This window comes from Mobula birostris, chromosome X (genome assembly GCF_030028105.1).
Source record: "Mobula birostris isolate sMobBir1 chromosome X, sMobBir1.hap1, whole genome shotgun sequence".
In the NCBI taxonomy this organism is placed as follows: Eukaryota; Metazoa; Chordata; class Chondrichthyes; order Myliobatiformes; family Myliobatidae; genus Mobula; species Mobula birostris.
In genome coordinates this window covers 64,986,693-65,058,781 of record NC_092402.1, presented here as the reverse complement: position 1 = coordinate 65,058,781, position 72,089 = coordinate 64,986,693, and the positions used below count along the sequence as shown (strand labels likewise).

The window sequence follows — 72,089 nt, the reverse complement described above, 5'->3', positions numbered from 1 at the left end:
ACATCTCAAATACCCCGCTGATCCCTCGACTCTGTCATCTCTCATACCCCGCTGATCCCTCGACACTGTCACCTCCAATACCCCGCTGATCCCTCGACACTGTCACCTCTCATACCCCGCCGATCCCTTGACGCTGTCACCTCAAATACCCCGCTGGTCCCTCGACACTGTCACCTCTAATACCCCGCTGATCCCACGACACCGTCACCTCTAATACCCCGCTGATCCCTCGACACTGTCACCTCTAATACCCCGCTGATCCCGCAAAACTGTCATCTCCAATACCCCGCTGATCCCTCGACACTGCCAAGTCTAATACCGCGCTGATCCCTCGACACTATCATCTTTAATACCCTGCTGATCCATCGACACTGTCATCTCTAATACCCCAATGATCCCTCGAGACTGTCATCTCTAATACCCCGCTGATCCCTCGACACTGTCATCTCTCATGCCCCGCTGATCCCTCGACACTGTCAGCTCTCATACCCCGCTGATCCCTCGACACTGTCACCTCTAATACCCCGCTGATCCCTCGACACTGTTACGTCTAATACCTCTCTGATCCCTCGACACTGTCACCTCTAATACACCGCTGATCGCTCGACACTGTCATCTCCAATACCCCGCTGATCCCTCGACACTGTCACCTCTAAAACCCTGCTGATCCCTCGACACTGTCACCTTTAGTACCCCGCTGCTCCCTCGACACCGTCACCTCTAATACCCCGCTGATCCCTCGACACTGTCATCTCTAATACCCCGCTGATTCCTCGACATTGTCATCTCGAATACCCGGCTGATCCCTCGACACTGTCATGTATAATACCCTGCTGATCCCTTGACACTGTCATCTCTAATACCCCGCTGATCCCTCGACACTGTCAGCTCTAATACCCCGCTGATCCTCGATACTGTCACCTCTAATACCCCGCTGATCCCTCGACAATGACATCTCTAATACCCCGCTGATCCCTCGACTCTGTCATCTCTCATACCCCGCTGATCCCTCGACACTGTCAGCTCCAATACCCCCCTGATCCCTCGACACTGTCACCTCTCATACCCCGCCGATCCCTTGACGCTGTCACCTCTAATACCCCGCTGGTCCCTCGACACTGTCACCTCTAATGCCCCGCTGATCCCTCGACACCGTCACCTCTAATACCCCGCTGATCCCTCGACACTGTCACCTCTAATACCCCGCTGATCCCGCAAAACTGTCATCTCCAATACCCCGCTGATCCCTCGACACTGTCAAGTCTAATACCGCGCTGATCCCTCGACACTATCATCTTTAATACCCTGCTGATCCCTCGACACTGTCATCTCTAATACCCCAATGATCCCTCGAGACTGTCATCTCTAATACCCCGCTGATCCCTCGACACTGTCATCTCTCATGCCCCGCTGATCCCTCGACACTGTCAGCTCTCATACCCCGCTGATCCCTCGACACTGTCACCACTAATACCCTGCTGATCCCTCGACACTGTCACCTCTAAAACCCCGCTGTTCCCTCGACATTGTCACCTCTAATACCCCGCTGATCCCTCGACACTGTGATCTCTAATACCCCGCTGATTCCTCGACACTGTCATCTCGAATACCCCGCTGATCCCTCGACACTGTCATCTCTGATACCCTGCTAATCCTTGACACTGTCACCTCTAATACCCCGCTGATACCTCGACACTGTCACCTCTAATACCCCGCTGATCCCTCGACACTGTGTCCTCTAATACCCCGCTGATCCCTTGACACTGTCACCTCTAATACCCCGCTGATCGCTCGACACTGTCACCTCTAATACCCCGCTGATCCCTCGACACTGTTACCTCTAATACCCCTCTGATCCCTCGACACTGTCACCTCTAATACGCTGCTGATCCCTCGACACTGCCATCTCTAATACCCCGCTGATCCCTCGACACTGTCACCTCTAAAACCCCGCTGATCCCTCGACACTGTCAACTCTAATACCCCGCCGATCCCTCGACACTGTCACCGCTAATACCCCGCTGATCCCTCGACACTGTCATCTCTAATACCCCGCGGATCCCTCGACACTGTCACCTCTAAAACCCCGCTGATCCCTCGACACTGTCACCTCTAATACCCCGCTAATTCCTTGACACAGTCACCTCTAATACCCCGCTGATCCCTCGACACCGTCACCTCTAATACCCCGCTGATCCCTCGACACTGTCATCTCTAATACCCCGCTGATTCCTCGACATTGTCATCTCGAATACCCCGCTGATCCCTCGACACTGTCATGTATAATACCCTGCTGATCCCTTGACACTGTCATTTCTAATACCCCGCTGATCCCTCGACACTGTCACCTCTAATACCCCGCTGATGCTCGACACTGTCACCTCTAATACCCCGCTGATCCCTCGACAATGACATCTCTAATACCCAGCTGATCCCTCGACTCTGTCATCTTTCATACCCCGCTGATCCCTCGACACTGTCACCTCCAATACCCCGCTGATCACTCGACACTGTCACCTCTCATACCCCGCCGATCCCTTGATGCTGTCACCTCTAATACCCCGCTGGTCCCTCGACACTGTCACCTCTAATACCCCGCTGATCCCTCGACACCGTCACCTCTAATACCCCGCTGATCCCTTGACACCGTCACCTCCAATACCCCGCTGATCCCTCGACACGGTCATCTCTAATACCCCACTGATTCCTCGACACTGTCATCTCGAATACCCCGCTGATCCCTCGAAACTGTCATCTCTAATACCCTGCCGATCCCTCGACACTGTCATCTCTAATACCCCGCTGATCCCTCGACACTGTCACCTCTAATACCCCGCTGATCCTCGTGACTGTCACCTCTAATACCCCGCTGATCTCTCAACACTGTCACATCTAATACCCTGCTGATACCTCGACACTGTCACCTCTAATATCCCGCTGATCCCTCGACACTGTCACCTCTAATACGCCGCTGATGCCTCGACACTGTCACCTCTAAAACCCCGCTGATCCCTCGACACTGTCACCTCTAATACCCCGCTAATTCCTCGACACCGTCACCTCTAATACCCCGCTGATCCCTCGACACTGTCATCTCTAATACCCCGCTGATTCCTCGACATTGTCATCTCGAATACCCCACTGACCCCTCGACACTGTCATCTATAATACCCTGCTGATCCCTTGACACTGTCATCTCTAATACCCCCCTGATCCCTCGACACTGTCACCTCTAATACCCCGCTGATCCTCGATACTGTCACCTCTAATACCCCGCTGATCCCTCGACACTGACATCTCTAATGCCCCGCTGATATCTCGACACTGTCACCTCTAATACCCCGCTGATCCCTCGACACTGTCATCTCTGATACCCCGCTGATCCCGCAAAACTGTCATCTCCAATACCCCGCTGATCCCTCGACACTGTCAACTCTAGTACCGCGCTGATCCCTCGACACTGTCAACTTTAATACCCTGCTGATCCCTCGACATGGTTACCGCTAATCCCCAACTGATCCCTCGATACTGTCATCTCTAATGCCCTTCTGATCCCTCGACACTGTCATCTCGAATACCCCGCTGATCGCTCGACACTGTCACCTCTAATACCCCGCTGATCTCTTGACACTGTCACCTCTAATACCCCGCTGATCCCTCGACACTGTCACCTCTAATACCCCGCTGATCCCTCAACACTGTCACCTCTCAAACCCCGCTGATCCCTCGACTCTGTCACCTCTAATACCCCGCTGATCCCTCGACACTGTCACCGCTAATACCCCGCTGATCCCTCGACACTGTCATCTCTAATACCCCGCTGATTCCTCGACACTGTCATCTCGAATATCCCGCTGATCCCTCGACACTGTCACCTCTAAAACCCCGCTGATCCCTCGACACTGTCACCTCTAATACCCCACTGATCCCTTGACACCGTCACCTCTAATACCCCGCTGATCCCTCGACACTGTCATCTCTAATACCCCGCTGATTCTTCGACATTGTCATCTCAAATACCCCGCTGATCCCTCGACACTGTCATCTATAATACCCTGCTGATCCCTTGACACTGTCATCTCTAGTACCCCGCTGATCCCTCGACACTGTCACCTCTAATACCCCGCTGATCCCTCGACACTGTCATCTCTCATACCCCGCTGATCCCGCAAAACTGTCATCTCCAATACCCCGCTGATCCCTCGACACTGTCAAGTCTAGTACCGCGCTGATCCCTCGACACTGTCAACTTTAATACCCTGCTGATCCCTCGACATTGTTACAGCTAATACCCAACTGATCCCTCGATACTGTCATCTCTAATACCCTTCTGATCCCTCAACACTGTCATCTCTCATACCCCGCTGATCCCTCGACACTGTCACCTCTAATACCCTGCAGATCCCTCGACACTGTCACATCTAATACCCCGCTGATCCCTCGACACTGTCACCTCTAATACCCCGCTGATCCCTCGACACTGTCACCTCTAATACCACGCTGATCCCTTGACACTGTCATCTCTCATACCCCGCTGATCCCTCGACACGGTCACCTCTAATACCCCGCTGATCCCTCGATACTGTCATCTCTCATACCCTGCTGATCCCTCGACACTGTCACCTCTAATACCCCGCTGATCCCTCGACACTGTCACCTCTCATACCCCGCTGATCCCTCGACTCTGTCACCTCTAATACCCCGCTGATCCCTCGACACTGTCACCTCTAGTACCCTGCTGATCCCTCGACACTGTCACCTCTAGTACCCCGCTGATCCCTCGACACTGTCACCTCTGATACCCCGCTGATCCCTCGACACTGTCAACTCTAATTCCCCACTGATTCCTCGATACTGTCACCTCTAGTACCCCGTGATCCCTCGACACTGTCACCTCTAACACCCGTGTGATCCCTCGACACTGTCCACTCTAATACCCCGCTGGTCCCTCAACACTGTCAGCTCTAATGCCCCGCTGATCCCTCGACACTGTCACCTCTTATACCCCGCTGATCCCTCGACACTGTCACCTCTAATACTCCGCTGATCCCGCAAAACTGTCATCTCCAATACCCCGCTGATCCCTTGACACTGTCAAGTCTAATACCGCGCTGAACCCTCGACACTGTCATCTTTAATACCCTGCTGATCCCTCGACATGGTTACCGCTAATCCCCAACTGATCCCTCGATACTGTCATCTCTAATACCCTGCTGATCCCTCGACACTGTCACCTCTAATACCCTGCAGGTCCCTCGACACTGTCACATCTAATACCCACCTGATCCCTCGACACTGTCACCTCTAATACCCCGTTGATCCCTCGACACGGTCACCTCTAATACCCCGCTGATCCCTCGACACTGTCATCTCTCATACCCCGCTGATCCCTCGACACTGTCACCTCTAATACCCCGCTGATCCCTCAACACTGTCACCTCTCAAACCCCGCTGATCCCTCGACTCTGTCACCTCTAATACCCCGCTGATCCCTCGGCACTGTCACCGCTAATACCCCGCTGATCCCTCGACACTGTCATCTCTAATACCCCGCTGATTCCTCGACACTGTCATCTCGAATACCCCGCTGATCCCTCGACACTGTCACCTCTAATACCCCGCTGATCCCTTGACACTGTCAACTTTAATACCCTGCTGATCCCTCGACATGGTTACCGCTAATCCCCAACTGATCCCTCGATACTGTCATCTCTAATGCCCTTCTGATCCCTCAACACTGTCATCTCTCATACCCCGCTGATCCCTCGACACCGTCACCTCTAATACCCCGCTGATCCCTCGGCACTGTCATCTCTAATGCCCCGCTGATTCCTCGACATTGTCATCTCGAATACCCCGCTGATCCCTAGACACTGTCACCTCTAAAACTCCGCTGATCCCTCGACACCATCACCTCTAATACCCCGCTGATCCCTCGACACTGTCAACTTTAATACCCTGCTGATCCCTCGACATGGTTACCGCTAATCCCTAACTGATCCCTCGATACTGTCATCTCTAATGCCCTTCTGATCCCTCAACACTGTCATCTCTCATACCCCGCTGATCCCTCGACACTGTCACCTCTAATACCCCGCTGATCCCTCGGCACTGTCATCTCTAATGCCCCGCTGATTCCTCGACACTGTCACCTCTCCTACCCCGCCGATCCCTCGACAATGTCACCTCTAATACCCCGCTGATCCCTCGACACTGTCATCTCTAATACCCCGCTGATCCCTCGACACTGTCACCTCTAATACCCCGCTGATCCCTCGACACTGTCACCTCTAATACCCCACTGATCCCTCGACACTGTCATCTCTAATACCCCGCTGATCCCTCGACACTGTCATCTCTAATACCCCGCTGATCCCTCGAAACTGTCACCTCTAATACCCCGCTGATCCCTCGACACTGTCATCTCGAATACCCCGCTGATCCCTCGACACTGTCATCTCTAATACCCTGCTGATCCCTTGACACTGTCATCTCTAATACCCCGCTGATCCCTCGATACTGTCACCTCTAATACCCTGTTGATCCTCGACACTGTCACCTCTAAAACCCCGCTGATCCCTCGACACTGTCACCTCTAATACCCCGCTGATCCCTCGACACTGTCACCTCTAATACTCCGCTGATCCCTCGACACTGTCACCTCTAATACCCCGCTGATCCCTCGACACTGTCACCTCTAATGCCCTGCTGATCCCTCGACACTGTCATCTCTAGTACCCAGCTGAACCCTCGACACTGTCATCTCTAATACACCGCTGATCCCTCGACACTGTCATCTCTCATACCCCGCTGATCCCTCGACACTGTCACCTCTAATACCCCGCTGATCCCTCGACACTGTCACCTCTCATACCCCGCTGATCCCTCGATACTGTCACCTCTAATACCCCGCTGATCCCTCGACACTGTCACCGCTAATACCCCGCTGATCCGTCGACACTGTCATCTCTAATACCCTGCTGATCCCTCAACACTGTCATCTCTAGTACCCCGCTGATATCTCGACACTGTCACCTCTAGTACCCTGCTGATCCCTCGACACTGTCACCTCTAATACCCCGCTGATCCCTCGACACTGTCATCTCTCATACCTCGCTGATCCCTCGACAGTCACCTCTAATACCCCGCTGATCCCTCGACTCTGTCACCTCTAATACCCCGCTGATCCCTCGACACTGTCACCGCTAATACCCCGCTGATCCCTCGACACTGTCATCTCTAATACCCCGCTGATCCCTCGACACTGTCACCTCTAAAACCCCGCTGATCCCTCGACACTGTCACCTCTAATACCCCGCTGATCCCTCGACACTGTCATTTCTAATACCCCGCTGATCCCTCGACACTGTCATCTCTAATACCCCGCTGATCCCTCGAAACTGTCACCACTAATACCCCGCTGATCCCTCGACACTGTCATCTCTGATACCCCGCTGATCCCTCGACACTGTCACCTCTAATACACCGCTGATCCCTCGACTCTGTCACTTCTAATACCCCGCTGATCCCTCGACACTGTCATCTCTCATACCCCGCTGATCCCTCGACACTGTCACCTCTAATACCCCGCTGATCCCTCGACACTGTCATCTCTCATACCCCGCTGATCCCTCGATACTGTCATCTCTAATACCCCGCTGCTCCCTCGAAACTGTCACCTCCAATACCCCGCTTTTCCCTCGACACTGTCATCTCTCATACCCCGCTGATCCCTCGACACTGTCACCTCTAATACCCCGCTGATCCCTCGACTCTGTCACTTCTAATACCCCGCTGATCCCTCGACACTGTCATCTCTCATACCCCGCTGATCCCTCGACACTGTCACCTCTAATACCCCGCTGATCCCTCGACACTGTCATCTCCAATACCCCGCTGATCCCTTGACACTGTCAAGTCTAATACCGCGCTGATCCCTCGACACTGTCATCTCCAATACCCTGCTGATCCCTCGACATGGTTACCGCTAATCCCCAACGGATCCCTCGATACTGTCATCTCTAATACCCCGCTGATCCCTCGACACTGTCATCTTTAATACCCCGCTGATCCCTCGAAACTGTCACCTCTAATACCCCGCTGATCCCTCGACACCCCCGCTGATCCCTCGACTCTGTCACCTCTAATACCCCGCTGATCCCTCGACACTGTCACCGCTAATACCCCGCTGATCCCTCGACACTGTCATCTCTAATACCCCGCTGATCCCTCGACACTGTCACCTCTAAAACCCCGCTGATCCCTCGACACTGTCACCTCTAATACCCCGCTGATCCCTCGACACTGTCATCTCTAATACCCCGCTGATCCCTCGACACTGTCATCTCTAATACCCCGCTGATCCCTCGACACTGTCATCTCTAATACCCCGCTGATCCCTCGAAACTGTCACCTCTAATACCCCGCTGATCCCTCGACACTGTCATCTCTGATACCCCGCTGATCCCTCTACACTGTCACCTCTAATACCCCGCTGATCCCTCGAAACTGTCACCTCTAATACCCCGCTGATCCCTCGACACTGTCATCTCTGATACCCCGCTGATCCCTCTACACTGTCACCTCTAATACCCCGCTGCTCCCTCGAAACTGTCACCTCCAATACCCCGCTGATCCCTCGACACTGTCATCTCTCATACCCCGCTGATCCCTCGACACTGTCACCTCTAATACCCCGCTGATCCCTCGACTCTGTCACTTCTAATACCCCGCTGATCCCTCGACACTATCATCTCTCATACCCCGCTGATCCCTCGACACTGTCACCTCTAATACCCCGCTGATCCCTCGACACTGTCATCTCCAATACCCCACTGATCCCTTGGCACTGTCAAGTCTAATACCGCGCTGATCCCTCGACACTGTCATCTTTAATACCCTGCTGATCCCTCGACATGGTTACCGCTAATCCCCAACTGATCCCTCGATACTGTCATCTCTAATACCCCGCTGATCCCTCGACACTGTCATCTCTAATACCCCGCTGATCCCTCGAAACTGTCACCTCTAATACCCCGCTGATCCCTCGACACTGTCATCTCTGATACCCCGCTGATCCCTCGACACTGTCACCTCTAATACCCCGCTGATCCCTCGACTCTGTCACTTCTAATACCCCGCTGATCCGTCGACACTGTCATCTCTAATACCCCGCTGATCCCTCGACACTGTCATCTCTAATACCCCGCTGATCCCTCGACACTGTCATCTCTAATACCCCGCTGATCCCTCGAAACTGTCACCTCTAATACCCCGCTGATCCCTCGACACTGTCATCTCGAATACCCCGCTGATCCCTCGACACTGTCATCTCTAATACCCTGCTGATCCCTTGACATTGTCATCTCTAATACCCCGCTGATCCCTCGACACTGTCACCTCTAATACCCTGCTGATCCTCGACACTGTCACCTCTAAAACCCCGCTGATCCCTCGACACTGTCACCTCTAATACCCCGCTGATCCCTCGACACTGTCACCTCTAATACTCCGCTGATCCCTCGACACTGTCACCTCTAATACCCCGCTGATCCCTCGACACTGTCACCTCTAATGCCCTGCTGATCCCTCGACACTGTCATCTCTAGTACCCAGCTGAACCCTCGACACTGTCATCTCTAATACACCGCTGATCCCTCGACACTGTCATCTCTCATACCCCGCTGATCCCTCGACACTGTCACCTCTAATACCCCGCTGATCCCTCGACACTGTCACCTCTAATACTCCGCTGATCCCTCGACACTGTCACCTCTAATACCCCGCTGATCCCTCGACACTGTCACCTCTAATGCCCTGCTGATCCCTCGACACTGTCATCTCTTGTACCCAGCTGAACCCTCGACACTGTCATCTGTAATACACCGCTGATCCCTCGACACTGTCACCTCTAATACCCCGCTGATCCCTCGACACTGTCATCTCTAATACCCCGCTGATCCCTCGAAACTGTCGCCTCTAATACCCCCTGATCCCTCGACACTGTCATCTCTGATACCCCGCTGATCCCTCGACACTGTCACCTCTAATACCCCGCTGATCCCTCGACACTGTCACCTCTAATACTCCGCTGATCCCTCGACACTGTCACCTCTAATACCCCGCTGATCCCTCGACACTGTCACCTCTAATGCCCTGCTGATCCCTCGACACTGTCATCTCTTGTACCCAGCTGAACCCTCGACACTGTCATCTGTAATACACCGCTGATCCCTCGACACTGTCACCTCTAATACCCCGCTGATCCCTCGACACTGTCATCTCTAATACCCCGCTGATCCCTCGAAACTGTCGCCTCTAATACCCCCTGATCCCTCGACACTGTCATCTCTGATACCCCGCTGATCCCTCGACACTGTCACCTCTAATACCCCGCTGATCCCTCGACACTGTCATCTCTCATACCCCGCTGATCCCTCGACACTGTCACCTCTAATACCCCGCTGATCCCTCTACACTGTCACCTCTAATACCCTGCTAATCCCTCGACACTGTCATCTTTAATACCCAGCTGATCCCTCGACACTGTCACCTCTAATACCCCGCTGATCCCTCGACACTGTCACCTCTAATACCCTGCTAATCCCTCGACACTGTCACCTCTAATACCCTGCTGATCCCTCGACACTGTCACCTCTAATACCCCGCTGATCCCTCGACACTGTCATCTCTAATACCCCGCTGATCCCTCCACACTGTCATCTCTAATACCCCGCTGATCCCTCAAAACTGTCACCTCTAATACCCCGCTGATCCCTCGACACTGTCATCTCTCATACCCCGCTGATCCCTCGACACTGTCACCTCTAATACCCCTCTGATCCCTCGCCACTGTCACCTCTAATACCCCGCTGATCCCTCGACACTGTCACCTCTAATACCCCGCTGATCCCTCGACCCTGTCACCTCTAATACCCCGCTGGTCCCTCGACACTGTCACCTCTAATACCCCGCTGATCCCTCGACACTGTCACCTCTAATACCCCGCTGATCCCTCGACCCTCTCACCTCTAATACCCCGCTGATCCCTCGACACTGTCATCTCTAATACACCGCCGATCCCTCGACCCTGTCACCTCTAATACCCCGCTGATCCCTCCACACTGTCACCTCGAATACCCCGCTGATCCCTCGACACTGTCACCTCTAATACCCTGCTGATCCCTCGACACTGTCAGCTCTCATAGCCCACTGATCCAAGTAGACGGCCAGCTGTAGTACTGCAGTGGGGAGAGTGTAGTGTTGAGCGTTTGTAAATCTGGAGCCACTGGCTTTACCGGCTGCACAACTCTCTTGGTGGTCTCAAAATGGAACAACACTCGCCATGTTTACCGTTTCAGCAATGTTTGGGCTGTGAGGAGTGTGACCTACCCTGCTCAAGCATTATAAATTACTCTCTTCCAGCAACTATATTTCTTCCTTATCTGTTCGCAACCTGGATCTCTGCATCACTCCTTTTAAGGTAAACAAGCCACTCGGGAACAGAGCTGTGGTCATACTGGGAGTGCCTTGGTTTCCAAGGTGACCAGGAATCTATTTTGTCAGCAGGCCCTTATCAAGATTATTGACCCTTCAGAGGAGAGAAAGCCCACATTTGCTTGTGTGAAGTGAATAGATGAAAAAGGGAGTGGGGATGTTATGAGGCTCTGACTAATATTGGGGAGGCCATCAAGCCACTGTGCAGCCAGCCATGCACCTGTAATATCAAAATAATTAAATAAACATAAGACATGCTTTCTGAAGCATGTAAAGAAACTGTGAGCTGCATCCCTGTCCTATGAGTGTAGGCCACAGGCGCAGGCCTTTTGATCCAACTAGTTATTTCTGACATTCACTCGAGGCTTCTCCTGTGTTTCATGTCTCTTATCAGCGTAACTCTCTAACTTAAAAGCAGGAAGTTGTAAAGTCACTCAAAATGCTGGAGGAACTCAGTAGGTCAGGCAGCAGCTATGGAGGGGAATTAACACTTGACTTTTTGGGCTGAGACCCATCACCAGGACTGGAAAGGAAGGCATGATGAGAAGGTGAAGAGTAGGGAAGGAGTACATGCTGGCAGGTGATAGGTGAGACCAGGTGAGGGGGAATGTGAGTGAGTGGGTGAGGGCTTCTCACATTCTTCCCCCTATCCCACCCATCCGCCTTCCACCTTCCACCTCACCTGGTTTCACCTACCCCCGTACTAGCTTTGTGCTTGTTGTAAATGACTGCATTGGTGGACACAAGCTACGTAAAACTGGACTTGCGCAGATATCTGCAGTTTGCTGGGTTGATTGTCCACTGTAAATTTTATCTAATGTGCAGAGAGTGTGCAGAATCTTGGTGGGGTGGGAGGGGTGAGCTGATGTGAATAGAGTCATAGATTTATAGAGAACTTGAGATCTGAAGCAGGCCCTTCATTCCATCTAGTATGTGCCAGACCGGTTTGCTGCCTAGGCTCAAATACCTGAACCTAGACCATGGCCTACCAAGCCCCTCCCATCCATGTACCTATCCAAACTTCTCTTAAATGTTGCAACTAAACCCACATCCACCACTTCCGCTGGCAGCTCGTTCCATCCTTGCACCACCCTCTGAGTGAAGAAGTTCACCCTCAGATTCCCCTTAAATATTTCACCTTTCACCCTTAACCCATGACCTCTAGTTCTAGTCTCACTCAACCCGAGGGGAGAAAGCCCATTTGCATTTACCCTATCTATACCCCTGATAAATTTTGTTTACCTCAGTAAGCTCTCCCCTCATTCTCTTACGCTCCGGGAAATAAAGACCTAGCCTATTCAAACTTTCTCTATAACTCAGGTCCTCAAGTCTTGGCAACATCTTTGTAAATTTTCTCTGCACTCTTTCAAGTAATGTGGGGAGAATAAAGTGGAATCATTGTAGGACTGGTGTGAAGGGGTGGTTCAAGATCAGCATGAACTCAATGGGCCGAAGGACCTATTTCCTTATGACAAAACTGTATGAGGGGGTCTTTTGCCAGGAAAGATTTCTCCCACTGATGCAGGCCTCACTAATCCTGCTAGAACAACTTCAGGTGGTCATGTGGACAACTGATTTCCCCTTCTTAAGTGGGAGTTGCCTGATGGAGATTAGATAGGCATGGCGAGAAGTAGTACTAGTTCCCGTGAACGTAGGTGTGGCTTTTGGGGTTGAGCTGCTTCCGCAGAGATCGAGCACAGCATAGGATGACAGCCCTGTGTGGTACTGAGCTGGAGCTGACTGGTAGCTGCTTGCTTTCAAGAGAGACCTTAAACTCACTCCTGCCTGTTCTCCCAGGTTCATGGACGGCCTTGAAGGAGTGATGGGGAGTTTTCCCTGGTGTTGTAGCCATTCCTTATTCCCCAACCAATATCAGCAAAAAAGGGTTGTCTAGTTAATGGCCCATTGCCATAGAGTCATACCACCTGGAAACAGGCCCTCGGCCTAGCAAGTCTCTGCTGACAATCAACCACCCACTTACGATAATCTCATTCTCCCCGCATTCCCATCAATTTCCCCAGATTCTACCCCTCAAGTACACACTAGGGGGCAATTCACAGCAGCCAATTAAGCCACTGAACCGCGCATCTTTGGGATGAGGGAGGAAACCCGAACATCCAAGGGAAACCTACACAGTCTCAGAGAGAACATGCAAACGCCACACAGACAGCACCTGAGGTCAGGATTCAACCCAGGTCTCTGGGCCTGTGAGGCAACTTGACCAGCTGCAGTGACTGAGGGAGCTTGCTGTGGACTAACTCAGGTGCTGTGTCTCCCACATTGTGGCTGTGACTGTAGGCCCAAAGGACTCCATCGGATTGTCCTCATGGTCATCCGCCAACTCGCCAGGACAGCCCATCAACAGGCACAATGCCAAGTTTGCAGGGACTGGGCAAGATCACAAACAGACATGGCCCATCCTTGCCATGGGCAGACCTAGAGATGTCGCAAAGTCTGTCTCTATTTATGGGCATTGAGGCAACTTTACTGGCTCTAGACCTCCAAGAGGACCACAACCTCATCGTGGTTTGGAGGCTTGTGTGCCTCAGTGACCTGGAGAACTATGTTGGCTGGAATCAAAACTGAGCTACTGACACAATGAAGGGACACCGTCAGAGATGGAGTACCTTCATTGCTGTCCTAAACATCAGCAATTGTAGCAATGTTATTATTTTAGCACTCTACAATCATCAGGTTCCTGAACCAGCATGGATAAATTCATTCACCTCCACCCTGATCTGGTTCTATGACCTACAGAGTCACATTCAAGGACTTGTTTCAACTCATGATCTCAGTATTACTTTTATTTGCAGAGTTTGTCTATGGTTGTGTGGCAGTTGTTGTCTGTATATGTTTTGTTTTTTTCATAAAATTATATTGTGTTTCTATTTTCCTGTAAATGCCTGCTAGAAAAATAATCTCAAGATAGTGTATGGTGACATATACAGTACATATTTACATAATAAATTTACTTTGAACTTTGAATTTTAAGTTAACAGCATCTGAAACAATAATTCCGTTTCAATCTCTGAGCATTATATTTCAGATATCCAGAATCTAGCTTCAGGGGATGAGTTTTACATTTTAGCATTGAAAGTTGAGCAAACAATTGTGTTTACTAGTGGTTGAACATTAATAAGTTTGTGTGTTAAATTAACTGAAGTATTTCGTTAGAACGTAAAAGCATGGCCTAGAGCACTTAGTTAATGACTGCATTCACAGAGCTGTTGAAATATTTTTGCTTGGTGGGGCAAAAAGGCAGGGTCTAGGGGAACACCCATCATCATTGATAAAAGTGTTTTAATGCATCAATCAAACACCCACAACAGCAGCTTGTAAATAGCTGGTGAAATGCTCTTTGTTCATAATCATAGCTGGTAGATTTCGAGAAGAAAGGCAAACACACACACACACACTGATTCACACATCCATAAAATACTTTGTCACTGGGCTATTCATCAGCAGATAATCCGTAGGGCAATGTCCACATCAAGTGGACATTTTTTTCTTCTCCGGTATCCATGGCCACGTGTAATGTTTAACCAATATTTGGCTCGTTGTGTTGTGGTGATATACCTTGTAGTACAGCCATTCTAAACTAGCTGCTTCCAGCTCATTATAAGTTATAGATGGGACGTTGAGTGATACAAGTTGGAGAGGATGGGGTTCAATCAGTTTGGGTGCATTTATGAATCAACACCGCACTATCTAATCTACAGGAAGTTGGCTCTCTGACTGAGAGAGCACAAACACCACAGTGAATGTGATAGTGGATCATAAATTTACAGCAATTAAAATTATTTATTTATTGGCACCATACTCAAGTGAGCCAGGTTACAACAGATCTTCCATCTCCTTGTGCTTATGAAACAAGCTACCCACACTTTCCTTTCTGATACAGGTTGCACTGACTTGAGTTGCTTTCTCTGGAGCATTGGAGGCTGAAGGGCAACCTGATAGATGTTTATAAAATTATGAGAGGCAAAGATGGGGTAGACAGTCAGAGTCTATTTTTCTAGGGTCAAAATGTTAAAGTACTAGAGGGCATGCATTTAAGATGAGAGGGGGTACACTTAAAGGAGATATATGAATGTAAAACATTGAAGTGTATAGCACCGTACAGGCCCTTAAGCCCTCAATGCTGTGCCGAACTTTTAATCTGCTCCAAGATCAATCTAACCCTTCCCTCTCACATAGCTCTCCATGTTTCTTTCATCCATCTTCCTATCTAAGAATCTCTTAAATGTCCTTAATGTATCTGCTTTTACTGCTGCCCTGGCAGCATGTACCACCCCCCCCCCCCAACTCTCTGTGTAAAAAGCTTACCTCTGACACCCCCTCTATACTTCCCTCCAATCACCTTAAAAGCATGTCCTCTCATCTTAGCCATTACCCCCCTAGGAAAAAGGCACCGGCGGTCCACTCTGCCTGTGCCCTTTATCATCTTGTACTCCTCTATCAAGTTGCTTCTCATCATCCTTCACTCCAGAGAGAAAAGCCCTAGCTCGCTCAAACTGTTCTCATAAGACATGCTCTCTAATCCAGTCAGCATTTTGGTAAATCTCCTGTGCACCCTCTCAAAAGCTTCCACGTCCTTCCTATAATGAGGTGACCAGAATTTTATGGAGTTGCAATATTACCTCACGGCTCAATGCCCTTACTAATGAAGGCCAACATACCATACACCTTCTTAACCTTTTTATGAACTTGCATGGCAACTTTGAGGGATCTATGAAGAACTCTGTTATTAACCCTGTATTCCGCCTTCACGTTCAATCTTCCAAAGTGTATCACTTCACACTTTTCTGGTTTGAACTCCATCTGCCATTTCTTAGCCCAGTTCTGCATCCTGTCAAAGTCCCTTTGTAACCTACAACAATCGTATACACTATCCATAAGACAACCATCCTTCGTGTCATCTGCACATGTACTAATCCACCCTTCCATGTCCTCATCAAAGCCATTCATAAAAATCCCAAAGTGCAGGGCAAGTTTTTCTTACACAGAGTGATGGGTGCCTGAAACAGTCGCCTATTAACCCTGTACTCTGCCTTCAAGTTCGATCTTCCAAAGTGTATCACTTTCATAGATCCCTCAAAGTTGACATGCAAGTTAATAAAAGGGTTAAGAAGGTGTATGGTGTGTTGGCAGATAGCGCAACGCCACTAAAGTTTGGGGCCTACCAGAGTTCGAATTTCAATTCTGGTGCCATTCTGTGAGGAGTCTCTGCATGTCCTCCCCATGTCCTCCCCATGGAATGTGTGGGTTTTCCCCGGGTGCTCCAGTTTCCTCCCACAGTCCAAATACGTACTGGGTATAAGTTAATTGGTCATTGTAAATTGTCCTGTGATGAGGTTAGGGTTAATTGGAGTTGCAGGGTTGTTTGGGCAGCGTGGCCCAAAGGGCCGGAAGGGCCTACTCCAAGCTATATTGCTAAATAAATATACAGCCTAAGCACTTTAGGCCTAGAAAGTGCTATCCCTGTTGAAATTTGTGATATGCAGTAAGATCCTACAAACTGCAGTGTTATAGCAAGCAGGTCATCTGATATTGTGTGGAATAAATATGTACCAGAAAAGCTAGGAGATCTCTGCCCGCCTTCACCATACTCAGTTACAGCTCTATTATCTCTCACTCCCGATTCTGAAGAAGACCTGGAACTTGAACTGTTGTTCTCTCTCCACAGATGCTGCCTGACCTGCTGAGTGTTTCCAGCATTTTCTGGTGTTAATTCTTTGACATAACCTGATGGTACAGTCAGCCACTCTATCTAATGTGCCAGCAAATGACACATAGTGCACCTTTCCTCAGTGCCAAAGTCTGCAGAAGGTATTTTGAACTGACAACCCTGCTGAAGCAAAAACACAAGTGTTGCCCCACTAACAAAATACAATTAGCTATTTGGCTCTGGGATTACAGCTGGAGGTAACACTGGTGTCCTCCTAAGGAAAAAAAAATTATTTCCCCAACTGGACTGCATTAGTCATAGAGAGATAAAGCATAGAAACAGGCCTTTTGGCCCATCTAGTGCATGCCAGTCCTCCAGACTGTACGTGGTCTCTAGCCTTTCATGTGTTGGCAATTTGATTGTTGTCGATATATTTCTTAAATCCTCCCGGGAGGGGGGAGAAGATGGCGGTGCGACAACAGCGCGCGCAGCCACTTTGGTGGTGATGAATATCTGTAATCTGTCAAGTAGGGGACTGTGCACAATTCTGATTTGATGGAGGCAGACATGAGAGCACAGAGGAACATCTGAAAAACTTCTGAAATGCCCGCTTCGCTGCCGCTGCTACTGTGTAGTAACTGGAATCTCCGGAGCTGAAGGCCCTAAAATCCTCGGCTTTGCGTGTTTCAGCGGCCGGGGAGAGGTCGAAGGCTCTCGGCAGAGGATGGCGCTCGGGAGGCTGTATCGGAGAGGCTGGTCGGAAGCTCGAAGTTTTCGGACGGATGGACTCAGGGTCGGCTGTGGTCGGCTGCTTCCAAGGCATCGGCGAGTTGACGGTGCCTGAAGGTTTATGGCAGGGAGTTTCTCCCTTTTGCCGCCTGCTATCGGGGACTCGGGAGTCGATGGACTTGGGGGCTTTGAGACTTTTTTTTTTACTGTGCCTATGTGCCTGTTCTTTATCAAATTATGGTATTGCTTTGCACTGCTGTAACTATATGTTATAATTATGTGGTTTTGTCTGTGTTAGTCTTTGGTCTGTCCTGTTTTCTGTGATATCACTCCGGAGAAACATTGTATCATTTCTTAATGCATGTATGCATTTCTAAATGACAATAAAAGAGGACTGAGTGTTCTCATAATGTAAATATTGTGGGAGCCTGCTTCAGCCGCCCCTTCAGGCCATGTACTGTATGTAGCAGGACATGCTCCAGTGAGTCATGACCTACTGATAGAGAAAAGCTGGCAATTTGTGTGTGTTGCTTGGATTTCCAGCATCTGCAGATTTTCCCATGTTAGTGTAAAGTCAAGTTAAGTTTATTGTCAAGTTCACAGCTACCTTGAGGACATGCAGCATTTGCAAGCAGCTGTACCTCCAAACCCTCTGTCGAAACCAAAGCTCCAAATGTGCCATCGTGACAGGCAGGTTCAAGTTAAGATGAGCTCGTTGTCATGTGTACGGTGAGGTACAAGGCACAATGAAAATCTGGCAGCAGCATCACAGGCATGTTGCTGCAGACCACACATATATTATACAGAAGTTCTACAAGGTAGTGAAGAGAGAGAGAAAAAAGACTGGGGGGAGAAAGACCTTAGTGCAGAAGCATGAAGAGCCATGTTCACGGTAGTGCAGAAGGTGGTCCATAGTGTTCCATTGCTCAGGTTCCAGAACCTGATGCAAACAGACAAGAAAAACACAATTCGAGCAAAAAGAAACCCATGTCCATTGCAGTGTGAAGCGGTTAGAATGTTGTGATACTGAGGAAGGAATTAAGGTTATGTAGGTTGGTTCAGGGTTGAAGAGAAGTAGCTGTTCTTGAATACGCTGGTGTGGAACTTCAGGCACCTGTACCCCCTGGCTTTTAGAACCCAATTTTAATGCTGCCATCCATTTTGCATTGTCACAAAGATTGCTCATGTCCGACCAATAAAGTATCGATCGATATTGCCTGAAATTCAGTGCTTTTGCTCCTCACCAGGAACTGCATCTTTATATAAATATTCATGAAGTAACATCCATATTTCTGCCATACAATAATAATCTCTCAGACCCAAGCACCGCCAAATGAAATAAGCTGGTGAAAAATGGAAGTTAAAGGGAACACATTAAAAATGTTAATCGCATAAATATTTAAGAGTTGTAATGTAATATTGTTCCATGGTCTACCAGGATGCGGATGAATTGAAATGTTTATACAATCAACACATGCATGGACATTACAGAGAGCCAGTGTTTGTGCACACACATTGCCACAGGGAGGATGAGCATTTCATACACTGTATCAGCAAACACCATCACCAACCGTAATAATGGCCAGCTGCAAACCCACCACAATCCCACAGCTAAAGTGCTCTGGCAGCTGTGGTTGGCCAGAAGTTCCCAGTCCCCTCTGAATTGGAATTGGAATTGTACCTAGATACAGTGAAAAGTTTGCCTTGCATACTGTTCATAGAGATCATTTCATTACACAGTACAATGAGGTAGAACAAGATCAAACAGTAACAATGCAGAATAAAGTGTAGAAAACTACAGAGAAATAAAGCATAAAAGTCACAGCGTAAAAGCTACATGATTGGAGATGTGGTACATTGGCCGTCAGTCAGTGGGTGCCGTCCCGAATCTGGGGTTGGTGGCTATGCACCTCCATCTTCTTCGATCTTGTGACAGCACCGAGTACAGTTTCTCCTCCAGTTTGTTCTTGCTGGCCGCCTTGGCACCGCCCACTGCCGCCTTGCCAAACTCGAGCCTGAGGCCGTGTCGACCTCCAGCTGCGGCCGCTTCTTCGAGCTCGGCCCTTCCTTAGGCGGAGGCCTTGGGCAGGTCCAGGCATACGGTGCAGCGCCCAAGTTCATCATGTCTCTTCTAACTATTTGTGTAGCATACGATTCGTAGATACGTGGTGAGGCTTTAATCTCTTCCACTGAAGATGGCCGTTGACTCACAAGGAGCTCATCCACCCTTTGTCAGGTCTTGTTTTTTAGTCCTGCTGGGTGTCCTCACACCCTCTTCACCAGACTAAGTTCAGTGGGGGAGCTGGCCCAAGTCGCCGACCACTCAACCACGGCCCCCGGCTGAGTGCCGGGCACCCACCCCCCACCGAATCTCTCCGAGCGTCTGGTGCCCGACCGAGAACCATGGTCGAGCGGCCGGTGACCAAACCGGTACATTATAAAGTCAGGTAAAATTTAGTGAGGTACAGATACCTATATTCGACTGCTTGGAGCACTGGGATCAGTAGAAACTTCAAATGGAATGGGTCGACTTTGAGTCTCTCCGTAGTCCCATCCAGAAAGGGCTCCTCCTTCTCCATCTCCTGCCTCAAGTTCAACAAGCTTTGACATGACTCTGCAGTGATGTAGATGTAGAACTGGGTTGAGAAATGGATGTTGGTGTTCAATCTGGAAAAGTGTGAAGTGATTCACTTTGGAAGATCAATCTTGAAGGCAGAATACAGAGTTAATGGCAGGATTCTTGGCAGTGGGTAGGATCAGCGAGATCTTGGGATCCACATCCATAGATCCCTCAAAGTTGCTGCTCAAGGAGCGTTATTATGAAGGTGTATGAAGTGTTGGCCTTCATTAATTGGGAGATTGAATTCAAGAGCCGTGAGGTAATGTTGCAGCTCTATAAAACCCTGGTTAGACCACACCTGAAATATTGTGTTCAGTTCTGGTCACAGTATTATAGGAAAGATGTGGAAGATTTAGAGGGAGTGCAGAAGAGAATTATCAGGATGCCACCTGGATTAAACAACATGTTTTATGAGGACAGGTTGAGTGAGCTAGGGCTTTTCTCTCTAGAGTGAAGGATTATGAGAGGTAACCTGAGAGAATCATACAATGTGATAACCCAGCATACATCAAGTGGATAGCCAGAGGCTTTTTTTTCCAGGGCAGAAATGACAAATACGAGTGGGCAAAATTTTAAGGTGATAGGAGGAAAGTATAGGGGGGATGTTCGAGGTATGTTTTTTTACACAGAGATTGGTGTGTGTGTGGAACGTGCCGTCGGGGTGGTAGGAGAGGCAGATGCATCAGGTATATTTAAGATATTCTTGGATAGACACATAGATGATAGAAAAATGGAGGGCTCTGTGGAAGGGAAGGGTCAGAGTAATCTTGGAGTAGGTTAAGAGGCTGGCACATCATTGTGGGCCGAAGGGCCTGTACTGTGCTCTACTGTTCTATGTTCTATGCTCTATTACGTGTGCTCCATCCTTCCAATGAAGCCACAGCTATGAGTTGGAGTGAAGGGAGGGGGAGGAAGAGGACGAGAAAGGCGAGGAGGACTGAGGTAAGGGAGTCAATGAGTGATCCTTCTGAGATATACTGTAAGGATACAGTGATTCACCCTTCCTTTTACCAAGGCGGCCTGCTCACCAGATACAGGGCAGAGAGAATGAAGCAGTCAAGGCTACAAGCAGCAAGAGCTGGGAAAACATCTGAGTACTTTTGTTGTACAAACACATCACAAAAACTAGCCTCCCCTCCATGGAATCTGTCTATACTTCTCGCAGCCTCAGTAAAGCAGCCAGCATAATCAAAGACCCCCACCTACCCCAGACATTCTCTCTTCTCCCCGCGCCCATCGGCAGAAGATACAAAAGCCTGAAAGTACATACCACCAGGCCCAAGGGCAGCTTTTATCCCACTGTTATAAGACTATTAAACAGTCCCCTAGCACAATAATAAGGACTCTGATTCTGACTTCACAATCGCCCTTGTTATCACCTTGTGCTTTGTCTGCCTGCACTGTGCTTTGTCTATAACTCTAGGAAGAGGTACAGTTGACGTTTCGGGCCGAGACCCTTCGTCAGGACTTGAATTTCCAGCATCTGCGGAATTCCTCGTGTTTTTGTCTGTAACTGTTGCATTTTATTCTCCCTTGTTCTACCTCAATGCACTGTGTAATGATCTGATCTGTGTGAACAGTATGCAAGACAAGCTTTTCACTGTACATGAAACAAAAATAAACCAATTCTAATTCCAATTCCAGAAATAACTGTGTCACAAAAGTGCCAGGTCATAGCTATTTTCAACAATAGAGAGTCCCACCACCTATCCTTGATATTTGGTCACATTGCCATCAGTAAGTCTCAGCACAATGGATGACAACATTGACCAGAAACTCCACTGGGCCAGCCTCATGAATATCAAAGGCACCAGAGCAGGCCAGAGGCAGAGAGTGACTCAGCTCCTGATACCTGAAAGCCTTTCCACCATCTACAAGAGACAAGTCAAGAGTGCAATGGAATAAATCCCGCTGGATGGTATTCATTCAAACATCTCTCAAGTAGTCTAATACCATCCAAGACATGATTTGACACCCCACGATAGCCGTAAACATTCACTTTCCCCGGCAACAGCATGTGACATCCACAAAGTACGCTTTAGTTACTCCCCAAGGCTTCTTTGACAAATGACCTGCAAAAAAAAAGCAAATGCCTTTCATCACTGACTGCAGGCAGAGATGCTTCCCCTTCAAGTGATGAACACTTGATTATTAACGACCTGGATGTGGGGGTAGATGGGTGGGTTGGAAAGTTTGCAGATGACACAAAGGTTGGTGGTGTTGTAGATAGTGTAGAGGATTGTCGAAGATTGCAGAGAGACATAGATAGGATGCAGAAGTGGGCTGAGAAGTGGCAGATGGAGTTTAACCCGGAGAAGTGTGAGGTGGTACACTTTGGAAGGACAAACTCCAAGGCAGAGTACAAAGTAAATGGCAGGATACTTGGTAGTGTGGAGGAGCAGAGGGATCTGGGGGTACATGTCCACAGATCCCTGAAAGTTGTCTCACAGGTGGATAGGGTAGTTAAGAAAGCTTATGGGGTGTTAGCTTTCATAAGTTGAGGGATAGAGTTTAAGAGTCGCGATGTAATGATGCAGCTCTATAAAACTCTGGTTAGGCCACACTTGGAGTATTGTGTCCAGTTCTGGTCGCCTCACTATAGGAAGGATGTGGAAGCATTGGAAAGGGTACAGAGGAGATTTACCAGAATGCTGCCTGGTTTAGAAAGTATGCATTATGATGAGAGATTAAGGGAGCTAGGGCTTTACTCTTTGGAGAGAAGGAGGATGAGAGGAGACATGATAGAGGTGTACAAGATAATAGGAGGAATAGATAGAGTGGATAGCCAGCACCTCTTCCCCAGGGCACCACTGCTCAATACAAGAGGACATGGCTTTAAGGTAAGGGGTGGGAAGTTCAAGGGGGATATTAGAGGAAGGTTTTTTACTCAGAGAGTGGTTGGTGCGTGGAATACACTGCCTGAGTCAGTGGTGGAGGCAGATACACTAGTGAAGTTTAAGAGACTACTGGACAGGTATATGGAGGAATTTAAGGTGAGGGCTTATATGGGAGGCAGGGTTTGAGGGTCGGCACAACATTGTGGGCCAAAGGGCCTGTACTGTGCTGTACTATTCTATACTATAACACCTACTCTTTAAGAGAAGCCACAATGAGTTCAGTCACGCCTTGCTAACTTCAGCTCAGAAACTTGAAACTATCATTGGCTAATGTTATAAAATGGTCACAGCTGGCACCAGTTGGCACTGAATTTTTCAGGTGTGGCTCTCATGAGGCAACATGGGTTAAGTTGCCCTTTGCAGCACCAGAGAGAGTTCCCGGGTGATCTGACATTTCCAAAATGCCCTGGAAGCTCCCCTCTTGGCTAGTGGTGTGGTTGGTGGATGTTTTAGGGTTTGGGAAGTCTGAATCACTACCCCAAGCAAGGCTCAGTCACAATACTGGGTGGAATGATAATAGACAGGGTTTTAGAGTCAGCAACAGCTTGAAATCCAAGTTTTGAGAGCTGATCCCTTCTCCTGTTGTAAAGCAAGAAATGCAATCTAATCTTCTGTAATACAACCAGTGGTATTAATGTGGGAATATTATCCTTTAAACCTGTGTGCCTCATACTGTGCAACTAGAGAAATTTAAGGGCCTCCTTATTTTTCTCAGGTCTTCAAAAGCCAGGGATTAACTCCATTCTACTTCCAAGGCATTGTGCCACCTCATAACCTTGGCACGTGATGGTACCTTGCTCTGCCTGGGGTGGAGTCGGCAATGGGCAATGGTACTTTGGATTCTTCTGTTGGCTGCAGCCCAGTTAGTGTGCTTAATGGAGTAAACTGTAGTAAACTGTGGCATGAGCTGTTGTGGAGTATTGTAAAGTGCCACACCTTGTTCAAAGATCTCTTGTCCCCTTCTTACCTGCAGGGTGGGGTATGGATAGAACATGGTTCTGCAAGATTTAATTTATCTTTATTTTACCTTTATTTCACCTGTGGCCTACCTGGCTTTCAAATGTCATTTAGATTTTTTAAAAAAATCAGTCCAATGTTACAAATTCCTTCTTCCTTCTTCACCCAGTGCAATGCAGTGACAAGGCCAGTGAGCTCCCCATTATATATTGGGCTTTGCAAACAGTAAAGAAAAGGACTGCAGTTTGCACACTGACGCTGTGTAAGAGGGAGTGCAGATTAATTCACCAATTGAGAAACTGTGCAGGCAAGTTCATAAACTGAGCAAGTGAAGGAGTGATCCGAGGCTGTTCATTATTCTCTTGGTTGGTGTGTCTCTCTTCATCCCACCCTTCTTCATCATTTGCTGTTAATCATTCCTCAGCAAACATTGCCCTTTGCTCTCTGCTCAACACACCGATTGGTAACATGAGCAATTTAAGTTCCCTATCTCAATTGCAGTTTGAGTGAAGGAAGTGGAACTATATTTCAAAAGTAACATTCAATTCAAGTGTATGCAATCAGAACATACCACAGAGGACAGATTTCAGGCCATGCACTGTCTGGGTTTGCAATTTCAAATCCAGCTTAGAGGTTAAAGGGGTAGGACAGCAACCTTTCCCTCAATGTTAGCAAAACCTGTTCACTTCTGGTCACCTCGTTATAGGAAGGATCGAGAAGCTCTAGAGAGGGTGCAGAGGAGATTTACCAGGAGGCTGCCTGGAGTGGACAGCATATCTTATGAGGATAGGTTGAGCGAGCTATGATTCAGCCAGTTCCATCATGGGTACATCAAGCAGGAGGTACAGGAGACTGAAGACCCACACCTCAAGGTTCAACAACAGCTTCTTCCAGCTTGAACCACCAAAAAATCCTTGGATTATTCTTCTTTCTCCCTCACTCAACTTGCACTAGTGTCATTCTGCTTATTTTGTTGAGTGTTTTATGTACAATTTATATTAATTTAAGCTTATGTTAATTTATGTTTCATGTACTGTGTTTCTATTGCTGAGAACTAGACTTTCATGGTATTTATACCCTTGGTGCATGTGCCAATGATACTAAACTTGAAATTGAACTTAAAATGCCTGCATTGCAAAGCGTTGTTTCAGAACAAAGGATCAAGGTGAACACCCACCGCCCTCCATTGGAGCTTACTAGTGAGAAGGTTGCCAGGATCTATCCGTCATTCCCGGCACTGATACGGTTTGCCTAAAAACCCTTCCTTGCTTGACAGCATCGAGATGCAACTGTGCGTCATAGAGTCATAGAGCACTATGGCACACATTACCTCTCAGATTCCCCATGAGTATCTCACCTTTCATCCTTAACCCATGACCTCTAGCCCTAGTCTCACCCAACCTGAGTGGAAAAAGCCTGCTTGTATTTACCCTATCTATACCTCTCATAATTTTGTATACCTCTATCAAACCTCCCCCTCAATAAAGTCAATGTACTAAACTCTGAGACAGGCCAAATGGTTTTAATAATCCAATTTTGCATTTGAAGCCAATTATCTGGTCATTTAATTTTATTTATTAGATATTTATTTAGAAATACAGCGTGAAACAGACCGTTATTGGCTCAACGAGTCGCAGTACCCAGCAACCTACCTATTTAACACCAGCTCAATTACAGGACAAATTTTGAGGCCTTCCATTGGCTGAGGTTGACCATGGATGTTGTGTCCCAACTGCCTATGTGATATGCAAGCCAGGGCAGTACGATATGAAGAGCAAGCTGTTGCCCACATAGTAGGCTCCCCCTCACAGGAAAATTTACAATGACCAATTAAGCTACTAACCAGCAGGACTGTCGGGGGAAACCAGATCACTCAGAGAAACTCATGCACTCATGGGAAGGATGTTCAAACTTTCTTATAGAGGACGCTGGAACTGAACTCTGAACTCTGACGCCTTGAGCTGTAATCACTACACTGCTGTGGTGTACATAATGACGTTTGTGCGATCCTGCTGTGCACAAATTGGCTGCTGCCATTCCCCGCACTACCGCAGGGGTGCCAGTTCAGAACTATTCGTTGGATGGAAAAGACTTTGGGAATGCTGCTGCACCAATGCAGGTGTTTGCCTGCCTTCCATTTACTGGTGAGGTCGTCCATATTCAAAAACCAAATCAGGCAAAGGTACCGACAGGAGACGGAGTTGGCCAATCAAAACAACGCACGTTTCTCTAAGCTGTTTAAGCCCATACCAAGGAACTGTAGACACAAATGCATTATTTTCCTTCCCTGATGGAGGACAGCTGAAGGATGGTCAACTTGACTGTCCAGTGATGTCACAGGACTTGGCATCCTGTTTAATGGTACATTTGCCATAACGACCTTGCGCTCAGAATGGAGGTGCAAGTGGACAACATGGTCCTCCCTGCTGTGCTCAAATCCTTGCCAGGTGATAGCTGTCTCCCTCCCTCTGTAACCTCCTTCAGCCTTGGAACCCTCTGCATTCCTGTAGTCAGTCCACTGGATCATACGTGCCCACCAGAGTAGGAGGACTGCCAACCTTACCCCATCTGGACTGGGTGTGACTCCAGATCCACTCACTTATGACTCAGTCTGAGGAATTCAAGGTGGCCAAAGAATGTTGGCATTACCAGTGATATCTGAGAAATCCGATCACCAGTGCCCCATGTATGATGAGTTTGTGTGTATGTCTGTTATGTGTGTGTGTGTGTGAGGCTGTGTCCTCTGGTCTTAGACTCTCCCACCATAGGAAACGTCCTCTCCACATCCTCTCCATCAAGGCCTTTCACCATTCGATAGGTTTCAATGAGGTCACCCCTCATTCTTCTGAATTCCAATGAAAATGGGCCCAGAGCCATCAAGTGCACTTTATATGACAAGCCTTTCAATCCCGCGATCATTTTTGTGAATCTCCTTTGAACCCTCTCCAGTTTCAGTACATTCCATCTAAGATAAAGAGCCACAGATTCACCAAATTCCTCTCTCAACCCCGTTCCAAATGGACATCGATCTATTCTGAGGCTATGGCCTCTGGCCTTAGACTCTCCCACCATAGAAAACATCCTCTCCACATCCATTCTATCATGGCCTTTCACCATTTGATAGGTTTCAACGAGATCACCCCTCATTCTTCTGAATTCCAGTGAGTACAGGCCCAGACCCATCAAACGCTCCTCATATCAGGTGGGGACCAAAGCCGGATGAGCTGCCTCTGGGCGGAGCAGACAAGCCTGCCACCAGAGGTGCTACCACGCCTTGGACACCCCACTGGGGGAATGACACTGAGGTAGGCGGGATGAAACAGTGATGCAGTGGTCGAGCTTCTGCCTCACAGTTCCAGCCATCGGGTTCAATCCCAACCCTGGGTGCTGTCTGTGCGGCGTTCTCTTGGACACCTACAATTCCTTTGATGATGATAGATGTTGCCTTCCTGAGACATCGCCTCTTGTTGATGAACTCCATGTTGGGAAGAGCTGCACTTGTGACGGAATTGGCTGAGTCCACCACTTACTGTAGCCTCTTGGGATCCTGTGCGTTGGAGTTCCCATACCAGGGTGAGATGCAACCAGTCACAATGCTCTCCACTGTGCATCAGTAGAAGTTTTTCAGCATCTTCAATGACGTGCTTTAACTTCTGAGAAAGTAGAGATGCTGGTGTGCCTTCTTCATGGTAGCATCTGGTTTCAGGACACTGGAGAGATCCTCTGAGATGTCGACACCCAGGCTCACCCTTTCCACTGCTGATCCCTCAGTGAGGACTGGTTCATCTGACTTCCCATTCCTGATGTGCACTAGAGGTACCACATTCTGGGCGAGATGTTAAACCAAATTCACAAGTTGGATATAAGAGATCTGACAGTGTCGAGTTTATGTCAGTTTCTATGACTTGTCTTCAAATGGTATACGTCAACCAGGGACCTGTGCCCATGTAATTTGAAGCAGCCTTGGTAAGGGGCTTTATCTGCCAGTAAACTCAATGCAATATGAGCCAACATATGATGTAACCAATGACTTGGATCAGGTCCTGCTGCTTCATCTCCTGATGATTTGATTTTAACACATAACGACGAAGACAAACAGGGGACTTACAAACATCCACACGGTCATACGAACTGGAAGCAAGACACCATTGAGCCCCTCAAACCTGGTCTGGCATTCAGTCAGATTACGGCTGATCTAATTGTAATCTCCCCTCCATGCTCCTGCTACCTCAGAAACCTTTTGCAACACAGACAAAATGCTGGAGGAACTCAGCAGTGCCAATAAGAAACTTGCCCCATTGGAAGTATAAAGGCTATTTTCTGAACTGCAACATCGAGTGACAAACAGTTCCCACAGAGTGCTTGCATCAGTGAGCTGCAGGTGCACTGTAGCAGTGTGAAATGGGAAGGCTATGTTCCCTTGCCACCCCAGCCTGCTGTGCAATGTGTGGGCGTCGTTCCAGCAAGTGGGTATGTGGATCTGGTGGGTTGATTTATGAGGAAAATTTGGATAGGCCGGGCTTGTATCTGCTGAAGTTTCAAAGAGTAAAAGGGACCGGACTGAAACCCGTAAGGTCCTGAGGGGTTTTGACAGGGTGGATATAGAGAGGATGTCTCCTCTTGTGGGAGAATCTAAAACTAGGAGTCACTGTTTCAAAACAAGGAGTCACCCATGAGATGAAGGGATTTTCTTCTGTCTCAGCGGGCCGAGACAGGGAAACACTGCTCTGTTTATCCTGATCCACACCCGCCTGAGAGGGTTTCAGAGAGGAATGCAGCAAAGTCAACGTTGTTCATTTTCATAAAACCAACATGATCCCATGTAACTAGGACTTCATATGATGGCAACTTTTCCATCAGCCTTGCAAACTTGACCACACCTTTTGTGAGACAAACATTTATCTTAAAATAAACATTACTATGAACTTCACTGTAAATTAATCTGCCAGGACCTCACATGTTGATTATTGGCACATGCACGCTGGGAAGAGTGGAGCTGTTACCCTTGTTCCTCATCAGAAAGACTGCTGCACCCCCATCACCAACTCTATCCTTGCCCCAGCAACCTGTCTAAGACAGAACTGGACTGTTGGGTATCTGGGCGTTGAATTTGGTCCAGAGGAAGGCAAATGCAAAGTAAGCATTCATTTCGAGAGAACTAGAATATAAAAACAAGGATATAATGTTAATACTTACTAAGGCATTGGTCGGACCGCACATGTGAGTATTGTGAGCAGTTTTGGGCCCCTTATCAAAGAAAAAATGTGTTGGCATTGGAGAGGAACCAGAGGAGGTTCACAAGAATGATCCCAGGATTGAAAAGATTAATATTTGAGGAGCATCTGATGGTGCTGGGTCTGTGAGTTTAGGGGGAATCTCATTGAAACCTGTTGAATATTGAAAGGCGTAGATGGAATGAATGTGGAGAGTATGTTTCCTCTGGTGAGAGAGTCTAGGACCTGAGTTTACAGCCTTGGAATTGAGGAACATCCATTTAGGACAGATGTAAGGAAAAATTTCTTTAGCCAGTGAGTGGTGAATCTGTGGAATTCATTGCACAGGCAACTGTGCAGACCAAGTCAGTGGGAATATTTAAAGTGGAGATTGATAGGCTCCTGATTAGTAAAGGTATTAAAGGCAAGAGAATGGGGGAGGGGGGTTAAGTGGGATGATAAATCAGCCATGATGGAATAGCAGAGCACACTGGATGGGCTCAATAGCTGCATTCTACTCCTATGTTTTATGGTCTCATGATCTCATTATGGCTGCATTAAAGGTCCTATAGAAATAGAAAGTCGTTGTGTTTGCCTATGTCATTCTTGCCATGGTCATTGGATCTTCAATACCCCATGGTAGGGCTTTGCAGAAATCTCCTAATTGGAAATTCCCCCGTGATCCCACTCCCCCACCTCTTTCCACCACCTCCTCCCACTATCCCCACCCAGACATCCCACTCTTTCCAATCCTCACCAGATGCCTCATCAACACACCCCCGAACAGGTCCACCTTAAACCCATTCTAAGCTTGGCAGTTTACTCAGCTCATCCAAGGTAAACTGTGTTGTGAAAGGTAACACCCAATGCTTTGTGCAGAACTAATGGTGCTTTTCAAAGGATGCTCTTCAGTTCTCAACCAAAATTAGGTGCAATGAGCCGTCCACTCCCCCAGATCTTATTCCAGTCATTATTCATTTAAATTGCTTTGTTCTTTACAGTGAAAAGAGTTTGCTACCCTGAGAACCATTCCAGAGAAACCTGGCTAATCGCTAGTTTAAATTACATGGTAATTTTGGCACTCTTGTGATTTTGAAGCATTTTATTTTCTTCTATCCCAGTGTAGGTTGGTTATAAATCCACAGGAGGACACCTTTAATTGTTTCAACCAATCGCCTTTTTTTGGCTGTCTATTTCCTTGACCATTTTAACTAATTCTAGCTGGGGTTCTGCTGGAGTCACAGAACACAGATACAGACCCTTCGACCCACACAGTCCATGCCGGTCACATTGTCCACCCATCTAATCCCTATTTCCTGTGTTTGGGCCATGTTCCTCTAAGACCCGCCCCGCCTTGTGCCTATCCAAGTGCTTCTTCGATGATACGATTGTACCTGCCTCAACCACTTCCTCTGGCAGCTCATTCCATATTCTCAACACCCCCGGGTACAAAAGTTGCCCTTTCGGTCCTTATTGAATCTTTCAACTCTCACCCTAAACCTATGCTCCTTAGTTTTGGACTCCCCTAACCTGGGTTTAAGACAGTTCCCTTCCACGGGCAGCATGGTAGCGTAACAGTAAGCGAAACGTTTTACAGCTGCAGCCGGAAGATCGGAGCCCAATTCCCACCGCTGTCTGTAAGGAGCTTGTACGCTCTCCCAGTGACCACGTGAGTTTTGTCCAGGTGATCCAGTTTCCTCCCACATTCCAAAGACATACGGGTTTGGAAGTAAGTAGCGGGTGTCTTATATTGGCATTGGTAACATGGTAACGCGGGCTGCCCCCAGCACATCCTCGGACTGTGTTAGCTGTTAACACAAACCACACATTTCACAGTATTTGTTGATGTTTCAATGTTCATGTGACAAATAAATCTAATATTTTAAAAATTCTTATCTACACGTCTTATAATTTTAAACATTTCTATAAGGTTGCCCCACGTTTTCCTATGTTCCAAGGAATAAAGACCTAGACTATTCAACCTCTCCTGAGAACTCAGGCCCTCTAGTTCTAGAAACATCCTCGTAAGTGGTATGGTAATACACGGCAGGAGGAGCTGCCTTTTGGACGAGATACTCCTCTGGTACTTCACATTAGTATGAGCATGAACAAGCTATTTGGCTGGTGGCTACCAGCACAGATGAGCTCGAGCCTGTTCTCAACACTTCACCAAGTACAGTACTTAAATATCCTTCTTAAATTCCATCATCAACAATTTATCACTGGTTGTATCAGATTACTTCAATTAAGGGAAATTCAGGTAGAGAATGAACACAACAAAGTATTGAATGAGGAAGGAGCATTAATCATCATTGTCCTAGAGTCCGTGTATAATTTGTTTCTTTGTGATCTCCACATACTGCTGAGCAACAGTTCCCCCTGCACTACAAAAGTCTCTGTCACAACTTTGGCTTAATCCCAGCAGTCTTACTGCCTTCCTCAACAGACACAATAAAGCTAGCAGCAACCTTCCTCCAATGTCCCCTGCCTGACGGACATTTGACGGGGTTGGGGGTGACATTTGTTTGATTCCCCGGTCTAATTTTGCCCTCCACAGATGGTTACATCTAGCTAGTAACTCCAGGCAGCCTCAGCTGAGTCTGTTTAGCATTGCCCACACTATACTTGTAATGAGAGGGTGAGCAAGTCGAGGCTTAACAATCTACCCTTGTACCCATCAGGAAACACACATGCGTAATATACATTGACCACTACATTACCAATGGCCAGCAAGTAGAACATATTTTTGCACTGTACACAAGAAGAACACCAGAATATAAAAGCAGGAGTGGGCCTGTTAGCCCCTCAAGCCGGCCCCACCATCCATTATGATCGTTGTTGATCTGCCTCAAATCTCAACTTCCACCTCTGTTCCCAATTCCCATCACCCTCTATACCCCAATCTTTCAAAAATACAAAGGTCCACTTTAAGTATTCCTAATGAGCAAGTCTCCTTAACCCTCTGGGACAGAAAGTTGCAGCCATTCACCATTTCAGGCTGATCTACAGATTGTTGATATTATACATCTATGCAGAAGCATAAACTGTCACAGCTCAGAGATGTGAGACTGATGCTCCAATGATTACTGAGGTGGTGCTGCATTGTAAAAGGGGATCCTTTTTGGACAAGGTATTTAAAGAGGTCCCATTCTACTGAATGTTGAAGATCCTATTTTGAGAAAAAGAAAGGAGAAAACTTATTAGAGTCCTGGCCAATATTCGTCTCTCGGTCAACACTGCTAACTGGGACGACTTGATCATTCCCACTATGCTGTGTGGAAACTGCTGCCCCTTATCCCACTTTACACCTGTGACCATACTTCAAAGGTCAGTGCAGAAATGCTCTGTGATGTTCTGTGGTTGGCCAATCTGAGTTTCCTTCTCAAAGCAAACAATATTCCAGCAGCAACCATTCCCAGTGTAAAATTCCTCTGTGAGGAATTGTTCTGGGATCCATTGTGGGTGGCAGTGGTTTCCCATGCAAGCTACAAATACACCAAAGGGCCTTGCAAGGTATGTCAGGCACAGCTAAAAATTAGGCTTCTCAGCACTGAAATGGTGCACTTGGGAAGGTCACAAGACCCTATACAGCATCACCACTGCACTTGTTTTCACACAGCGGATGGTCGACTGTGGTGGACAGTAGACCGTGGTGGACGGGAGGCTGTGATGGATGCTTTGATGGAACCAGTCAAAAGGCTGTCTGTAATACTTCTATAGAAATTTGCAAGTCTTTGGTGACATCACTAGAAGGGACTGACTGTGAACACAGGTTTGTGTGATATGTGAACGACTGCAACCAAGTGTGTGAGTACAGACTCCTGCCAGTAGCTATCAGGACCAAGCAGCACCATGGTGCAGTTGGAAGAGCCTCTGTCTCACAGCTTCACAGATCTGTCTTTGCTCCTGACCTCCCTGTGCCTGTGTGGGTTTCCCCCTAGTGCTCTGGTTTCCTCCCACTCCGTAAGGACATATAGGTTGGTGGATTAATTGGCTGATGTAAATTGCCCCTGGTGTGTGTGTGACAGCCTTGGAGGGACCGCTGGGTTCTAGTTGCTTCCCTTGGAGAGGCCACTGGGTTCAGGCGCTCTTGGAGATGTTATCGAAATTCTGATGTAAATAGGTTGGACTGTAGTTCATATTGGCCTCTGTCGGTTCTATGTTTTTTTTTGCGTTCTTGCCCATTCCTTCTTGCTGCTAATTGGCGGGCTGGGGGTTTGGGTAATCTGTCAGTGTTTGTGTGAGGGAGGGATGGGGGTGTTTGGGGTTTGCGAGTTTTTGTTTCTTTTTCTTTTCATGTGGGGGAGGGGAGCTTTTCCTTTCAACTACTTACATGATTTTCTGTACTTTACGGCTATCTGGAGAAGACAGATCTCAGCGGTGTATTCTGCATACATACTTTGATAATAAAATGAAGCTTTGAACCTTTGAGCCTTTGGGGTGTAGAACCTGGGGGAAATAGATGGGAACGTGAGGAGAATAAAATAGGACCAGTGTAAATGTTTGTTGATGGTCAGCGTGGACTCAGTGGACTGAAGTGCCTATCTCCATGTTGCATCTCTCTGCATCCAGAGCTTTTACTCCTTCCTTTTCAGTGAACTCATTTGACACCCTAACCACTGGATTGGACCGAACTGTCGCACATCCATCCTTAGTAACCTCTTCCATTGAGAGCTGAACTTGAAACCTGACAGCCCATTGATCTTGTGCTCCCAACTGTTGCCTCTCCTGCTCAAACTCTTGCAGTTTTGACCCTCTACACAGTGGTTACATCATTGGATTAGTAGACCAGAAGTCTGGACTGAAAATGTAAAATAAATGAAAAGGACCTGCATCGTACACTGGGGTGCTCTCTTCAGTTACCGGGGGAGATAACTGTAGCCTTTGGCCAGGAGCAGATGTCGTCAGATGGTGCCCAACCTTTACAGAGTGCTTCGACCCTTGATCGAATCCGAATCAGGTTTATTTTCACCGGCATGAGTCGTGGAATTTGTTAACTTAGCAGCAGCAGTTCAATGCAATACATAATATTGAAGAAGAAAAATAATAATAAATAAATAAGTAAATCAATTACAGTATATGTATATTGAATAGATTAAAAATTGTGCAAAAACAGGAATAATATATATTTAAAAAGTAAGGTCGTGTTCATGGGTTCAACGTCCATTTAGGAATCGGATGGCAGAGGGGCAGAAGCTGTTCCTGAATCGCTGAGTGTGTGTCTTCAGGCTTCTGTACCTCCTACCTGATGGTAACAGTGAGAAAAGGGCATGCCCTGGGTGCTGGAGGTCCTTAATAATGGATGCTGCCTTTCTGAGACACCGCTCCCTGAAGATGTCCTGGGTACTTTGTAGGCTAGTGCCCAAGATGGAGCTGACTAGATTTACAACCTTCCGCAGCTTCTTTCGGTCCTGTGCAGTAGGCCCTCCATACCAGACAGTGATGCAGCCTGTCAGAATGCTCTCCACGGCCCAACTATAGAAGTTTTTGAGTGTATTTGTTGACATGCCTTGAAGATGTCCTGGGTACTTTGTTGGCTAATACCTAAGATGGAGCCAACTAAATTTATGACCCTCTGCAGCTTCTTTCGGTCCTGTCCTACCACTCAACTCTCCAGTTGTCGGGTCAGCAGTGGTGGGCAGGTCACTGCCCATCTGCTCCTGACTTCCAGCTCAACTCCTCTCACCTGCTCCATATCCAGCAAGAGGCTCTTTCTGCTTCCTCCCCCACCCTACAAGCTGCTTGGTTCTTGCTGTTTTCATCAAGGTCCAGCGCAGACAGCAACCTCCCTGCTGACCTTGTTGGGAACCTTCTACAGCCAATCTCCACGGGGAATAGCCACATCTGCAGTCCATTGTCCCTGCACTCCTGGACTAAGGACAGGTACTTCAGGACTTTCTTGTCGTGAGCCTCTTCACATCCTTCCTCCCATGGTACTGTGAGCTCCACCAGGGTGATTTTCTTGTCTTTGGTGGATGACAGTATGATGTCTGGTTAAAGTGTGATTTGTACCACCTCTGGGAACTGCAGCTTCCTCCCCACATCGACCCTCATCTCCTATGATTTTGGACGTTTGCAGCAGATTGGATTTAGGCCTCTTTGATATGACTGGCATGGCCTTCTCTTGATGAAAATGACTGCCCTGTTTGCCTCTCTGCCAGCTGGTCTCTTTTTACACCTCTCCCGCTCCAATGTGTCAGCAGGGGACAGCAGGACATCGCCGTGGCGCCACCTGTACTGTCCTTGTGTTAAAGCTGTTTTGCATCCAGACAGTATGTGTGCCAGTGAACCCCACTGACCACAAAGCTTGTAGTTAGGGTCCTCTCTCAGCCCCCATGTGTACAGCTGTGATGGTGTAGGGAGAGTGTCATACACGGACCGCAGGAGGAAGGAAATGCGGAAGGGCTTCAGTCTCCAAAACTCTGCCCAGTGATCTTGAGCTTGGGGAGATCCCATTTTGTGCAGGCTCCCTGAGACCCCTAACTCCACTGCCTTTGATGCCCACCTTTCGTCCTCGTGGTCCCGTATCTCTGCCTGGACCATGTCACATCTATCCTTTTCACTTTCACTCCCGCATCACTGAAAGTGTGAAGAGCTGAAGCCCTGCCGTCCCATGCATGGATTGCCAATAATGTCTCTCAATTGCAGGGGAGCTCACTGCCTGATCCATGGCCGAGTTGGTGGACCACTTTCGGCCCAATCTTGTTGTGACTCCTGCATGATTTACTAGCTTGTCATCAGAGCCCCTCAGTGCTAACACAGCTCTATGCTTTGCCACCTTGAACTCCTCCACTACCGACGGCAACAGGAGCTGTAGCTGGCCTGATCTTATGTAAAACCCCACTGAAGAAAAACTTGGGGAGGATCCCCAGCCACTTCTGCAGGTGCTTGTTGACTTTCCTCTCGATGCCTTCAACAGTGGTCATGAGCATCTCATACACAGTGAAGAGCCAGAGCAGCTTTGGAAGACCCTGTTGGTACAGCCATGTCTTAAATTTACCAGGGAGTCCTGTTTTGTCAATCTTCATCAGCCACTCTTCAGTCTGCTTTACGGTGTCGGTGGTGTTGGCGCTGCCCATCATTGCTGCAGTAAACCACTTTCCAAAACACTTTATGGCGTTGTCCTCTATGGATGGAATGACTTCTCCCTGTACCTGAAGACTGAACTTGCTAGTAACCTTGCCCTTTATAATCACCATGCATCTGGACTTCCTGGCCTTGAAGGTCATCCTAGCCCAGGTCGCTACACTGTCCAGGGTTTCCAATATCCATTTTGCCTAGACATTGTTACTGTGGTTACTGTGATGTCATCCATGAACTCCCATATTACAGGTTGTCGGCTCCCGGGCTCCAACGCTGGGCCTCAGGTTATCCCTGCAGCTGCTGCTGATATGAGGAGGTTCATACCCATGACAAACAAGATGGGGGAGTTGGTACAGCCGGTTAAAATCCCTTTTTGGAGGTTTTGCCACCCGGTTGTGAAGTGGGCTGAAGTGAAGTGTAGCTTGAATCTCCTAGGTAGCTGGTGATCATGCCTCGCGTTACTGATGGGATATGGTAGTGGTCCAGGCCAACCTGGACGAGGATGTGTCGAATTGGTCCGTAGACATTGGTTCGGTCTAACCAGACAACTGTTAAGGTCACCTTTCTTCAGCCTGGCCTCGCGGATCAATTGGACTAAGGACTGGTACTTCAGGGCATCATAATGTGAATCATGATGACCTGGAGCAACTGGAATCTTGCAAAAACCTATCCAGTTCATCAAAGTCCTTGAGGGTGGGGAACCTGCCATTCTTACCCAGTGTGACTCCAGATCACCAATGTTACTGGCTCCAATCTGCCTTCTGAATTGATCACTCAGTTTAAGGGCAATTAGGGATGGGCAGTAAGTGCTGGTTCTACAGGTGATGTGCCCATCCTGGAAGATGAATATGTGACAGAGAAAACTTGGGCTTTCTCCTGAAGAAAGCCTTACCTGTGCATTCTCACTGGCTCCTTCCTTTCCTTATCTCCTCTGCAAACACATTCAGCTGCTATCCTGCAGCCTGCTTCGAAGTGTCAATTGTGGCTTAGTGGGCTGCATTCTTGCTTGAGGGTCAGAAGATTGTGAGTCAAGACCCACTCTGGGAAACAGTGTGCAGAAATGTGTGTGTATGTGTGTGTGTGTGTGTGTGTGTAATGGGGAGGGGGGAAGGTTTCCCTGTCAGATAAAACGTTAAACTGAGGCTCTGGCTGGTCTCTGATGTAGGTGTACAGTAGATTTCATGTTACCTCAAGGACAATTTGGGGTCCCTCAATACTCCTCATCCAATGTGAAAGACAGATGAAATGGTGGTGCATTGTACTTTCTATACCACAAGTGTGATAACTTGATTTTATTTAAAATGTATACCCTATTCATAAAAATATAAGCAGGAAGTACAATCAGTATACATCTCTCTTGTTATGCTGTCAAATCAATGTACCGTCTTACAAAGCATCAGTATTGGTCTTTAAATCTTTCCAGTGCCTTGACCTGTGTCTGCCTCCCACTATTTAGTTTAGTTTGCTGACTTTCCTTTTATACTAGGGTAGCACAGTGACACGGAGGCCTATGTTCAATCCTGACATCCAGTGCTGTCTGTATGAGATTGTACGTTCTGTCTGGGAGCACCCTGGGCTTCCTCCCACATCCCAAAGATGTGCTGAGTCGGTAAGTTAATTGCATTCTGTAACTTGTTTCTAGTGTGGGTGGGTGGTTGAAGCGTTGGAGGGGGCCGGTGGTGGAGGAAGGGAGAGAATGGGTTAGGTGACAAGGAAATGAGAGGAGGAATGGGATTGATCAGAAGAACTGGCATAGAACTGCTGAGCCCGCTCCGGGCTCTGTGACGTTTACTCCGCTCTGTGCTGAACTGAGGCTGAGGCTGCGGCCTGCTTCGGCTGCTCTGGGCTTTCCGTCTCAGGATTCACTTTCATCCTAAATGCTATTTGCTTACTTTTATTGTTTGCACAATTTGTTTTCTCTGCACATTGGGTGTTTGTTGGTCTTTTTTTTAATGGGTTCTATTGGGTTTCTTTATTTTGCGGCTGTCTGTAAGGAGACGAATCTCAAGGTTGTATATAGTATAACTTTGATAATAAATATGCTTTTAGTTTTGACTTTGAACTTTAGACTTGATGGGCTGAATTGCCTCCTCTTATGTTAGAAAAGATTGAAAGTTTCTCTCTCATCTCACAGAAACTAGTCAGCGTTACCCAATAATCTGCACCAGTGCAGCTTTAACATCCCCACAGCCTTGCAAGGTGGAGTTAGCTGCAGGGCGGTCTCCACATTCACTGCATTCAGTTCCATTCCAGAGGATCTGAGCAATCAGCAAGGCAGAAGGATCTCTATTTCCTTCACTCCTTTCAAGCTGTCACATAAACCAGCTTACTTAAACAGTACCACCTAGGCCACTGGGATTTACTCACATGAAAGCAAAGGTTTACATTCAACGAAAGGCTCTCATCGTCCGTCACTGAGCTATTCCACCCACCCCCCCCCACACTCCAACACACAGACTATCGGCTGACGTGATAGGATTTCATCATTTGCAAAGATCGGTCAAGGAAAAGATAGCCTTACCTAAACAGCCCTGTTAGCATGTCCCAAAGCACTTTACAGACAATAAACTCTTTCAGAAGTGTGGGTACTATGTAGGATCCGAGGGCACGGAGGAGAAATTTCTTCAGCCAGAGAGTGATGAATCTGCGGAATTTATTGCCACAGACGGCTATTGAGGCTAAGCAGCTGGGTGCATTTAAGGCAAAAATTGATAGGTAAGGTGGGGTTAAGGGTTACAGGGAGAAGACAGGAAAATAAGGTTGAGAAAAGAATCAGCCAGGATTGAATGGTGGTACAGACTCGATGGGCCAAATGACCTAATTCTGTTCCTATATCTTATGGTCTAATGGTCTAATTTAATGATCTCGCTTTAACAAATATATTTACCTGACCACTTTCTCACCAAAATCAGTGCCATTAGCACAAGGAATGTGTTGAAACTGATCATTTCAAGCAGGTTTTGCCTGAGTTCTTTGGCCTGAATCCCATCTGCACCTGGGGCCAGTGCAATATGACACTGCCTGACACCAGCATTCACTTGAAGCAGAAAGACGTTTGCAACCGGTTCCGAGTTTCTGATGGATATATTGAAAGGGTCACTGGAAACAAAGAATAAAATCAAGGCACTAGAAGGCCCTTGTCATGCCAGCCTAAAACACAAAAGATGTGGCTGATTCAACTCTTGGACACAGCACTTGTAAATCTTCTGCTTACCTTTTGACCAGACAGGGGAGAGAGTGTGATTCAATGGCCAGTTTGGCCTACAGTCCACCACGGAAGCAATGGATAAACCTACAGGTTATTGGATGACTACACGTCCACACCTGCAGAAATAGAGTGTACAGATCGCCAGCGAAAGGGGTGAAAATGCAGCCATCATGGCCTGGTGTCTGACTTTGAGTGTGGCTGTGTCAAGCTGGGTGTGTGGACTGTGGCTGTGCAAACAACAAATGCTACTGTGTGCTGAAGCTCTGCCTGTCCCTGGTGTTGGGAAGGAGGGGTTGGCCAGGGTACTGTGGACTGCTCCTTTCACAGGGCTCGTCACTCCCTTTCGTCCAGCCAATTCTTCACAGTGCATTACATCATGAAGGCTAACAGTATTGTAAGGATTCCTGCCACCCTGGCCATTCCCTTTTCTCCTTCTGGGAGAAGATACAGGAGCTTGACAGCCCGGACAGTGAGACTCAAGAACAGCTTCTTCTCCACTGCTGTCAGACTCCTGAACCAGTCACCTCTTTCACATCCTCTTCCTGGTGGTTCTGGCCACATTCTCAGACACTTAATTCTACCTCTTACTTTGGCATTTCTTTTTACACTCCCTCAGTTTGCATTGCAGTACTTGGCATCAATCTGCTGTGTTTGCACTCAGCTCTGTATATATTGTATTTATTATTACCATGTACACTGTTTACTCTGTAAGCTTAATGCAGATGAGGTATTTCATTGCATCCTGGTGTATATGACAATAAACCAATCTGAATCAGCTGGACTGTGCCATATCACCTGCCCCTTGTGGATAATTTTGTGCAGAAGAACATCTTCGACCATCAGCCCATCAGGCAGTAGAGTGTTTGAAACACAAGGTCTTGTGGGAGAAGGTGGATCCAAATGGATAGCCTCCAGCGCAGGCCCCCACAGTCACTTATCACTAGAACTCAGAAGCAAGCAGTAAGGCCCTTTCCAACTGGTGGAGAAGGGCCCTGTCAGTCAAATCTTTCACTGACAGCTGGCACCTCGGGGACCTGGGAATACAGATCCGTAATTCCTTGAAAGTGACATCACAGACCGATAGGGTCATGAAGAGAGCTTTTGGCACATTGGCCCTGAGGACCTGAGCTGGAATGTTATGCTGAAGTTGTACACGACGTTGCTGAGGCCAAGCTGAGATATTACGTGCAGTTCTGATCACCTACCTACGGGAAAGATCTCAATAGCTTTACAAAGTACAGAGAAAATTCCGGATGTTGCCGGAACTTGAGGAACTGAGTTAAATAGGTTAAATAGGTTAGGACTTTATTCATTGGAGCGTAACAGAATGAAGGGAGATCTGATAGAGGTATACACAATAACAAGAGGTATAGATAAAGTGAATGCACGCTGGCTTTTTCCACTGAGGTTGGGTGAGACTAGAACTAGAAGTCATGCAGGTAGGTTTAGGGTGAAAGGTGAAATATTTAAGGGGAATCTGAGGAGGAACCTCTTCACTCAAAGGGAGGTGCGAGTGTGGAAGTGGTGGGTGTGGGTTCAGTTGTAACATTTAAGAGAAGTTTGGATAGGTACATGGATAGAGGTATGGAGGGCAGGTAGATGAGACCAGGCAGAATACCAATGTGGCATGCACTAGATGGGCTGAAGGGACTGCTTCTGTGCTCTATGATGCTATGGCTTTATAACCACTGAGTGCAGCCCATGAGGTGGCTGCACTGGGGATGAGACCTTCACCCATCTCCTTCTGGAAGGTCAGGAAAGAGATACTGTGGTGCTGTACATTGTGTGACACAGGACTCCGTCCAGCTGTTTCCAGAGACACTGAGACAAATACCAACCGCTGCTGGAAGGTTATGAATCTGGTAAAGAAGTTCTCTGGCCCAAAGCTTCCAGTGGATGGGGCCATCCACGGCCAAATGCCGCAGGCTGGTATCTCTCAACATCCAGGACGACGTGTTTCGGGGTGCATGGCAGCCTGGTGAGTCACCACAGAGGGTCACAGTGGAGGGTCCTCATGCCATTGTGCACTGAGGGGTTGGAACCCTGGGACTGTGCAAGGAATAGGTGTAAAGGAAATTTGACTTTGTGTTGATGTGATGTAAGTGAAATGATATGGCTTGTACAGAGCAAAGTAATGTGTGAATACACTGTACTGTATCATATTTGCAAATTTTCCAAATGAAGAAATATTTTTGAAATTAAGAATATCTTCTCTTTCTTTGCTGTAATTGTGAACTCTGCTCCCTGCGTGACCCTCTCCACAATTCTGCTGCTTCCCTTATCGCTGGTGCTCGAGTTATTCCAGACATCAGTGCAAACATGTTTCAAAATTTCTGACCCTAAATATTTGGATAATCCAAAATTCCTGCTCAGCCTTACAATCTAATAACAATTTAGCAGCTGAATCTCTGATAAGAAGGCTGATAAGAACGGGAAGATTAGAGTCAGTAGACTGGTTGGCCTCCGGAAGCTTCCCTGCATTCTATTATTTCAAGGTTTACACTGTGCATGCCAGCAATACTACTTCATTAGGAATTTGAGGAGATTTGGTATGTCACCAAGGACTATTGCAAATTTCTGTAGATGTATAATAAAGAGCAATCTGACTGGCTGCATCACCGCCTGTTGTGGAGGCTCTAGTGCACAGGATCACAAGAGGCTGCAGAGGGCTGTAGACGCAGCCAGTTCCATCACAGGCTCAAGCCTTTCCACCATCGAGGACTTCTTCAACGGACAGCATCCCAGTTCATCATTAATGACCCTCTGCATCCGAGACATGCTATCTTCTCATTACTACCATCGAAGAGGTGGTACAGGAGCCTGAAGACCCTCACTCAATGATTCAGGAACAGCTTCTTCCCCTTCGTCAGCAGATTTCTGAACAGTCCACCAACTCATGAACATGACCTCATTACTCCTGTTTATGTACTATTTATTTATTTTGTAATTTATAGCAATTTTATGTCTTTGCACTGTACTGCTCCTGCAAAGCAACAAATGTCATGTCATATAAGATGGTGACAATAAGCCTTATTCTGATTCTGATTCTTTCTGTAGCCCACTGCTCTTAATATCTTTGGTTAACAATCTCAGATTTAAAATTGATGACTGCCCTGGTATCAAGTTTTGCTTGAGCAGGATTTCTGCATTCAACAAACGTGTGTGGATTTGCTTCCAAAAGCACTCCTGAAACCCCTGCACTTTTTGTCAAGTCTACCCTGCACTCCCTGGTCCCAGAATTGCCAAGTAACGTACATCATTCCTTGCCTTGGACTTTAGCTGTCCCCATATTATCCTGAGAAATTTCAGTAAGTGATACCTTAATGTAGATTCCAGGCCAAACATCCAGAGATGATGGTTGTATGATTTAATAAGTCAAGGGAACTCAGCAGGTCAGGCAGTATTGGTGGAGGGAAATAGACAGTCAATGTTTCAAGTCAAAACCCTTCACCTGGACCAAAAATGTTGACTGTTCCATTCCCCTCCACAGATGCTGCCTGACCAGTTGAGTTACTTCAGTATTTTATGTGTTGCTTCAGATCTGAGCATCTGTTGATCCTTGTGTCTCTGTGATCTCGTAATTTTAAACCTTGGCCTCCAGGAAAGCCAACAGCCTACAATGTCAGTATCTCATCCCTAAGCTGCTTTCCTGGGTTACAGGCGTGGTCTAGCCCAGGTTAGGTGGGGGTGTGGGGAGCAGCTTTCTTGGCTTAACTGAAGAATGGACTCTTTAAACAAACCTCTACAGATCATTGGAAAAGGATTAGGAAAACTAACAGAGGGAAGAAAAGCAAGGTAGCAGACTGCCCGGGGAGTGGAACACCCACTACATGGTTGGTGGCTCCATCAACCACTGTAACTTGCTCCTGGAGGATGATAGAATCAGTGATGAAGAAGTGACTGGGAAATTTTCAAGGGACACACACAGTCAAAATTCTGGAGGAATTCAACAGGTCAGGCAGCGTCTACGGAGAGGAATAAATAGTCGACATCTTGGGCCAAGGCTCTTCATCAGGACAGGAAAGGAAGCGGCACAAGGTGGTGGGAGGGGAAGAATTGCAAATTCAAGGGGGTATTGGGTGGCTCTGTGAGCCAACATGGATTCAATGGGCCATAATTTTGCATGGAATATGCATGTACTGTGCAGAGCCTGCTCGTTCCCAGACTCACTGAACTGATTGGGTGTGCGGAACTACACCTTTGCCACTTTATTACTGGGCTGTACACTTTGTGCAGGCTTGCTTGGCCTAGGCGGTCAATACTATATTTCTATTTCAAAAATAAACTTTATTCCTAATAAAATGTACATACAAAAATAAAAGCAACAGAGCAAATATATTTACATTCTTAGTGTCATTTGGTCAACATATTCAGTGGTGTTAATATTTATTTAAAACCATAGTGTCATTGCAACTCATGTCTTCCCCTGGGGTGACACACCCTTTTAATACCTGAAGGGTTTCCCTACTGGACTCAGCCCCTCCTTGTGCACTAGTGGAAGGAGCCTTGAAAATAGAAAATAGGTGCAGGAGTAGGCCATTCGGCCCTTCGAGCCTGGTCCTTCTCCACAGAGCCTCAGAGTTAGCTGCACCAAGCTTGAGTGCCACACTCCCCTCGGCCACAGCAGCTGCAAAGGGGTCTGGATCTTACCAGGAGCCCTTGCTACAATTGCCGGGCAATGAATGAGTCACGGGCAGGAGCTCCATAGAACCCAAGGTAATGAAATAAAGAGAGATGGAGGAGCCAGCTTGCATCATTCACTCAGCTGGAAGTGCACTGCTTTGTAAGTTGATGTGGATTTGTATTATGTGACCACCTCAGGAGCTGCTGTCCCAGATCATGAAGCTTTGCAGGATGCACAGAGCCCATCTGAACTCACCAAATGTCAGTCTGGTCCCAGCTTTTATTTTGCAGAGATGTGTTTTGCGTATCACCTTCTAGCTTGTACTCCCCCCCTCCCCCTCCCCACCTTCCTTTCCAGTCCTGAAGAAAGATCTCGGGCTGAAGTGTCGACTGTTCATCCATTTCCAGGGATGCTGCCTGACCTGCTGAGTTCCTCCAGCATTTTGTGTGTGTTGTGGAGGGTTTGGTCTTATTGACAGGGGCCAATTCCTGTAACACTATTGCACAGGAGTGGGCAGCACAGCTGTGTTTACAACAGTGATGTGTCCGTAAAGGCATGCTGCCAACTGGCATGTTCCAGCCTACAGGAGTACATGCTGAAGGGTGCACATAAGCCTAAGGCACTGTGGGGAAGGACGACAATTTGCACTCCTTCTGTCACTGAACACTGAGGGGCTGAATGTGGTGGGGAATTCTCTCAAACCTCAAAAGAGTATATATATCACTCCAGGGGACCATGAGTGGCAATAGTCATCATCATCATCATCAGGTGCCGTGCCCAGTTTGAGCTTTGACTGCCATGGCCCACACACTCCTGTTTCGGGTCAAGTGGATCAATTCATTGGTATTCATTTCCAGGTCTCTGGCTGCTGTCTCCATCATCATTTGTCTTTGTCTTCCTCTTGCTTTCTTCCCTTCAATCTTTCCCATAATTACCGTGCATTCTAACTCCTCTTTCCTAATCACATGTCCAATGAAGATACATTGCCTTTTCATGATCTCATACATTATTTCTCTTTTTGTGTTTGCTTTGTTCATGACATCCTCGTTAGATATTCGCCTTGTCCATGATATTCTTTGCATCCTCCTCAAAAACCACATCTCTGCTGCTTCAATTCGTTTCCTCATGTTACTAGATATTGTCCAACATTCTGAGCCATATAACATAACTGGATAAACGTAACATTTCAGTACTCTGAGGCGGGTTGTCATGCCTAGTTTAGTATTGGTCAGTATACTCTTTGTTCTCGTAAAGGTGTCTTTCGCCATCCCTATTCTTTTGATGTCCGTGTCACACCTGCCAACGGATGTCACCCAGCTTCCTAAGCAGCAAAAGTTCCGTAATTATTTTATGTCTTCCCCGTTTATTCTCAGCTTGCAGATAGGATTCCCCTTCTTTTTGGATATCACCATACATTCTGGCAATAGTGCTACGTTAAAAAGGAATGTACTAACACAACTGGATGTCTTGACCAAATAATACTCACAACATAATAAATTTTGCACCAAGTCAAAAGGAGCTGGAAGAACTCAGTAGGTCAGACAGCATCTATGGAAGGAAATGGGCAGTGGATGTTTTTGGTCAAGATCTTTCATCTGGACTCCGAAGGGTCTGGGCCCAAAATGTTGACTGTCCATTTCCATTCACAGATGCTGCCTGACCCACTGAGTTCCTCCAGCATTTTGTGTGTTGTTCCAGATTCCAGTATCTGCAGCCTTGCGTGTCCTAATGAGTTTTACACTGTTTTTTTCCCTTTTTGTGTATATATTTCAATGTTCATAAAGTTTATTTTTGAAATAAAAAGAAACTGATTGAGGAAAGGGCTTGGGTTCTCTGTTCATTGTATGAGGTGGATACTTCCATAGCTGGTTGAGCATGAACTCCCCAAGCACTGAGGTGGGGTGTATGTAGTCTTGTTCCCCTTGTGACCCTGTGGGGCAAGGTGGAGGTAGGGAGAGAGGGGATGGAATGGAGACAAAGGGAGTCAGATAATGAGGCTCAGTCATTGGTAATCAATGCCCTCATGGGGTTCCAGGATTCCAGTTCATGAGCTGGAGAATTTAGGGAACTACAGTGTCAAACCCATGCTCCTAAGCAGTTGTTCTGTTGGTCAAAGCACCATGAGTGTCTCATCTACGTGGGCTGAAGTAGTGGAGAAATGGAGCTGAGAGCAGCATTGCCTAACCTTTATCATGTTATTATCTTTCAACTCTGGGTTATCTGAACTCATAGTTATGTATAGGACAGAGGTCTGAGGTCAGACAAGGCTGAGGCAACATTTAGTGTGAGGGAGGAACCTCAGAGAGAAAGTCGTGACTGCGCAAGAAAGCATAGAAGCAAAGTTATAGGTTCATTCAGTACAGAAGCAAGCCTTTTAGCTCATCACGTCTGTGCTGACTATCAACTGACCCATTTACACTGATCCCATTTTACTCTCCCCACATTCCCATCACTCTCCCATACACCGGGGCAGGTTACAGGTTACATCAGATTCGCCCATCTTTTGGGATGTGGAAGGAAACAGGAGAGAAGGCAAGGAGTGAACCCAAGTCTCTCAAGCTGCGAGTCAGCAGATCTACTAGCCACCCGAGGCATGTCAGTTCAGAACTTTGAAACCTCAAAAGCTCCCACCTCGCACACCTGTGTGTGAAAATGAACTTGGCACCGAACAAAACAATTCAAATCCCTCAAATGTGTTGCGGTGTTGTAATTTCACCCTAAGTGTCTGTAATTCTATCTGTAACACTTAGGTTGCTGGCAATTTCATTAAATAATACATCACTATTGTAATATACTAATCATCATTTCACCAGCTGATTACACTTTGGAATTGGCTGTAACTCTGACACAATGTACGCCTCACGTTCAACCCTCACCATTGATCCCAGCAGTCTCCTCTCACAGGTCTGTATCTCTAAATGAGATCATCAACCGTCCAGAGCATTGGCCATTCTAGTGCATTCTCTGCTAATAGGACAAACTACTAACCTCAGCCTGCAGCTCCCATTCCCTTCCCTCATAAGTGGGACAAAACAAATAAAAATTTGGCTTTACCCGACCTCCAAACACTGAACTTTCACAGAAAGTTGACCCTTTGGACACTGAGGAGAATATCCAGCACCCGCAAAATGTTCTTTACTAAGGAAGTCCCAGGATAGGCCACACTTAGAGTATTGTGTACATTTCCAATCGCTCCATTACAGGAAAGATATGGAGGCTTTGAAAATGATGCAGGAGAGGTTACCAGTATGCTGCCTGGATTAGAGGTTATTAGCTCAAGGAGCGTTTGGACAGAATTTGGATTGTTTTAGCTTTAGCATTAGAGGCTAAGGGAAGATCTGATCGATATTTACATAATTACGAGAGGCAGTTAGAATCTTTTTCCCAGGGTAGAAATGTCAAGTACCAGTGGCTAGTCACTTAAGATGAGAAGGGGGATATTTATAGGAGATGTGCAGGGCAAGATTTTTTTTACGCAGGGACTGATGGAATGGGTAGTGGTGAAAAGGGAGGGTTTCATAGACAGGATCAGTTCAGAGACAGCACAGGGGATAAAGGGCTCGTGCCTCTAATTACCGTGGTTAACTGCAAAAGACAGTGGATTCAGCCCAGCTCATTACGGGTGAAACCCTCCCAGCCGTTGAGCATATCTACATGAAACATTGCTGTAGAAAAGCAGCATCCATCATCGAAGATCCTCGCCACCCGGGCCATGCTCTTTTCTCACTGATGCTAACTGCTACGTTTCTGTGCCACTCGCATTGGTCTATAGATTTGAAACTTGCCCTGACTTTTCAGCAGTTTATAAAGATCTTAATGAGAGGACAATTCTGGCTGAGGCTTTCAAAACTGTTACCTGTACAGTTTGTTGGGTTAATGGCAAAAAAATGGGGAAGGGGAAAAAGATAAAGTGCAAAGAGTGTGCCAACAGGGGAGCTAAAGGGATTTCAGCATCCAGAACCCTACAGTTCTGTGTGCTCACCATCCAACGCTCACCCTACCTCTTCCTCCTTCTGTCAGACTGAAAACCCTCCAATAATCCTATTCTCTCATAATGTTGGCCTCTTGAACATCTCCACTTTGCTTGCTCAGCTGTTAGGAGGAGGGTGGTGGGGAGGGACGCTGTGTCTTCAGATGTCTTAGAGGCATACAGTCTGCCTTTATCGACGTTGGAAATCAAGTAGCCATGACCCAGCACTTCGCCCGTACCTTTCTTTGCTTCTGTGATCCTCGTGCTCGCCTGGATACTTCTTCAATGCTGCAACAGTCTCTGCTTCCACCGCCCCCTTCAGATTCCAATTCCCCTCTGAGGGGGAAATCTCTTCTTCATTATCCTAAACCTATTCCCTCTAGGTATAGACACATCAGCCGTGTGGAAAGGGTTCCTACTATTTACCATATCCGTGCCCCTCACTTGGGGGTTGGCACAGTATTAGTGTAATACTTATTACAGTGCCAGGGACTGGGTTCGATTCCTGCCACTGACTGTCAGGAGTCTGGATGTTTCTGTTTTTTTTTCCACGGTGCACCAGTTCTCACAATTCAAAGATGTACAGGAAGATTAGGAAGTTAATTGGTCCCATGGGCTCATTGGGCCAGGAGGGCCTGTTACCATGCTGCATCTCTAAGTAAAATAAAATAAACTTTTAGACATCTCCATCAGTACCTCGGCCCCACTCCCCTCAGCCCCTAAGAAATCAAACCCAGCCTATTCAATCCCTCAATACAGATCTAATCTTTGGAATTACTTCCTGAAATATCTCAATTATTTTTCCCTCCTTGAAAATTTATAATCTACTCTCCTTGTACTTTATTTTTGTTTTATAACTTGGAATATTGTACTCTGTTCTGGTCACTGCATTATAGGACTGATGTGGAAGCTTTAGAGTGGGTGCAGAGGGGATTTACCAGGATGCTGCCTGGATTAGAGAGCATGTCTTGTGAGGAAAGGTTGATTGACTCTTCTCCAGAGAAGAGGATATGGTGACTTGATAGAGGCATACAAGATGAAGCATGATACAGTGGACAGCCAGATACTTTTTCTCCCCCAGGGCAGAAACTGCTGATATGAGGAAGCATTGCGTTGAGGTGTTTGGAGTAAAGTATGTGGAGAAAGAGGGGGATGAGAGCAGGAGGCCATTTTTATTAAAAAGCAATGGGAGTGTGGAACACACTGCCAGGGCTGGCAATAAAGGCAGATACAGTCAGGACATTGAAGAAATTCTTAGATAGGCACATGGATGAAAGAAAGCAAGGATTATGTGAGAAGGGTTAGATTGATCTTGGACTAAGTTTAAACAATCAGCACAACATCATGGCCAAAGGGCTTGTGCTGTTCTGTGTCCAACAGCCATGATGCATCTTGGGCTATTTTACTGGTTTTGGCACTACAGAATGTTGAGACTGGTGAGGAGAGACAAGCTCAAATTGAGGCATGAAAACAGTGAGGCCCACTTTTTAATTAAGCAACTGTTAGGAAACTGGTAATGACTGTGGGCTTTTGGCTTTAAATAGACTGTGGGGAACAGCGATAAATAGCAAACTGACACCAGGGCAGAGGTGGGTGGACTACTGAGAGGTCCCACACCAATACACCGTGGGAACAGGCCCTTCAGCCTACCAAGTCCCTGCTGGCCACCAACTATAATCCTACAGCAATCCCATATTCCCATCAGCTCCCCCCAGATTAACTCAGACACACTCAGGATAACATACATTGATGCAAAAACACTTAAAACTTGTTGCAATGCTGTGGAATTCCATTGGGATGGGAATCAAAAGACTGAGCTAGTGGGTTAGCTTTGTTAAAGATTGGATATTCCTGCCCGAACAGCTGCCTACAGCATTTCTGCTTTGGCACTCAAGTACACTACTGGAACCCCACTTTCATTTGCCACAATTATTTTCCTTTTTCCCTTCATTAAAAAAGACAATACAAAATTGCAAGTCAAACCATATCTTTATTTAGCCAAGTCATCAATAAAGCAATCGATTACATGGGGTTAAACTGATGTGTAATGGCAATGGAAGGTGGATGAGGCTTCATGTCATCAATTGATGTGGACCTCATTCTCTGACACCAACTTGCCGTCAACCATCTTCTGAGTGGTGACTACAGTCTTCTTGATAGTTTGGGATGTAGCACCTGTTGATGCAAAGGAAAATCTAATGAGCAGAGATGTTCATAGGAGAGAAATTCAGCAGGCAATAGATTTTTGTCCAGGGCCAACTGATGTCTTCAGCAGAATCTCACTGATTCAGATCACTGCAACATGAACTAGGGAGGTTCCATAAAGTGACCAGACAGATGAGATAAAAAGTTTCTCCCAAGGGCTCCTGCACACAAAAAAAATCCCATTCTCAACTTCCAAAAAGCAATCAAATGATCTTACCTTTCGTTGATTCAACAAGCCCACTGTGAAAAGAAGGAAATCAATAGTCAGTATAATTTTCAGTCTGCCAACAATTAAAATAGAGTCAAGGTGAAGTATTAGGATGGGGGAAATTTTGCCATTGAGGTAACAATGGATCCCTTCTGTGTAAGCTTACCCAACTTCCTCTCCATCCAGCAGACGTCTGTATGTTGCTATTTCAGCCTCCAGCTTCATCTTGATGTTCAGGAGTTTTTTATACTCATTGGCATTGGCCTGCATTTCTTCATGGAGTTGCATTAAATCAGACTCCTTCAAGGCAATCTGGCCATTTAATTGCTGCAGCTCCATCTCATACCTGTGTTCCGTATCTCTGAGGGTGCCTTCCAGGGAATTTTTCTGCAATTGTAATGAAAATAAAATTGGTTTATCAAGTTTGAACTCTAAGGATCGAGCATTGTGGAGTTTGAATTTGGATTGGTGGTGCTTGTGTAGAAATGCATCTGGAGCTTTTTGTAATCAGGTGAATGGAATACGAGAGGTCAGGGTGCTTACCATGCTCAGAAGACTCTGCAGTTCCACATCCAGAGACTGTATCTGGCGCCGTAGATCAGACACTTGGCCCTTTGCACCTTCAAGAGCATCATTATTTTGTTGGACTTCAACTGTATAGGTCTCCATCTGTAATTAGAAGCAACACCAGCACTTTCCACAATTATGCCCAGTGGTAATATTTTCATGGGGTATTTAGAATTAGCATTTTATTTACCTGGTTCTTGAACCAATTTTCTGCATCCTCTTTGTTCTTTTGAGCAACTTTCTCGTATTGATCCCTGATCTCTGCAATAATCTTAGTCAAATCCTGGCCCCGAGGAGAGTCCACTTCAACCTGCACACTGGAGTCACTGATCTGGGAGTGGAGGGCTTTGACTTCCTACAGGAATAAAGCATACACAGATTACCAGGCCATTGTTACCAAGCTGCTTTATATCCAAGATAGACGTATAGAGCCAAAACATAACTGGTAAACTACAGAGAGAGAGACACACGCCCTGCCATTGTGTGGGCAGTGTCCTTTTCCGGATTATCCGTTAACATAAGAAATTTGGGGAATAAAAAACTGCAGAAGCCCGAAACAAAAACCCAATGACAACGCACATCTTAAATTATTCCTACAAGACAATTAACTGTGCACCAAAACTTTTTTTCGCTTTTCCTCAAGTGCCTTGTACATTGTGGCTGGTGTTCCGACGGTACTTCGCATTCTTCCGATTCTCCATCGGTCGGGTGATCCTCTAGAACCCAATTCATAGCCTCACACCAGCGAGGCTGTGCTGAACTCACCTCCTCATGGTTCTTTCTGATATAAACGAGCTCCTCCTTCAGAGCTTCGATCTCGGTCTCCAGCTGCAGGCGCCCAATGTTGGTGTCGTCGATGACTTTGCGCAATCCGTTGATGTCGCTCTCCACGGATTGTCTGATACTAAGCTCTGACTCCCACCTGGAGAGGACGAGAGAAGAGGGCTCACGTTACACGCGGCTCTACACCGAACCCACCAAAGAAAGCGAGGGAGTGAAGCAACGCGTCCTTCTATAGGGAGAGGAGGAAAGAGGTACTCACTTCACTCTGAAGTCGTCCGCGGCCAGCCGAGCGTTGTCGATCTGCAGTAACAAACGAGCATTTTCCACCGTCATATCAAAGATCTAGAGGATTTCAAAGCGGACCGTGTTAGATTGACTTGAATGGCTGCTCCCCGACCCCTGCCCAGCATCACCGGCTGATTCACTCAGAGTTAATCTATCTCGAAACTAATAGTCAAACTTTGGCATAGAACGGTCAAATCCTCCCCTCCACTACTAAAATCGAAGATTACCTCGGACCCATTTTCTCTTTCTCTCAATCTTTCACTAGTTGTTTATTTTAAACACCTACATATTCTGCAGCTTGTAAACTGGTATTTGTCGTGTTTGCAATGCAATGTTGCTGAAAAAGTTACTTTTTATGGCACTCCTATCCCCCGTGTGTCCGTCACGACAATAAACGAACATGCGAGTTACAGATTATCAACTCTACTCCTCCTCGCTCTCCTCAGTGACTGAATGCGATTACCTGCTGGCGAAGATCGTTCAGCGGTTTCTCGTAAACACTCAGGTCATGGGTGTTGGCTCCTCTGCTGTCCATGTGCTCCTTGATCTGGAGCTCCAGCTTGGCGTTGGCACTTTCTAAGTTGCGCACTTTTTCCAGGTAGTTGGCCAGCCGGTCATTCAGGTCTTGCATTGTTTCCTTTTGGTTGGAAATTCCCCCTATGTTAGAGCTGACCATGCCGGTGGCACCGCTGAAGCCGCTAGCACTGCCGAAGCCGCTAGTACTGCCGAAGCCGCCAGACCGGCTATAGGCGGAGGAGATGCGACTCACCGATAAGCGGGAGCCGACACCACTAACACTGCTCGCACTGAACTGCGGGGCTCCAGACCTCCGCACGGTGTGGCTGTACATAGGACCGCCGTAAGAGGACAAAGAAGAGTATCTCATTGTACTCATCTTGGTACTTGCGGGGCAAAACAACTGACAGAGAACTAGTGAGGGAAGAACTCAACAAGCAGTTACAAGGAAGTTCAACAACTTTATATACCATTCGGCACTAGCTGATTGGCTCCACCCAATGACGAATGGAAATTTGTCATTGAGTCAATATCTGACCAATGAGAGAGCCGGGGTTCAATATATACCGCGTTCCAGCTAACGGGAACGCAGTACTGTACCTTCAGGGCAAAAGCGGACTTAAACCCGGTCGAGACTGGTTACGAATAATCAAAGTATAACGCGCTTTGATTTTTTTCCTCTCTCCTGCGAAGGCTTCTACGTAAAGAGTCCAACATGTCCAGCCATTTCTCGTACTCCACCAGGAAGTTTAGCAGTCAGTCTTACGTACCTAGCTCGGCGATGCAGCGGGCTAGTTCGATCCGCTCAGTCGGGTTACTGGCTGCAGCGCCGCCGCAGCGGATGGCTATCAGGCCCTTGTCACTGGAGGTGCCTCAGTTCGAGGATGGTCAAGCTTTCCAGGAGCTCCGCATTCAAGAGAAAGAGCAAATCAAAGGACTTAACAACCAGTTCGCAAGCTTCATTGACAAGGTTTAAAAAAAACAAAGCGCAATATCTAACTTACCTATAAACTGTAAAAATATATTGTAGTAACGAACAACTTAGTAGTAATTGTGTAAAAGCGCAGTATTATTACTTGGCTAGTTAATATGAAAGTTCCGATTTATATGCGATTCTTCCTAAACTTTTTAGATAGTTACTTTAAGCCTATGACTCTTCAATACAAAGTGAAGCGACCTCCTTCCCAAACTGCGCGTAACTTCCCCGTATTTCGCAGTTTAGGTTTGGAAGGGTTGATGTGGGGAAACGACGTCCTTTCAGGGTTAATTTATTATAACCAGTGTAGTTTTGTCTTTAATCTATTTACATTCCGGTCCTAATTTTAAAAGTCTCATTCCCTGAATTTAGTAAAAAAAATCTTAGCGTTACATGCGACTGTAATTTGCTTTACAAAGAATTGGGGTTGTTTGGTATTTAACTACTGTTTTCGTATGCCTTTTTTAAATGAACGGGGGTATGCCTTGTGGAATCGCATATTTTGTGTTCTATAAAAGTACATGCTTGAATCTCCACGTTAGACTGAATGTTGGGAAAAGGAAGTGTGTTCACCTGGTGGTATTGTGGTTCTTACCCACGCATCGGCTTGTGTTTCAGGTACGAGCACTGGAACAACGCAACAAGCAGCTGGAAATGCACTGGCAGCTGCTGCAGGAGAAAGGTGTGCGCACTTCCAACATCGATAATCTGTACCAGGCTTATGCCAACAATTTGAAGCAACAGATCGACGCCCTGGCCCAGGAAAAAATGCGCCTGGGAGGCGACCTAGACAACGTGCAGGGCCTGGTGGAAGACTACAAGACAAAGTATGTGGTCAAAAGTTACAGGCATATGCTGGAATTCAGCATTTTACGGCTAATCGTTGTTAGAAAAGCGCGCGAATTAAGGAACTGGTTTGGGGTCCATATGGAATTCAGCTAGCGAAAGAGATTAAAACATTGTCTTAAAATATAGAACAGCATTGCCTACTACTGTTTTTTTAAAAAAACTTGCCCCTCCCGTTTCCTTTACACCTACCTTCCCTCAATCTTAGAAGTATATTCTCTAGTGTTTGACATTTCTATCCTGGGTGAAGATTCCACTGGAAACGGCGTCATGAGAATGCCCTCCATTGTAAGGCTCACTAAGCTATTAACCAGCACTAGTCCGCCCACCGGTAGCGTAGTGGTTAGCACAATGCTTTATAACACAGGCAACCCGAGATCTTGTATGTCCTACCCGTGACCATGTTGGCCATTGTAAATTGTCCTAAGATTAGGCTAGGATTAAATTGGGGGACTGCTGAACAGCATAGCTCGAAGGGCTGGAATGGCCTATTCTGCACTGTATCTCAAAAAGTAAATAAATTCCTATGTTAAAGTACACAAGCAGAGACATTTATGTTGAGGTGAGTGGTATAGTGGTGTGAGTCAGGCAGTACAACTTGGTGTCCTTCACCCATGATTGCTTTGATTGCTTTGTTACCTTGCAGGTAAAATGAAACGGATAATTAAATTGAGCACGGAGGCATTCTGTAAGGTGATCTGTAGATGGCTTTAGATGCACAATTGATTACTTTTGCAGCTCAGGAGGTCTTGTGTGTCAGATCAAACCCAGAATTCAGCTGCATTATTTCTGGTAAAAGGTCCAGGAAGGGTGGGGTGGGGGGGGGGGGTAGTTGAGAATTTGTTGTCCCAGCAGTGAGTTGAGTTGTTACGATCAGGAATTCAATGCATGAAAAAAGTGATTAAAAAATTGTTATTGCTATTAAGAAGTTGAATTGCATCTCGATGAAAAAGGAAGGAAGTACAGGAGCAACAAATGAACTGTTAGAGAATCTCGGCAGGTCAAGCAGCATGTGTGGGAGGAAAGGAATTGCTGCCACCTCAGGTTGATTGTGTTGCCTGGGATTCCAGCTTTTGCAATCTATTGTGCTTCCAAAGAAGATGCAGGCACAAGATGAAAGGGAAGGTGCAAAAAGTGAATTGGCTAGTTCAGTCAAAAGCACGCTTAGCTGAATGGCCCTGTTCCATTCCATGGCTGAAGGTCCACTGTTTGCTCAATGACATTACTGTCTTCATCAGCTAATGAACAGTAGGGCTGGGCAGGGCTATCACACTGAGCTCACGCAGTGACTGTACCATGGCAACCAAGACGTCACTGACCTGGTGGGGAGTGGGTGCTTCCTTGTTTGAGGTGGTTTCCAAATAGTTGCCAGAGCAAGGATCCCAGGGCTCAGTAGTGTTATTTGCATTGGAACATATAATTGTCTATTTTTTGAACAAAATATTATTTTGGAAATAAAGGGAAGGGGGAATAATTTAGAAATTCAAAGAAATGGCAGCGAAATATTTTGACTTCCACAATGCAATGTGCATGATTTGAGGAGTTCTGGTAGAAAATAATCAGAAAGCAAATGTAACCAAAGCCGGAAGGAGCAAAGACATAAAAATCATTATGAATTGCTATTACAATTAATCTGGCTATTACTACAGCCACCTAAAGGATAATATTTTAAAAATTTTAAAAAGTGTACTTGAGGAAGAGATTGGAATAACCTAGCCAATCCTCCTTGCCTGCACCTTGTCATTATTGATTGATAGATCCTGTTTGTTTTGGATCAGTATAATGAACAGGTGAGCAGTATAGTAATCTCACCACAACTGGCAATATAAATTCAACATTCCTTCCTCAACTCAGTTTGTATTTCACAGCTGGCAATCATTTTTTATGGGATGTGGTTGAAGGCTAAAAGGAGTGCAAGACAATGGGAGAGGCAGTGTGAAGAAGTTAGCATGGGACAAGTTAGTCTTGTAACTATAAACATACTACAGGTGAAGTTTCATGTCAGTAGCTTGCATTGTTTAATCTTTGTACCGTTAGATACAAGTCTGGGCTGGTTGATACCTTTTATGTTCTATTTTGAATCTGAAATAACTTTGCAACCATGTAATTTATGCCACCCTGCTGTCTAAAGGTGCAATTTGAAAAAAAAATCACTACTGTCATGCAGAGGAAAAGCAAGCATATAATTTGCATAAGCAAATTATCTTGTTAACTGCCCAAATTTAATCCTCTTGAGAGTTTAAGTACATTGATCTGGGGTATACAAGCCATGAGGTTGCCATGTTCATAAGCCATATGGCATGGAAACAAGCCCCTCAGGCCAACTTGTCCAAGCCAACAAGCATTGCTGACTCCATCAGGATGTTAACTTGAATTATTCTGCGTAGGCTAGGAAGGGTAAATTCAAAGTACAACCAACCCTAATCTCAGCGAACAATTGCCGAGTTAACTTTTGTGTTGAACTTTTTTAAAACCCGTGTACCAGGATGTCATGTCATAGATACCAGTGAGGGCATAACTTGAGTTCTCCTGGGATGCTTTGTCTGGTCACATACAGAGAGGCACACTGCCAAATTCACAGGGCAGCAATTAGCCTCTGGGCTGTAGTTGCAGCAAGCGAGAGAGCTTTGCTTGCTTCACTTTCGTTAATAGAAGGACCTATCAACGTGGTAAGTCAGTGACGAATTATTTGAATCAAATCAATTGCTTGTTTGATTACAGCCTGATTGTTTTATTTCTCTTTACCTGTCAACCCAAAGAGGGAGGTTAAAAGAAGCTTTTTTGATGGTTTGATCATTTTTTTAAAAAATGCTCATCTGTTTGCATATTCCTCCACTTGTTTACTCTCCTATCTCTGTAACCTCTCCAGACAGATTAGTTTTATTTGTCACATGTACGTCAAATTGTGCAGGGAAATGTCTTTTGTGTCAGTAATCACCATGGCCCAAGGCTGTGCTGGGGTCAGGCCACAATTGTCACCGTGCTCCCAGCGACAGCATAGCATACCCACAACTTGCTAACCCTAACCCGTACATCTTTGGAATGTGGGAGGAAACTGGAGCACCCGGAGGAAACCAGAGCTCTGGGGGCCAATGTACAAACTACTTGCAGATCGTGGAGGGAGTTGAATCCCATTTGGTGATTCCTGGCGATGTAAAGCATAACACTAAATGCCATGGGAATGTACTGCCCCAAAGCTGACAACTTTCCAACATCTTTGTGCTCTTCTATTTCCACCCAATTTAATAACTTGACTGCTGGATTCTGTCTCCAGCTGCCTAGATAACAAACGCTGAGATTCTTTAACCCAATTCCCCCCCCCACCCCCACCCCGTATCTTTAAATAAGCCTTTGGTCATTAAAGTCTTTCCTTTTTGGCCTGTAGAGTTTTTAGACTAGAACACTACAGCACAGTCCAGCCCCTTCAACAATATTGTGCACATCTTTTAACCTGCACTAAGATCAATCTAACCTTCCCTCCTACACAGCCATCCATTTTTCTATCATCCATGTGCCTATCTAAGAGTTTCTTAAATGTCTCTAATGTAGCTGACTCTACCAGTATCCTTGAAAGGATGTTCCACGCACTTATCATTTCTTCAAAAAAAATTTGCCTCTGACATCCTTCCCCTATACTTTCCTTCAATCACCTTAATTATGCCCCTAGCCATTTCCTCCCTGAGAAAATGTCTCTTGTCTTGTATTAAGTTACCTCTTATCATCCTTTGTTCCAGTGAGGAAAGTCCTAGCTTGCTCAGCCTATCCTCATAAGACATGCCCTCTAGTCCAGGCAGCAATCTGGTAAACCACCTCTGCACCCTCTGAAGCTTCCACATTCTTCCTATAATGAGGCAATCAGAACGGAGCACAATATTCCGCGTGTGGTCTAACCAGGGTATTAAAGATTTGCACCATTACCTCACGGCTCCAGAACTCAATGCCCCCCCCCCCAAACTAATGAAGGCCAATTTTTATTGGAGTACTGCTGCTTTTACAGTAGTGTCTTTACTACGCTAAACATTATATAAATGGAAGTTATGTTTTTTCTGTCTTGCAAACATACCTGAAGACGTGAAGTACTTTGTATTTCCTGCTGATCTTTCACCACTAATGTGTCCCTATCCCCCCTCTACCCTTGAAAGCAGTAACTCGCACTGGGAGTGCAGCTTTTATCTCTGCTTCCTTGTCCAAGTGGCATTCTTCATACATGCATCTTGCCTGTGAGTATTGACTGACTGGGCAGGGACATCGGTGTTGTTTGATCCTGTCCCTGCCCTTTCTGTGGGTGCTCTCTTGCTCTCTACACCAGGAGCCATTGTGAAACTCTGGCTGGCTGTTCCTACCCTTGAGGTAAACTGCCACAGCCCCATTAATGGTTTGCCCAATATGAATTCCTTCTGGATGGGGACACTGTGCTCAAGTGCCAAGAGGGGTGTTTATTTGTATATCTGCAGCCAATGTTGTTACCTGTTAGTACCAGATGTGCTGCTTTCATTTCCTCTGGTAGCAAGCACCTTGATTGGTTTGCTTGCACAGTTCTTTGCTATTTTAATGGGGGCTGATATCAATTGTATTTGGACTGTATAAACGGGGACTAGAAACTTGCAAATGTTAATTGGTCACAATGCTGCATTGGTCCTCTAGCTGGCACCATCTTGGGCATGGCCTTCATGGGCAGCTGTGCCCTCTGCTTTTTTTATTTTTAGTTTGTTTTTGTGCTGTGAATGTAACTGGCAAGGCTGGTACCCTGAACTGCATCTTGAACTGAGCAGCTTCCTAGCGGGCGACCATTCCTAAAACACACTCCAGGGTCCCATGACACTATAATAAACACAGTAGCTCCACTTAGGGTTAAAAAGAAATCGCTTAGTAAAATGTCAATATGGTTAAACAATTCTGCCCACTAACTTGAGATCCTGCAGAGTAGCTGAGAGAAAATGGAGGAAAACTGGACTAGAAGTCCACTGAAATATTCTGCATGAAGAGCCAATTTTTCCAAGATCATTAGAGAAAAGAGGCGATTCAAAAATATTATTCTCAACTATAAACTAACTGTTGAACCCTGCCCCAACCTATGCTGTCCTCAGTAAAGCATCTGCCACAAAATGTGAGAATTTATAATAATTTTATTAACAAAATTACTTCCATAGGGAGAGGGTAGGTTCAGATATTGGTAATTTCTACAGCCAAAAAAAATGTAAATTTCAATATGGTTGCCAATTATTTCTGATTTGGAGCTCAATAAAATTGTAACAAAGAGTAAATTGTCTACTTGCTATCTTGATCCTGTCCCTACCACATGTCTTAAGGACTCTATTAATAGTGTGTTCAATTCTGTTAGGAAAATTATTAACACATCCCTTGAAACTAGAGTTTTTCCAGGTGTCTTAAACTGTGGCTTTAAAAGCCAAACCTTGATAGTGAAGTACTAGCTAACTACAGGCCTATATCAAATCTTCCCTTCCTGGACAAGATTCTTCGGAAAGTCACTTTCAACCAACTCAATTTTCTGAATGAGGGCATTGTTCTAGAAAAGTTTCAGTCAGGGTTTAGAGCAAACCACAGCACGGAAATGGCCCTTACTAAAATCGTCAGTGACTTTGGGCTCGGCACTAATGCCGACAGAATCTCCGTTTTAATTTTTCAAGATCTAAGTGCTGCCTTTGACACAATTAACCACAGCATTCTCCCAGATTGCCTTGAGAACTGTGGCCTCTCAGGTAGTGCCCTCAATTGGTATGGTTTATATATCTTGGAGAGAGTACCTTGGTCACAAACAAGAGAATCTGCAGATGCTGGAAATCCAAGCAATGCACGGAAAATGCACTCAGCAGGCCAGGTTGCATCTGTGGAAAAGAGTAAACAGTTGATGTTTCAGGCTGAGACCCTTCATCAGAACTGGAGAAAAATGCTGAGAAGTAGGAGTAAGAAGTTGGGGGGAGGGGAGGAAGAAATACAAACTAGTAGGTGATCGGTGAAACCAGGAGGGGTGAAGTAAAGAGCTGGGAAGTCAATTGGTGGAAGAGATGCAGGGCTGGAGGAGTGGGGGGGGGGGGTTCCTGATAGGACAGAAGGCAATGGGAAGGGGGAGGAGCACCAGAGAGAGATGATGGGCAGGTAAGAAGATAAGGTGAGAGAGGAAAATGGGAATGGTAGGGGAGGGTGTGTGGCATTACCAGAAGTTTGAGAAATCAATGTTCATGCCATCAGGTTAGAGGCTACCCAGATGGAATATAAGGTGCTTCTCCTCCAACCTGAATGTGGCCTCATCACAGCAGTAATGGAGGCTATGGACTGACGTATCAGAAAGGGAATTGGAACTAAAATGGGTGGCCACCGGGAGATCCCCGTGTTGTTTTTTTTTTTTTTTGCTGATGGACTGTGTGTAGGTGCTTGGCGAAGCATTCTCCCAATCTACGTTGGGTCTCACTGAAATACAGGAGGCTACACCAGGACTACCAGATACAATGGATGACCCCCCACAGACTCACAGGTGAAGTGTCTCCTCATCTGGAAGGACTGCTTGGGACCCTGAATGGTAGTGAGGGAGGAGTGCAGAGGCAGGTGGAGCACTCATTCTACTAGCAAGAATAAGTGCTGGGAAATGAAAGCAATGCGGTTGAGGGCAGTGTTGATAGTAGGGAAACCCCTTTCTTTGAAGGAGGAAATCATCTTCGTCCATTCATCCCTCCCCACTGATCTCCCTCCTGGCACTTGTAAGCAGAACAAGTGCTACACCTGCCTCTACACCACCTCCCTCACTACCATTCATGACTTCCAAGCATTCTTCCAGGTGATGTGACACTTCTCCTGTGAGTCTGTTGGGGTCATATACTATCTGGTGCTCCCGGTGTGGTTTCCTGTATATCGTTGAGACACGACATTGAGAGACTGCTTCGCTGAGCACCTATGCTCTGTCTGCCAGAAAAAGTGGGATCTCCCGGTGGCCATCCATTTTAATTCCACTTTCCATTCCCATTCTGACATGTCAGTCCATGGACTCTTGCTGCAATGAGGCCACACTCAGGTTGGAGGAACAACACCTTGTATTCAGTCTGGGTAGCTCCAACCTGATGGCATGAACATCGATTTCTCAAACTTCTGACAATGGCCCCGTCCCCCATTGTTCCCATTTCCTTCTCTCACCATATCATCTTACCTGTCCATCACCTCTCTCTGCTGCTTCTCCCCCTTCCCTTTCTTCCATGGCCTTCTGTCCTCTCCTATCAGATTCCCCCTTCTCCAGTCCTTATTTCTTTCACCAATCTACTTCTCAGCTCTTTACTTCACCCCTCCTGGTTTCACCTATCACCTACTACCTTGTATTTCTTCCTCCCCTCTCCCCACCTTCTTACTCTGACTTCTCATCTCTTTTTCTCTCCAGTTCCGATGAAGGGTCTCAGCCTGAAATGTTGACTGTTTACTCTTTTCCATAGATGCTTCCTGGCCTTCTGAGTTCCTCCAGCATTTTGTGTGTGTTGCTGAGAGTAGCTTGGTGTTGCTCAAGGAATCTATCTTGGTCCCCTACTCTATTTTTGTACATGCTCCCCTTGGGAGACCTCATTAGAGAATGCCAACTGATGTCCACAGTTATGCAGATGACACACAATTGTATACCTCAGTTGAGCCTGATGATCATACCACCTTATCATCTGACCTCTGGTCTTGTTGAATGGTAGAGCAAGTGTGAGTGGCTGGGAATAGCCGATCTTCCATTTCCTCTGTTATCAATTTGTGTGTAATCACACAGGAACAGATAGGGTTACCCTTTCCACCTCTAAGGTGCTTCTCTTACAGGGGGAAATTGTTGTACTGACCTTGCCAAATATATGTATTTAGGCAGTGAGTACTGGCTGGTTATTTAAACAATGGAGTTTCAGTTTGTCCACTACTTTCAACTTTCAGTGGAGCTTGGAGGATTGTAATCAGCGTAAAGATCGATGGCACTTTAAATCCCTCTCCCTTGTCCTGGGCATAATGAGGACATTTACTGGGCCTCTGTCAGTGCAAAGCTGATTCACATAAGGAAGGAATGGGACTTGGAGCCCTGGTGTTCATGTGTTACTGCTGAACGGAGAATATATTTATTGTGCCTCTCTGGTCAGTCAATATTCAAAGCTGGAAGCAAAGCTTCTGCATCTGTTGAACAGGCCGGGTGTAAAAGATCAGTAGTTAGAACACAGTTTGTAAATTTAAGTATTTAATATTCATTGTAGATTAATTTAATACCAGAAGTATACAATTTTACTGAAAGGTATAGTATGGAAGATGTGTTTAAAAATTACTCTAGCATGGTTTTATTGAGAAATGCTCGATGGGTGATTAGTTTATGGACAGCCTGCATTCAGCTTTTTACCTGGAATAGTTAATTGTGGCAATTATTTTGCTTTGCAGGTATGAAGATGAAATTAACATGCGCACAGAAAAAGAAAATGAATTTGTCATGATCAAGAAGGTAGGTTCATGCTAAAATTGAACTCCATTCATTTCTGCTGGGGAAGTGGTAAGGAAATGCTTGGTTTATCCCTGCTTTGTGCTTAGTTGATCTTAACCAGGGTGCTCACCACCAATTTGCCTGTGAGGGAGAAATTTCAGGAAAAAAAGATTGGTGCGTGTGCTTGTTAGCTCGGAATACAACAACATGGAACCTGTTGTAGGGGCTCTCGGCCTTGGCAGATGTCATTGTAGCTCCAGTGGGGACTTTAATGCAGTGAGAGGTGGGATTGGCATTCTAGGTCAAGCTTGCTGCTTGGCAAAGAGCTGAAATTTGGCTGTCTCATTGGCCCACCATAGACATTGAATATCCTGCCGACACTTTTCATTGACAAGCCGCGAGCTAAGATCATGCTGAAAACCTTTAAAGCAACCCAGCCCCAAACTGCTCAAGTACTGCTGTAAGTACAAGCTTGTTCAGTGGGTGCTTGTTTTGCTATACCAGGATCGAGAATCCAAATTTTGTTTTTTTTTAAAATCTGGCCACTTTGCCAAACTACATAGCACAGGAAAAGGCCTTTTGGCCCACAATATCTGTACCAAACATGCTGCCAAATTAAGCCAATTACTTCTGCCTGCATATGATCCATATCTCTCCATTCCCTTCACTCATGTGTCCACCTAACAGCCTCTTAAGACCCTCTGTTTACTTCCAGCGCTGCCCCTGACAGCCCAATCCAGACACCTACCACTGCTCTTTTTTTAATTTGCCCTGCATATCTCCTTTGAACTCTCTCTTTTCACCTCTGCCACCCCCCCCCCACCCCCAATCCCTTACCTTAAGCACACCTGAAGGTATGTAAAATGACTGGTGATCAGGAAACTGGCCTGCAGAAAAAAAAAATGGCTGGAGGATTAAAAGTAATCTTTTGGTGTTGAAACCATTCAGTCCATTTCCAATCTCAATCTGTTCCTGTGCCGTGCACGTATTTTATGCTGGTCTCTTTTGTTTTTCCCTTGTAGGATGTTGATGAAAGCTATCTCAACAAGGTGGAGTTGGAGGCGAAGCTCGAGAACCTGACTGATGAAATCAACTTCCTGAAGGAAATATTTGATGAGGTAATGACCAGATTGCATGTAAAGGGAAGATCTAGACAGTTGTTGTGAAGACTTCTGTTTTCACTGGGGGAAAAAAAAGTCCTGGAGTTGGATTAGGAAGGCATAAGAGCTAAGTATGGTTTATTCTCTCATTGGAGCATACAACATAGGAGCTTAATTACCTACTCCTGCTCTTGCCTGCTCAACCTGATCTTTTTGCATTCCCCATTAACACTGTATCCAATAGTCTATTCACCTCACTCTGAATATCTAATAAATCAGCCTCTCAACCTTGCAATGGTGAATACTTCAATGATTCGCAACACTCTAATGGAAGAAATTCACCTAGGAACTTTTGTCAACCTCCTAACTTCATTACTGAAGGATCTGACTGTAATTTGGAGTCTCTGACGACTTGTCCAAGATCTTGACCCATACTGAGATGGAATGTAGTGTGAGATCTAGTAACTTGTATGTTTACACTCAAGTCAAGACATGAGCTTATAAAGTGCTAGACCATTATTGATGGCCATACCCATTATGATCTGGATTTCAGCTATCCACATTCGTCAAATTATGTGTTTGAGCTACTACAAATGGCAGTAATCTCTAGATGCTTCCATTGTTACATTATCTAACCTATTCAATGGGTATGAACAGTTTCCATCTGTCATCTGAATACATGCAGCAGGAAATGGATCCTGCTGTACTAAATGACCTTTAAAGCAATGTTTACCAGTTAAACTTGTTGACATAATTCTGACATGGTGTACAATATAAATATAATCTTATCATTTGTTTCGGTTTGAGCAATGGCTATAACTGCTACACAGGGCATGGGCATTGCTCAGTTGAGCTAAATCTCCATTTTGCCACCCAGGAAATCCATGACTTGCAAGCACAGATCAAGAACACTGCTGTCACTGTGGAAGTTGACACCAGCCGTAACCTGGACCTTGGCAATATCATCAACGAAGTCCGGGCGCAGTATGAAGGGATGGTGAACAAAATGCGCCAAGAAAACATGGTTACATGTGAGATGAAGGTAAGAGCTCTCTTATTATTGCCAATGAGCCATCAGTTTAAAAACTTCTGGTGGAGTCCTGTGACCACCAGTGAGTCTGAATGATCTTCTAGGAAGCCACAATTAACAATGCAGATTGCCTAAACTTGGCATCCCACAAATATAAATACTCAATTCCAGAACAAGCTTGGTCTCGAAGAGGTGGTTTCTGACTATAAAATTGTGCTTTTTGCTCATAAAAGTGCAGTACAATTTCAGCTGCAATTTCCCTTCAAATCTCACAGGGCATTCCGCTTTTCTTTTGACATAGCTGTCGTTGATCCCCTTCCCAGCTTTCTCTCCATATTCCTACAGTTTCTGCTTTTGGCAGACTTATCCAATTCCCTTCTGAAAGTTATTTGAGTCTGCTTCTACCTCCCTTTTGGAAAATGCATGGCAAATCCTAGCAACTAGCTGTGGGGGAAAACACTCATCTGTTATTTTGCCTTGCTATGTGCCCTTGTGTGCCAAGAGTTTCTCCCTGTATATTGTAAAACTGAATGATCAACACTTCTCTGTGGGTGTACATTAGGAAATCTTTCAAAAAATGTATGAAATTAGATCAACTGCTGGCTGTGCATCTTTCCCCTATCCTCAAAGGCAAATTTCCCCTGTGTTTTATTTTTTTGGAAACACAAAGTAGTGTGGTGTAGGACTGATGTGCCGCTAAAAGATGCATTTGAATTGAAACTCTTTTCCAGTTCATGTGTCTCTGTGTCTCTCATCAATGTTTGGCAGTAGCTGCAGCACCATTTGCTTTCGTGGTTCTGATGAATTTCAGGCTGTTTGAAGAATGATAATCTTTGCATTAACAATATTTCTGTTTTAGTTCAGCGATATGAAGAAGAATTCTGGAAAATGTGCAGATGAGATCCGTGTTGTGAAGACTGAGATCACAGAAATGCAAAGACAAAATGGAAGACTAACTTCTGAAATCCAGGCTTTGAAGCAACAAGTAAGAGCATTGTAAAATGCTTGTTCTTTTTTTCTCCCCCCTCTCTGAACTGACTCCAGTTGAGAGTCCCAATTAACTTTCTACTGTTAGGGAGGGCGGACATATGACCTTCTCAACGGAGTCACAGAAACGGGTCCTTCCATCCAACTCATCTGTGCTGCCAAAATGCCTTCCATATCCCTGACCTGTCCAAATGTCCTTTAATGTAATTGTATACATTCTCATCACTTCCCCTGCTAGCTCATTCCATACATCCACGTGTGTGTGCGTGTGTGAATTCGATCTTCAGATCCCCTTTAAATCTTTTGCCTCACTTTAAACCTGTTATCTCTAGTCTTCGACGAATTTACTGTAGGAGTGGGTGGAAAAGATCGTGACTATTCACTTTGTCTATATCCCTCATGATCACCACTCTGCCTCATTTGCTCCAGGGAAAACAGTCCGAGCCTATCCAGCCCAAGCTCTCCTTGTAACTCAGACTTCCAGTCCTGGCAACATCCTTGTGAATCCTTTCTGCACCTTTCCCAACTTGTTGCCATTCTTCCTATAGCTAGCTGACCAGAGCGGCACTCAAGGTCCCAAGTGCACCGTCACCAATGTCTTGTACAGCAGTAACGTGATGTCTCAACTTTTATACTCTGCTCTGACTAATAAAGTCAAGTGTGCTTTGTGTGTTACAGAAAGATGCGCTAGAGGCTGCAATTTCTGAGGCAGAAGACCGTGGAAAAAGGGCCATTATTGATGCTAAGAACCGCATTACTGAACTTCAGAATGCCATTGAGAAAAACAACCAAGAAATGATCCGCCAAGTGCGAGAGTACCAGGAGCTGATGAACACCAAGCTTGCCCTTGACATTGAAATTGCCACTTACAGGAAACTGCTTGAAGGAGAAGAGAGCAGGTTTGTACATTAACATTAATTGGGTTAAATTGCACTGAGTGATTCTCAAAGTTAAGTTTGCCATATGCACGATTGTATGTTTGCACAGGTGCAATGAAAGATAGATGTGCATTAAGGTTTTTCCTCAACTTGGGTGCTAGTTTGATGACTACCTGAGGTGAAATGCAGTTAGTGACCTGCAAATGTGTTCCAGTCTTGGGCTGTTTTCTGAGAATGTAGCAAGATGTTACTTTGGAGGCTGATCTAGTCATCTTACTGGAATTGGTCGCTGGTGCAGCAGACATGTTGGACTGGATCTTTAGTGTTACTTGGGCATTCTAGGCAAAGGATCCAGCCCCTCAAAGAAGCCTGGCTACCCCATGTTGTATTTTTTTTTTTGAGCTCCAAGTGGACATGTTCTTGATCTAAGCCTTTAATTATTCTGGGCTGTTCTTCACAACTGCTGAAAGGCGTGGGTATGTTTAAAATACTGCACAAGTGTTGTAGCCCTAAAACTGTAAATGAAGTCTATACTCAGCCTGAAACATCGACTACCTATTTATTTCCTTATATGCTGCCTGCCCTGCTGAGTTCCTCCCAGAATTTTGTGTGTTGCTTTGGATTTCCAGCCTCAACAGCCTCATGTTTGTCCTATACTCCAAGTGCAGTGTTTATTAAAGTTGAATGCTTACTCATTTCTGTAGACGCTGCCTGACCTGAGACCCTCCAGCATGTTGTGTGTGTTGCAATGAACCCTATTTATGAACTGGGGTGGGGGGGGCCTTTGCTCTGCAACACTTGGAGATGCACTGGTCTGTCAACTAGTTATATAATCTATAGCTCTGCATGGGACTGAATTGATTCCAAGGGGAAACAAGGGGACTAAATTCTGAATGAACATTTTGCTCTCGATGACGAGACTTGTGGATTACTTGAAGCTTCGGCAGAGTTTCTGCTCAAGGTTTCCAAAAAGAGGGGTTTTAAACTCTGTCCCCTCTATTGGACAGAACACTGGTAAAGTGCTTAATGACAAAAAAAAGTAATTCTTTGACAATCCTCTTCCTGAAAAGTATATTAAAACTATCTATGCTAACTAGCCCTTGGAATAAAGTAATATTGATTCACTAATTTGTTAATGTTTAGCACCAATAGCTACAATAAAATTAAGCATGTGGTGTAAATGTCATTTGAAATGTATTTTCAGTTTGGTCATTACCTCATCAAACAAAGTTACTCCAATTACTAAGGTAGAACCAGTGGCTATAAATTTAAATTGGTTGAGAAGCAGTAGCAAATCAGTAGTAGGAAAGGGCTTGCTTGCCAGGCTGAGTTGTGGTATCTCCTCCGGAGCCTCTCCCACTACTTCACTTGGTATGTGTCAGGATTTGCCTCGTGACTGTTTGAAAAATATTAGGATTGGCTAGTCCCTGAGGCCTGACTGGGATACAATCCAGGTTACTACGGGAAGTGAAGGAAGAGATTGCTCCACCTTTGGTGATTTCTGCATCCTTGCTGGCCACAGGAGAAGTACCAAAAGATTGGAGAATGGCACACACCTTAAAGAAAAGAAATACAATAAGGATAATCCTGGGAATTATAAACCAGTGTTTCTTGTGTCAGTGGTGGGCAAACTATTAGGGACAAGATCTAAGTACTTAGCAAAGCTGTCTTATTAGGGATAGTCAGCATGGCTTTGTGAGGGGCAGGTTATGTCTCACCAGTGGTGTCTCACAGGGATTTGTTCTAGGACCCCCTGCTCTTTGTAATTTTTAAAGAAGACTTGGATGAGGAAGTAGAAGGGTGAGTTACTAAGTTTGCAGATGGTATGAAGGTTGGTGGTATTGTGGATGATGTAGAAAGTTGTTGAGGATTACAGCGGCACATTGATAGGTTGCAAAGCTGGGCTGAGAAGTAGCAGATGAAGTTCAACCTGGACATGTGTGAATTGGTGCACTTTTGGAAGTTTTCTTAGCGGTGTGAAGAAACAGGCCTTGAGATGTATGTCCATAGGTCTCTCAAAGTTGCTGCACAAGTTGAATGGGTGGTTAAGAAGGCATAATGGTGTTTTGGCCTTCATTAGTCAGGAGACTGAGTTCAAGAGCCATGAGGTAATAACTCTATAACACTTGTTTTGCCACATTTGGAGTGTTATGTTCAGTTCTGCTCACCTCGTAGGAAGGATGTGGAAGCTTTAGAGTGCAGAGGAGTTTTGCCAGGATGCTGCTTGAATTGCAGAGCATGTCTTTTGAGAATGGGTTGAGTGAGGCAAGACTTTTCTCATCAGAGAGAAGGAAGATGAGAGGTGACTTGATAGAAATGTACAAGATAAGAGGCATAAATTGTGGACAGCCAGTGATTCTCTACCTGCCCCGCCCCCCCCCCCAAGGTGGAAAGGGCTAATACAAGGGTCATAATTTTAAGGTGATTGGGGGAGAGTATGGGGAGGAGGTCAAGGTGTCAGAGGTAGGTTTTTTGTGTATTTTTTAAAAGAGTGCCCTGTCAGAGTTGGTGGTAAAGGCAGGTACATTAGGTACACTTAAGAAACTTGGATAGGCACATGAATTATAGAAAAATATAGAGGGCTATGTGGGAGGGGAAGGTTCTTGGAGTAGTTTAAAAGGTCAGCACAGCATTATGGGCCAAAGGTGCTGTACTATTCCTTTTTCACTGGACAATCAGCAGTGTTACTGGATGCCAGATGAGAGCTCCAGGCCAAGATGAAGCAATTCTAAGTATGAATAAGTGCTACGTAAACTATGGGTTCCACTTTTTTTTTTATTTGCCAGTGTTTTCTTTCAAATAATAGTTACTCTTGTCTTTGATTACAGGTTGTCAAAGCCAGTGAACGTAACTTTGCACCAATCAGTAAAAAGTAAGAAAAGTGCTCTCATGTCTTTTTTAACAAATCAAATCTAAATATAAGAAATTCTGAACTGCTGGAAATCTTGAGCAACATACAAAATGTTGGAGGAACTCAGCAAGTTGGGCAGCATCTAATGAGAGGAATAAACAATTGACATTTGGGGGCCAAGAGCATTCATCAGGACTCTTCATTCAGTTTTGATGAAGGATTTTTGTCTGAAACATTGAAAGTTTATTCCCCTCCACTTGACTTGATAAATTCCTCCAGCATTTTGTATGTGTTGCTCAAAAACTAATCTTGTGTACAGCAGGATATTTTAGTTGTTCACTCTTCTAGGGTCCCATGATCTCTTTGAAACTAGGCCTGGGCCAGGGTGGGCAGAGTGGGTATTCACGGGAAGGGTTATGTTGCCTTTTTTTTTCCAGATAGTTTGAATCTTATTTCCTCAGAGAAAGTTGCCTTAGAGAGTCAGGATCTTATCAGATGTAGTTTGCATTCATTAGGAGGTTAAACTAAACCTGTTTAAAGAGGTGATTTTTGAAGAAACATTAGAGGAGTGAGAGGTGGAGAGTTGCATTGATGTTAGATACTTCTCATTTTCAGCACTGAGCATCACTTGCAAGCTATGCATTTATTGCCAGCTCAGATTGCCCTTGAGAAAGCAGTGGTGAATTAGCACCTCGAACTGCTCAAGTGTTTAGTAGAGCTAGTCCAAGAATGTATAGGATCCAAGCAGCTGAAGACACAGTTGATAATGGTGGAACAATTGAAATAAAGGAGGCTGTAAAGCCTGGAAGAATGCAGAGATCTTGGTGGATGGTAGGAATGGAGAAGATTAGGTTCAGTGGTAGAGGTGAGACTTGGCGGGATCTGAATGCAGTGACAAATATTAATTTAGCAGAAAATGTTGTCCCCATGGCCCTACAAGAGGACAAGAGTCCTATTATGGAATCGAACTAACCCTGTTAGAATATTTCCCCCCCTTCACTTGTCCATTCTGCCCCCTTTAGGATTGTGAAATCAGAAATCCAGCTTTTTCTGTTACACTCTCTTCATGTGAACTTTGAGTAAATGATTGGTCTAATGTTCCTGATTTCAAGTAGAAGGGCACAGTCTTGACCAATCCATCTACTTTGTACAAAGGCAGGCAGGTTCCCTTGCTGGGATAGTAGCTGATCTTGGCAGACTATTGGTGTTTATTGTTGGCCATGGGTACTGCTTAATATTCAGTTAGTAAGTTGGTAGATGTGCTTTCCAATATAATCCTTACTAATTATTTCCTTGTGATTCAATTGTCTCTGTTTAATAGACTATTCATATCCAGTAATGCATTTTGAGAGCTCAGTCCATGGTGGCCTGGAATCAAGTGGAACAGTCAAATCTCTTATTGTCAAGACAATTGAGACCAAGAATGGGAAGACGCTCTCTGAGTCATCTATTCTTCAAAGAAGATGAAGTACTTGTGTTTTATTAAAAGCTGTGTCTGGTCATTTCAATAATTTTTAATGTCCTGCATTTCAAGGCCTCAATGAGTTGCGATAAGGATTTGTGAAGGATTTTTTTCCACTCCTGGGAATTAAAATGAAATAAAGCTTGATAATGCAATGCATATATGTATTCTTGGTTATTTTACAATTAATTTTCATCAGAGGTTAACCATCTTGCTGTCATGGGGTGGGGGGGGGGGTAGGGTGTGATGATATGAGGAAACTTGTACTTCAGTGAGTGTTCTTTTATAAATTCCCTGAAAGAAATTGTTTTCCCTGGGTGATCCGCATTTCCTGGTTCTGGAGAAGACGAAACAGAAGATTGGGGAAAGTTATTTAGCAAAAGGTCAAATAGGATGAAGTTCTTTTGAACATGATAAAATGGGAATGATAGGATGGATGTAGACAAAATATTTCTATGTGTAGGAAATTAGATGAGGGTACATAAAGGAAATTCTA

The 72,089-nt window shown here is 46.0% G+C and overlaps 2 protein-coding genes across 3 annotated transcripts; one reads left to right on the top strand and one right to left on the bottom strand.

The window, feature by feature from the left end:
- Positions 1–50,435: 50,435 nt before the first annotated feature.
- LOC140191764 (keratin, type I cytoskeletal 18-like) lies at positions 50,436–53,475 on the bottom strand. Its single transcript, XM_072249485.1, has 8 exons — positions 52,977–53,475; positions 52,488–52,570; positions 52,211–52,367; positions 51,636–51,800; positions 51,422–51,547; positions 51,045–51,265; positions 50,888–50,910; positions 50,436–50,640 (listed from the first exon to the last, which is right to left on the bottom strand). The coding sequence occupies exons 1-8, from the start codon at positions 53,406–53,408 to the stop codon at positions 50,546–50,548; spliced, it is 1,302 nt and encodes a 433-aa protein (XP_072105586.1). The 5' UTR covers positions 53,409–53,475; the 3' UTR covers positions 50,436–50,545.
- A 130-nt stretch (positions 53,476–53,605) lies between these two features.
- On the top strand, positions 53,606–71,752 carry LOC140191763 (keratin, type II cytoskeletal 8-like). Of its 2 annotated transcripts, XM_072249483.1 has the most exons (9): positions 53,606–53,999; positions 54,624–54,832; positions 63,246–63,306; positions 64,308–64,403; positions 65,263–65,427; positions 66,275–66,400; positions 67,081–67,301; positions 70,109–70,152; positions 71,453–71,752. In XM_072249483.1, exons 1-9 carry the CDS (start codon positions 53,745–53,747, stop codon positions 71,596–71,598), a joined length of 1,323 nt encoding a protein of 440 aa, XP_072105584.1. In that variant the 5' UTR covers positions 53,606–53,744; the 3' UTR covers positions 71,599–71,752. The 2 variants fall into 2 exon arrangements, with proteins under 2 accessions (XP_072105584.1, XP_072105585.1); XM_072249484.1 differs by lacking the exon at positions 70,109–70,152 and having other exon boundaries at positions 71,453–71,570.
- The last annotated feature ends 337 nt before the right edge of the window (positions 71,753–72,089 follow it).

What these genes read in the sequence shown, in the direction of transcription:
- LOC140191764 (XM_072249485.1), bottom strand. Translation starts at nt 53,408, where the DNA reads ATGAGTACAATGAGATACTCTTCTTTGTCCTCTTACGGCGGTCCTATG. An exon ending in AAAATTGGTTCAAGAACCAG is followed by an intron (nt 51,548 to 51,635) that starts GTAAATAAAATG and finishes TTCTAATTACAG; the next exon opens with ATGGAGACCTATACAGTTGA. An exon ending in TGCAGAGTCTTCTGAGCATG is followed by an intron (nt 51,266 to 51,421) that starts GTAAGCACCCTG and finishes TTACAATTGCAG; the next exon opens with AAAAATTCCCTGGAAGGCAC.
- LOC140191763 (XM_072249483.1), top strand. Translation starts at nt 53,745, where the DNA reads ATGTCCAGCCATTTCTCGTACTCCACCAGGAAGTTTAGCAGTCAGTCT. An exon ending in GTGGAAGACTACAAGACAAA is followed by an intron (nt 54,833 to 63,245) that starts GTATGTGGTCAA and finishes TTTGCTTTGCAG; the next exon opens with GTATGAAGATGAAATTAACA. An exon ending in TGAAGGAAATATTTGATGAG is followed by an intron (nt 64,404 to 65,262) that starts GTAATGACCAGA and finishes TTTGCCACCCAG; the next exon opens with GAAATCCATGACTTGCAAGC.